The sequence below is a fragment of the Serinus canaria genome, chromosome Z (genome assembly GCF_022539315.1).
Source record: "Serinus canaria isolate serCan28SL12 chromosome Z, serCan2020, whole genome shotgun sequence".
In the NCBI taxonomy this organism is placed as follows: domain Eukaryota; kingdom Metazoa; phylum Chordata; class Aves; order Passeriformes; family Fringillidae; genus Serinus; species Serinus canaria.
Window position 1 is genome coordinate 33,024,646 of NC_066343.1, and position 72,089 is coordinate 33,096,734.

Sequence of the window (72,089 nt, forward strand, 5' to 3'; positions counted from 1 at the left end):
TAGAGCTCTTCCACTATAAATATACAGATAAAGATATAGATACAGATATATTTATCATTCTGGAGAAGAACAGCCTCTGAGATGTTACAGAAGCCTTCCACTAGCTACATGAACGAGGCTACAAGAAAGTGTGAAGAGGGACTTTTTACAAGGGCATGGAGTGATAGGCCAGGGGAGAATGGCTCTGAACTGGAGGAGCATAGATTTAAATTGGATATTAGGAAGAAACTTTTTACTGTGATGGTGGTGAGACACTGGAACAAGTTGCCCAGAGAAACTGTGGCTGTCCCTTGCCTGGAAGTGTTTATGGCCAGGTTGGATGAAGCTCTGAGCAGCCAGGTCTAGAGAAAGATGTCCCTGCCCATGGCAGGGGCTTGAACTAGATGGTGTTTAAGGTTCCTTCCAATGGAAACCATTCAGTGATACTAAAGAAGAGACATCTAAGTTCCTGCTTCATTTGCAGCTATCATGCTTCAGGAGCAGAGTTGCTCATTTCACAGCTGAGTAGCTGAAGGAAATGGAGTTGCTACAGGCATTGTTTCAGTGCCTAGCTCAAGAGCTCAAATGCTGAGTGAAATTGTGAAATTCACAGGACGCCATGAGAGAGCCTTAAGAAATGTGAGGAAAGAGTTATGCCTGCAAATAAGATCCACAGAAGTCAGTTCAAAGAAAGGCCTAAATTGACTAGTAGAGAACAGTGAGAAGATTATGTCTTAAATCCGTGTCCTGTCAGCATGTAGGTATCTAATTCTTACTTGCTGGGAGCCCAGAGATAATTGAGCTCTCACCTAGAATTGCACAAAACCATTTTGTTTTGCAAATGCAAAAAAATTCTACAGATTGCTATGAAAAATGCAGTCATATACATTCTGCTCAGTTTCTATCCAAACATTTAATTAGAATCATACATTAAAGAGAGAAAATGATTTACTGATAACACGTGAAAACCCTGCAATCAGTTATATATCTCTGCAGTAACAAAGCCGTATTCTGTCACAGGATAAAGAGTAACCCCTTTGGAGTATAAAAAAATATAACTCCATTTCCATTTTGCTAGTCACAAAAATCCAATTTTCATGAGGAGAAGCTTACATCTACCCAAATGCCAGTAATCTGCCATTAACAAAGAGGTTTTGTTGGGAAATTCACAGATCAAAACAATAAGAAGCATGATTCACCATTGTCTCAGTCTGGTTTTGGAAGATCTCTGCTACAATGAGTAGTCTCTATGCAATTTTTCAGGTATATTCGGAGCTACCTTGAGGTAGTAAGTTTTTTCCAGCGGTACAGACTATTTTTAAAGACCTTCCTCTTTTTCTATATTAAAACTGCATTTCTTTAGAGAAATTATTTATACAGAGAGCAAATTTTTGTAAAATATTTTTGAGATAATTCACTTTGTTCCTCTAGTTCATAATATTAAACACTACCTAACTAAAATGTTGATCCTATAGTCTGTATTTTTCTTGAACCTCTCTATGTGATGTTCAGTACAAGTTCCTCCTAGACAACTTTTGACCTAGTTAAAATAATCTCTGCCTTGCTTTTGTACATAAAAAACAGTGTCAGAAAAGTACATCCTAAAACACAGTTTCCAGGACTGATTGAGGACAGTCAGGGAATTACCAATAGCTTTTTATTTACACAGCCAGTGGATGACAATTACCCTCATGGTTGCTGCATTGTACGTTTTGTTGGCAATTTCCACAGTCACGCTCAGAATGTGTCTATTCAGGCATATTCAGAATTTAAGTGGAAATCATTCTTTCTGCAATCCAGAAATCACAGTATCTTGTTTTCTGTCATCACTATCCTGTCTCTGTTTAAAAAAAAAAATATTTTAAGTATAGGAGCCAGCAGTACCTTACAACTGCACAGTGAAATCAACTGAAGCAATACATAGATAGCGTTGTTGCATTTAATAAAAGGTCTGTTGCATTCAATAATATATTAAAAAAAATGCCTGATTAATTTTGATGAGTAAAAATAGTTCTACATGCATGTTTCTTAATTTGCAAGAGAATTAGGTATTTGCTATGACATTAAGATTGGAGTCACTAAGAAGCAGTTATTTGAAAACACACAGTCATTTCCAAAACTGCAGGTTTTAGAAACCTTACTACAAGTTTTTTTAACAAATAGGATTTGGGTTATAACTGCTGGTTCACATATCTGGTAGTCATTGCCGAGGTTGTTACTTCAAATTCTCACATTACATCAAGTAACACGGACAGCTCAAAGCTATGACCTTGCAATTGATACTAGAGTTCTGCTTTCTTTTTCTTTTCTGAACCCCAAACCACCCACACAGTCATTCCATTTTGACACAGACCCCCAAAGATTATTAAAAAAAAATTGAAAGGATTTCAGCTATTAAAACTCTGAGTAACAGTGGGAATGCCATTCACTGGAACCCACTGAGACACACAGAGGAAATAATATTACCCCTGCATATTCCATTGTATCATTCTTTGTTAATAAGACCCTGTCCAAATTAATGATCTTTTTAGTCTTAACTTTTAACAAATACTCATTTTAGAGCCCATCATTGAATAAAGAGTCACAGAAACCCTATTACCAGTGGTAGAAATCTCTGCAAAGACTAAGAGCTTTAAGAAAAACAAAAAGCACTTTTTTTTTTTAAATTCTTGCTTCAGCTTTTATTTGGCTGCTACAGCAATAAAGCCTGACTCCAGAAACAGTGTTGCAACAAATAAAGGTCTCATACACATTTACGTATGTGTTTGCAAAATGGGTCAGCTGTCAGGCAGCTTTGCTCATATGAATAGGATATATTAATCGTGCAGGTGGCAGCAGACCTGGAGTGATGATGAGACTATTCATCCTGTTCTCTCAGAGATACTTACAATAGATGCTAGCTAAAAATATCGGACCTCTTCTTTATCCTCTGTTCTGTTATTCCATTTTCTTAAAAAGTAACTTTTAAGGAAACAGGAGGCAAAGGATCATTTTTTGTTAATGCAAAATCACTCACGGATTAAGGAGTCCTGGATTTAAACCTATGAATCTCCTGAGAAATGAAAACCACATTCTACTAATGCAGAAGTTTGTTAGGCAGATGTTCCCAATGACAGTAATCAAGTTAGAAAGCTTTTTAAAGAGCTCTCGAGTTAGTAAATTACATCCTCAAGATAAAATATTTAGAACTGGAAACTGAGGACTGGAGTGACAGATTTAAAAATAGAGAAAATGTAGATAAATGCCGACATGAAAAGAACAGACGAAAAATATTTCTTTTCTCATTAAAAATCTCTGACGCTTTTCTCTGTCTTACAATTGGCTGATATACCTCATATGAGTGGAACTACACTTTCCAATGTAGGTCAAAGCCTGCTAAAGAGAAAAGCATGCCAAATAAAAATTCAAAAGCACAATGTGATAGAAGCACCTTGTTGATTTGGGTAGCTATTCACTCCAAGAAAGGAACAGAGGGCAAGAATTCTGTTAGATAAAAATTCACATTACAGAGTATAGCTTTAAGTAATTATGCTGATTTTTACTGGGATATAATTTATTGTCCTCACAGTCTAAGTGTGGGGCTGTGTTTTTGATTTGTGCTGAGCACAGGATTGACAATATAGAGATGTTTTGGTTATTGTTGGGCAGGGTCTACACAGAGCCAAGGCTTTTTTGCTTTCCATACTGCTGCAATGGCGAGGAATTTGGGGGTGCGTGGGAGGCTGGGAGGGGACACAGCCAGGACAGGTGACCCCATGACCCCAGCTGACTCAAAGGGGTATTAAATATTGCAACCCATGTACATACATCACACAACATCATGCTCAGTATGTAACGGGGGGGAAGGGGGGGGGGGCAAGGGGGCGAATATAAGGAGGAAGTGAAGGTTTGAAGCGATGCATTTGCCTTCCCAAGTCACCATCATGTGTAATGGGGCCGTGCTCTCTTGGGAACAGCTGAATACCTGCCTGAACATGGGAAGCTGGTCAAAATAAAGGGAAAGAAGCAAATGCATAGGCTGGGAAACAAGGACAGGTAACCCTGGGAAAAGTATAGGCACAAAGTTTCATTGTGTAGGATTGGGTAAGGAAGGTGAGGAAGACCAAGGCAAAGCTTTGGTCTTCCTTTGAAAGACCAAAGTTCCTTTGGAACTGAACCTAGCAAGGAATACAAATAATAATAGGAGGGGCTTTAACAGATATATTAATTAGAAAAAGAAGGTCAAAGAACCTTCACATCCCCTGATAAACAAACTGTTTGTTGGTTTACAGCAACCCCTGGTATCAGCACAGGCTGGGGGATAAACAGATGAAAAACAGCCCTGGGGAGCAGGACTTGGGGGTGCTGGTGGGTGAGAGGCTGGATATGACCCAGCCATGGGCACTCCCAGCCCAGAAAGCCAAACGTGTCCTGGGCTGCATCCAAAGCAGTGTGGGCAGCAGGGCCAGGGAGGGGATTCTGCCCCTCTGCTCTGCTCTGGTCAGAGCCCACCTGGAACTCTGCATCCAGCTCTGGGGTCCCAGCATGGGGAAGGAAAAAGAGCTGCTGGAGTGGGCCCAGAGGAGGGACATCAAAGTGATTGGAGGGATGGGGCATTTCTCTTATGAGGAAAGGCTGAGAGAACGGTGATTGTTCATCCTGAAAAACAGAAGGCTTCAGGGTGACCTAACTGTAACCTTCCAGGACATAAAGGGGCCTACAAAAAGTCTGGAGAGGAAATTTTTACAAGGACATGTAGTAACAGAACAAGGGAGAATGGCTTTAAACTGAGAGTATGTTTAGATTAGATATTATGTTGGGGTTGACTCGGCCCAAGATGAAGATAAGCTGGGAATAAGGCCATGGGAAAATCCTTCAGACTCATAGCAAGTCAAAAAGGCTAGTCCCAGAATTCCCCCAGTTGTTATGTGCAGATTTGTGCTAGTAAGTTCTCTGTTCTCCCTCAACTGGTTTGCTCCCGGTTACCTCACTACCCTCGACTGGTCAATGTACCCGGCATTGTGCTTTGTATCCCTTCCTACTGGACCTCACCCTCAGATCCCATCTTGACTTTGCCCTAAACCCTAATCTATATCTACCCCTGCTTTACCCTGGACACCAAGTTTCAGTTAGTCTCTTCTAGTGTGCTCCCTTGTAGCTTGTTCACCTTCCAGTTTGTTATTTACCAGCTACTGAGGCATTTAGTTCCGGAGCCATTAGTCTAGAAATGTGTCTCTCTCCCCAAAGTCGCCTAATTGGATTCCAACATAGTTGGAGATAGCGCTAAAGCTATCTGGGTGGGGACCAGACTGCAACAATACTAGGAAGAAATTTTTTGCTGTGAGGGTCGTGAGGCACTGGAACAGTTTGCCCAAAAAGTTGTGGGTGTCCCACCCACAAGGGGTGGAAGGCCAGGCTGGATGGGGCAACATGGTCTAGTGAAAGGTGTCCCTGTCCAAAGCAGAGGCTATGGGGCTAGATGGCCTTTAAGGTCCATTCCAACACCAACCATTCTATGATTCTGTGATTCTGTGATTCTAACCCTGACCTGCTGTCCTGACTTTCTTGGCTTGAGCTGCGATCTGTCTCATTGCTAGAGACTGGGCTGTTCTTAAACTGTTCTGCTTTTCCATTCTGACTGCTGCCAGACTGATGGTCAAAGCATTGCCTCAAACTTTGCCTCAAAACTGGCTTGTTCCCATACCCAGTGCCTGAGCAATACTTTCCTGGTGGAACAGCCTCTCTGTACAGAGCAAACTCTTCACATAGAGTCAGCTATTTCTAGAATCCCACAACAGACAGTTCAGAAGGTTTTTCAGCCCATAAAAAGAGGTATATTATGAAAAATGCCATTAGCAACTATTCCTAGTGGCTTCTTTTAATTTAAATACTGCCACTGGCTGAATTTAAGGTCTTCAAGGAGCTGACTAAGAACTAAGTAAAAGCAGAAAGGAAAAGGCCAGTTATTTCAAAGTTGGTTCTGCCCTCAGTGTGTAGCAACAGGGATGATTTCAACTCATCTCTAATAGCTGAAGAAGAGCTCAAATGTTCTGATTATTAAAATGTATCAAATTGCTTCCTTTCTCTAATCAGTAAACTACTGCTTGAATTATTACAAAAAGGTCATACAGCTTACAATTAGAAGCAAAGTAGGTGTTAAATTAATAAAACAGTGATGCTCTGAGAAAATTAATAGCATTTATGATTCTATGTACAATACTTAACAAAGAGAGTACAATTCAATAAATTGAACTATTCCCATTTGTGGAAGAAGTGTACTTGACTTACAAAGGTCCTTGAGCACAGTGTATACCTTCCAGTGTGGGAAAGGCTACACATCAGGTTTGTATTGTTAGATATTAGTTACATGAACACATATATATACAAATATTACCAATATTGTTCAAAAAACCAAAAGCCATGACAGCTAGATACAGAAACTAGATGCCAAGGCATGAAGACAACAGCAGAGGCAGCAACAAAACTGGAAAGGAAGGTTACCTGGCAGCCACTCATTCATGAAGAAACACCTAATTTGCAGGAGAAACTCTTCAAAGTTTGACAAACTGGTTCCTTGGGGAACTTGTCTCATAGCTTCCTAGAGCTTTGTCTAATCAACTAGAAAAACTGGAAAGGGCCATAACTGCTAAGACGTGACTAGATGAAAAGATATTGCCTCATGGGTAGTACACAAATTCTCCCAAGTAGCAATGCAAAAGATTTATTGAGATTGTGGAAAATCTACAAATGCCCCAAATGGAACATTTCCAGGTTATAAACAAAATAATAATAAAAAGAAATCACAACAACAACAATAAAACAAAGTGACATCTGAGTATTAAAAGGATTACAGGTCTAGAGGAGTTATGTTGAACTGGAGACAAACCACACAACCCAAAGAAGGACTTGCATAGAAAATTCTTACAAGAGTGGCTTGTGACTAAAGCTTATTTGATCTAAACATGTACAAGTCATCCAAGACACAAAAATAAACTATGGATCAAGCAACAGGCACAGTACAGTCAACACTCAAACTGCTCTTTGCTATGGACACTGGTGTCCCATGTGACCAAACATTATTGATTCAAAGGAAAAATTAAGCAGAAAGTAAAAAACCCCCAAAACCTTATGTATATAAAGAATGGAAGAGTGACTGCAAGACATAGAGATCAATTATATCATAAAAGAAATGCTGTAAGTTTTCAGGCGTATCAACCTTCTGAAAATATAATGGCTTCTAAGATCTCAGCCTCAGTCATGAGCCAGCTTGACAGAAGGAGATTAAAAAAGCCCTCTTCTATTTGGTCTCTGTCTGCCTGGCAAAGCACATTTTTACATTTACATCAACAGTGTTGAAAATCTTTCAGTAATAAATCTCAAAAGTAAACTTAACTGTATTTTTTGACTGACATCTGGTGTAATTCCCAGTTATGCTGTGACCTAAAAAATATATAATTGTAATACTTAATCTTGAAGAAATAATTGACAAATTTTGACAACTTTGTCTGCCGTGCATTGTGATTTAAAGACAAAACATACTCATTAAGACTGTGCTTTAATAGAACTACCACACTATATTTAATGTTTGTAATGAAGACATAATTATTTCTGTTCATAGAAATGTGGGGCTACCATATCTGAAAATAGGCCTAAGAAATTTTATTGTAACATATCACTGTGAAAACAGCCATATGACTATCCAGAGAGTAAGCTCTTTACATATGGCTGCCTCATAATAATGTAATTGTTCCCAATTTCAATTCTTTACATTCCTACAGAAAAAAACAGCTGAGTTTCGTAATTAAGCTTCTATTGTGGCATCATCATTTTAATAAAATTTGCTTTAGCAAAAGAAAACAGTTAAAATTCAGCGGAGTTTGATAGCACTATTTTTTTCCATGAGAACTTGAATTTTCACATATTTAGAACTAGTAACATAGAAGTAGGGTCTTGTCTTGAGGCTCTGCCTCATGGCACTATATTACAGTTGGATTTGATGATCATACAGGCCTATTCAGACCTAAACAATTCTATGACTCTCTGATTCCTGGTTACAATTCATGTCACATTCTCCTATCCTGTTCCAAGTGCTGTTATGTAGGAAAGGATATCAAAAGATTTTAAAATACAGCCTACATGACATGATGTGGCTAACTCTGAATTTATAGCAAAAGCAGTATTTTTCTTAATTGTGTACCAGAAGTGATGACACATTACTTGCAGTGTGAAATGCCACAGAGATGTGTCAGAAATGCTGTTACACAATTGTGTTATTCAAACGGAGTTAAAAGTACCAAGTTTGTTTTAAGCCAATGTAATGGGGATCATTGGGCCCTTTTTCTGTGTAGTGCATCATACTCTTCTCTTACTATGAAGCAAAAAATGATATGCTGGATTATAGGTGTGCTAAGCCTCATATTTGTAATGGTGTGATACCTCTGCAACTGCCACAGGAGCTGTATGATTAAGAGACACACAAAAGGATTCTGAATCCAACTTACGTTCAGTTGGTGATGCTTGGAAAGTGTCCCTTCTCAAGTCTGGATCTCAGGGTGATCCCTTGAGAACTGAAAATTATCAAGGCTGGCATGGAAAAATACATAGTATGAGCTGTGCTTGCACCAGAAGTGATTTCTTCTATTGGGTACTACTTTCCAAGTACAGGCAGCTACAAAGGAAAAGGAAAAGGAAAAGGAAAAGGAAAAGGAAAAGGAAAAGGAAAGGAAAAAGGAAAAGGAAAAGGAAAAGGAAAAGGAAAAGGAAAAGGAAAAGGAAAAGGAAAGGAACAAGGAAAGGAAAAGGAAAAGGAAAAGGACCTGTGAAAAGACTGACTGTGAAGATGCAGTGTAAGAGACAAAATTTGAAACGTGAAAAGATCCAAGCCTGTACAATATGATACCAGCAGAAGTAAGACACAGACCAAGGCCAAGATTAGCTGTCACTTTGTAAAGACAGATGAACTGTGTGGTAAAGAAAGCAGCTATGGCATTTCCTTTTTGTGTGTGCAGGGGGCCTGACAGATGTGCTCCTCTGCCTGCAAGACCTCCTGTGCAGGGAGGACCAGCCCCTGCTCTGGGTCCTTGACCTGAGGGGCAACAGGGGAAGCAATGGCCACCTGCAGTAGAAAAGCCCCTCATCATCCAGGTTTTGTATGAATGTGGGTACTGCCTTGATAATTCCTTGTCACTGCAAACATTTAGTCCTGTTAGCAAAACTTCTTCTGTTATTTAAGTGAGCTTGAATCTGGTAAACATACTAAAATATGTTATGTGTTCTGCATAATAACTGATTTTTATTCAAATGTATTCATTATAGACAGCAGTTTGGAAAGGTAAGAACCTGCTATGGCTTATTTTGTTAATGCAGATGTATCTATCTTGCTGTAATGGAAAAAGGAAATCCATTTAAAAGGCACCATTAATCCTCAAAACCACTACCCATGCTATGTTTTAGAAGTATATTTAATTTTAAAACTGCACTTAATGAAAATAAAGTACAAATTAAGAAACAGGAACCAGTTTAAGTCACAGAAAAGAAACAGAATTCATGGGGTGTTCAATTTGTCACCTTTTCTTTTGGAAAACTGGAACTGATTCAAGTCAGCTAATGAGTAGGCCATAAAATTGTTCACCCTGTATTCCTTTACTTTAACAGCACTAATGACTGTCTGTATCAATAAATTAAATCAGCAGAACAGTAAGCATGGACAAATAATTAAAAGAAGCCCTGAATCCAGGCTACTGGACATTTTTTATGACTGGCAGGTGGATCAGAGTTGTACATAATTCACCAAACACTCCCAAGTATTCACCTCATTTTTAGAGGTGAAAATTTATTTTTTTCCCCAGCTACACATTGTCCTATGCAGAATACAATCAAGCATTTAAACCAAACCCAGATGGACAGGCTCTCCACTCTTTTCAATGTATATCTTAACCACAGAGATATGTTCTGTTAGACTGAATACGTAAGTCTGACACTATCTACTGTGGAAAGGAGGTGGAAATTCTGTATGAAACGACTGAATTCACTAGCAATTAGAGATGGCAAAAAAGGAGAAGATTTTAGACTTGTGATTGAATCCTTTTAAAACCTTAATATGTGTAATTTCTGCCTAAACACAGCATCACTTCTATGTTTTTCCTGTAATGTGCAGGTGCCATTGCACATTTGTTTCCTGGGTAGTACATAAAATAATCACTTCATGCTGCTTCGGTGCCTAGTGACTACACGAGTGAGTAAGTAAATAACTGCAAAAGACTACTTATCCTTGCAATTTTTAAATCAAATCATATCAACAGTGTATTTTCCGGTGAAAAAAATCCCCAACAAACCAACAAACTACTGAAAACATAATAGTGTAATTTAACATGACAGCTCCAAATTTTTTGGATCAGTAAAGCCTGAGAACAATTTGCATAGAATCATAGAATGTCCTGTGCTGGAAGGGATCTTAACGATCACCTAGCTCCAATCCCCCTGCTTTGAACAGGGAGACACCTTTCACTAGATCAGGTTGCTCAGGGCTCCATCCAGCCAGGCCTTGAACGTTTCCAGGGATCGGGCATCCAGTTTCTCTAGGCAGCCTGTTGCAGTACCACCCTCACAGTAAAGAACTGCTTCCTCAAACCTAATCTAAACCTACTCTCTTTCAGTTTGAAGTCACTCCCCTTTGCCCTGTTACAATATGCCCTTGTAAAAAAGTCCCTCTCCATCTTTCTTGCAGGCTCCCTTCAGGTACTGCAGGGCTGCAATTAGGTCACCCTGAAGTCTTCTCCAGGCTGAACACGCCCAAATCTCTTTGCCTTTCCTCACAGCAGAGGCGCTCCGTCCTCCTAAACAACTCTGTACCACTCAAACATGCATTAACCTTAATGGTGCGTTGGCACAGTGCATGAAAACATCTACTTGTTTTTAACAGAGTGTTTTCTTTCTATGCGAGTATCACACTACTCAGATCCTTCCCCCAGTCACACTTTAATATAACAGAAACTTGGTAATTATGGCAAAAATAGGGGCAACAATTTCAGCTGTCAGTCATCCCTGGAGAAAAAATAAATATGGTAGAGAGCATGAAGCTAGGAAGGAAAAAATATGCGTTCTATCCTGCTCACTTCCTCTCATCCATGGATGGATCTGGGAGCTCGGAGCCGCGACTCGGGCACCGCCCGCTGCTCAGAAAAGGGCAAGTCCGAAGGAACCCTCGTAGAGAACTCAGCTTCCAGTCCCCGATACAGATCTGGGCTGGATCACCGTCCAAAGCACCCGGGCATGTTCCAGGCTCTACCAACAGGTTTCCTTTCCAGCTTCCATGGGACGCGGCCGCGCCCGTCCCCGCCGCGGCTGGGCCCGGTGTCCGCCGGCGCTGCCCTGCGCACCCCGCAGCGCGCTCTGCCCCGGGGCGCGACCCTGCGAGGGCCCGGCCGGGCCGCACCAGCAGCGGTGTCCCTTTGCCCCTCTCCGGGAGACACGGCCTCTCTCCGCCCGGACGAGGGCGAGTGCCCGAGTGGGGCTGCTCTTCTCACGGTCCGCCTAAGCAGGGAAGGCACCATGCCCCCGACCAAGACACCCCACGTCCGCCTGACAAAAGCACACCAGCACCGCTCTCAGCCCCGTGGGGCTGCGGGGTAGGGCCGAGCCCCATGGCGGGGAGGAGGAGCAGGAGCAGCCGCAGCCGGGATTGGGGCCCGCCGGCACCGCCCGGCCGGTCGGGGGGGAGGAGGCGGCGGGAGGAGGAGCGGTGGCGCGGACCGCAGCGAGCTGGCGGGGCTCGGCGCGGCGGTCCCTGAAGATGGCGGCGGCGGAGCCGGGCGCTGCTCCGGGCAGCGGGAGCTCCGCACCGGCGGGCGGCGGCTCCGTGCCCGTCCTTTTCTGCTTCTCGGTTTTCGCGCGGCCCTCCAGCGTGCCCCACGGCGCCGGCTACGAGCTGCTGATCCAGAAGTTCCTCAGCCTGTACGGGGACCAGATAGACATGCACCGTAAGTTCGTGGTGCAGCTCTTCGCCGAGGAGTGGAGCCAGTACATCGACCTGCCGAAGGGCTTCCTAGTCAACGAGCGCTGCAAGGTGCGCCTGGTCCCGCTGCAGATCCAGGTGAGAGCCGGCGGCGCGGCAGCGCCGGCCGCCACAGGTGCGTGTGAGGGCGGGCAACCCGTCCCGTCCTGCCGCGGCGAGCCCCGCGCCCTTCCGGGAGAAGTGAGGGATCCTGGCGCCGGCTGGGACCGTGGGCGCAGTCCCCACAGCCCGCGCTCGCTTGCCTCTCGGTGGAAACTTTTGGGTTCCTAAGGCGGGGAGGCAGGTGCGCTTTGCGCCACGCGCGTCTGGTGACCGGGCTTTGCCTTCGGCTAGCCATAACTTACTTGGCGTCATGAACGGGAAGAGAAGTCAGGTCGCTGAAGTAATCAATGTTCCCGTTAAATCAGGCGGCTGGTGTTACCCGGCCTTAGCCGGAGGTAATGGTGCGAGGCGGAAACCGAAAGGGTGCCAGTAAAGTGGGCTCTTCCAGAGCTCGGTATCTTGGCTTGTAGTTCATCAGGACCTCTGTATCCCTCTGTATCCCCCCTCAAAAAGCTCTTTTCTGATATTCAGGTTTATAGCTTGGTAGTTCTGTAGCCACAAACCAGAAAGCCAGACTGCCAGATAGATGCAGTTATGGATGCTTTGATATGAAGATACTTTTATGCCCACTAGAGATTGGTGCAAGTTGTGCTGTAATACTTCCACTCAAAACACATTGCTTCTTCCTTTCTCCAGTATCTAAGAATTCAACTTAAAAAAAACCCCACAAACCAAAACAGATCCCAGGATTAAACCCCACATCATTGCTGTTTTCACTCAGGGCATTAAAAAAAAAAAATAATTAGGAAATTTTAGATGGCCTAGCCCACACTTCTGAGTTGTTGGAAAAGTGTTATCGTGAGAGCTGAAACATTGCTTTTCTTCTCTTAATGTTTTCAGAAATGTCTAATTAATCCTGTTTGTAAACTCTGCTTAATCATAGTGTCTTGTGTGCATAAACTCTGAAGGTGGTCTATTTGCTTACACTGTAAATTAAGGATGCCTTTGGCATCTTTTATTCTTAGCTTTATGTATGGAAAGAATGGTTAAGAAGAGCAAACTGGTTTAATAAATTCTTAGCATTCGTCATATACGCTCGTCATATTCAGTTTAAAACTTTTCTGTTTCTGTGTTGTAAACAGAATTTTTGGGGGCCCAATCAGAAAAACTGGAAAGGGACAGTCTTTCCAGCTTGCAAAAAGAGTTGTTGTAGGTGTTAATTAAAGCAAGGATTTTAAAAGCAGAATTTGGGTATTCTGGGCATATAACAGTGTTTCAGGTCAAAATTTGGTTCTCATTTGTGCATGCAGATCACTACTCTGCAAAGACTCCCTTGCAGATGCCTTCTGCACTGAAACTGTAAATGCAGCTCAAGCATTTGTAGCAGGACATACGTCTTGAAATAAAGGTCAGTATTGAGACAAGGATACATCACTCCCAGGGTGCAAATGCGCTATACAGCTTCGACTGCAGGGATTCAGGATGAACCAATGTTTTATGCGTTATTGCCTATTTGATTGCCTACTTACACCAATACTGTTGCAGTTCTGTTGCAGCTGTTGATATGAAAAGGATGGTAGTTGTGGGTTATTCCTTGATCTGTTTCAGCAGCTGTGAATGAGCCAAAGATGTCTCAAATGAGACATCACAATGATGTCAGTCAGCTTGCCTTAAGCCAGAGACAGGTGCTCAGAGATCACTTGTTTGAGGAACATTTGGTATGGTACAGACACAGCCTTTTAAGACCTTTAGGACTTAGTGATGGGAATATTATACTTTCTGCGTGTTCATTCAGGCATTGCCACTATTATATGCCCTTTTTTCCTTCCCTGCCCCTTTTCCTTCCTCCCTCCCTCCCTCCCTCCATGATGTTTTATCTGCAGTTATAGACATTGATTTGTCAACTCTGTGTGTGGCATAGTCAGTGGAATCACTGTTTTGAATGTATGTTTCAGGAGGGATAACTTTTGCTCGCTGATGTGATTAGACTTTCATATTTAGAAAGATATTTCTGGTTTAAAATTAAAGTTCAGAGATGCTAGCAGCTGTATCACTAGACAATAATTTCAGTCTTTTTAAAATGCATGTTTTATGAGGTATATGTATGCACTTAGTTGGAGGTAGGATTTTAACCTTTGAGGAAGCTAGTGCCCATAATCTCTGGTATGTTATCCTTCCATTTTGATTCCTGTGCAGGCCTGTCATAGAAGGATGTCTTTTGGTATAATAGCTCACAAAATGTCAGCATCAAATGATGTTTGACTGGGCTGTTCAAATTTCTTGTCCCTGCAGCTGAGGGGGGCAGTAATCTCATGGAGGAATTACCATATGCTGCCCTTGGAAAGCCGCTCCTTGAACTCAGTTCAAAGCTTGATCTGAACAGGGGCATTCACTCTTTCATTGTTTTATGCCTTTGTACCATCCTCATATATGTACATTTGTTTGGTCCGGGTGTCCTGACATGAAACAGTCACTTAAGCTTTTGATGGCCGTGCAGTGTTAGGCAGGCTGGTGGGGTGCACTGCACTGTGATGTTCTGCCTGGCTGCCACTCCTCAGCTCAAATCTCCTCAACCCCAGACTTGCAGTGAAGAGGGGTGTTTCCTCAGGCCTCTCTCAAATGGAGGGACTGCATCTGCTTTTCATAAATTTTAAGTCTTATAAAAGTCTTTTAACAGGAAACTATAACATTTGTAGTTTGGGTGAGGGAATGCAGGACCACTTTAATCACCTCTACATACAGTTAAATAGTGCTACAAAAGTTATTGTATTTTCCTGTAGTGTTGTGCCTGCCTTTGGAGGAGAGAAGTAAGGAAAAAGACTTTGGTGATATCCAAAGAAAAGACAGCTATATGGACATTACACTGTGTAATAGAGCAGTTCAGTCAGCTTTCAAATACATAAACAAGAGAGACTATTTCATAGTTACTGTCATAACTTCAAGGTGACTTCTCCTCAGGAGGACTTGTGCTCTGTATTTACAAACTGGTAAACCTTAAGATACTGAAGGTAAAAAGATCAAATTATTGCTGAAACGATTGTATAAAGCACTTCTATTTCAGGATACTTTTTTGAGACAGGTTGGTGTCTCAGGCATATCTGTCTTGAAAAAAACTGCTTGCAGAATGATATTCAACTTTTGCAAATAATAAGGTAAATGAAAAATAACAATTAATACACTGATTTTCCCTCTTATTGCACATACCTGATACTGCTCAGATGGTTTGGAGCTAGTACTCACTCAGGAACCCAAGTCCATTTTCTGAAGACCAGGAAAAACCAAAGCATAAATTGCAGGGATGTTATTTAGGAATTTTAGGGTGAAATTATAAATTTTGATAAATTAGTACATTCCTAAATAAGTAAGTTTTTTGAAAAGCAGCATGTGGGACTTTAAAGAAAGGGGGGAGAAGGGCTGAAAATAATGAAAGAGGATTTTTTCCCTCAAATCCACACTCCTTGTTTGTATGTTTTTACTCTGCAACAAGCATTTTAGTAATTTTAAAGTTTGCCGAAGACTTTTGTACTACATGTGTTTTTTAAACTAAATCTGTCCTTTTTAAATGCTGAATTACATGTAAAAATTAGCTTAGCATAAGATAAATATTTATGTTTCTAATTGAAACACTTGTAACCTATTTTTCTCTTGAAATACATCAGACTGAATTTATTCAATTTGTTTACATTTGAAACATAGGCAGCACAACTGAAATTCAACTGAATCTTGCCAATTTCCTTTCAGAAGTACAGAAGAAAAGGTGGTAGCTTCTTTTTGTTATTGTCTCTTTTATGCCATCCTTGAAATACTAAGATTGCAACATTCCCCAGTCTGCCCTTTTAGTACATAACCTTGACGTGAGATTTCTGACGTCACTAGTGATGTCAAATGGGATTATTTTTTTTCTTCCAATTTCTTGTTCATTACAAATACTGGGAGGAATTTCATTTTGTATGTCTCATGATTTCCTGGACTTTGAGTAGGTAAAGGACAGATAAAAAGCCAGTGTATGTGAATATTTCTGTGAAGCTGAACCTGTAATTATAGTACTTCATCGCAATCACATTTTGTCTGATTAATAATAATCAGCAGAGTTGATATATAGATGTGAAAAATCACCTCTCCTTTCCCACCTAGGTCTTTTTTATAGTAGGATTTAAAGCTCTATGTAACTCGTGACTCCTGGTCTGGACAAGGTCCTAGAGATGACTTCTTTAGCTGGGTAAAAGAGCTGCATCAGGTTACTTGACCATTTTACGTACCTATTCTGGTTGTGCTGTGGGTAACCTTCAGCTGGAGGACAGAAAATCCTAAGAGAAATTAAGTGCAACAAGTGGAAATGCTAATGTACTGTTGAGGGGAACTTCAGCTCATTTGGGTTTTTGGGTTTTGATGTTTGTTTTTTTAACTTTTGCATTCAAGTTGTTTAATGTTATTTTGGCTGAGTAGGTGCTACTCAGATTCAAGCAGATACTGTGTGGCTGCAGTGGCTCATAATACTTTCCCAGCCTGCAAGGAATTTCTGCAGTGAAATCAAACAGGTGTGATATGACAGCCCAGGTTTGATGGTGTTCTGCCCTCACCCCAGCTCTTTGGGATGTTGGACTGGGGAGGTTTGGGTGATTTTTACTGCCAGGAGATGGGAAGTGGAGGTGTCACAGCATTCTTCTGGAAGGGGAGGATGGCACTGAAAGCAAGTGACTAGTAGGATTTATGTGGCACACTAAAGAACTAGTAAACTAAACCTTTCCTTTATACATAGCAAATACTTAGGTGAATATTATTTATGGACTGTGTTAGCTACTATTTATGAAACTTAATTTCAGACTGCTTTCACTCTGCCCTTCCCACATCTGGTCTTCCGCATAACACCAGCAAGTGTTGATTCTTTGTTAGCATATCTTCCAGTTTCCTCTTGTACTGCCACAATTTAGACTGCAAGTTAATCAGAAATAAATAAGAAAATAAGTATATGAATTATTTGTGTTAGCCTTTGTAAGGGCTTTTATTTAGCAAGTAAACAGTTGACACAACTTTATTTTAGAGAGCTGCTCACATGAATCTGAAGGCATAAATTGAATCATATGAAACCAACTTGACAATAAAGAAAAGCAGATACAGTGCTTTTGCTCCAGCTCCCTGTGCTTTTTGACATAAACATATGAGATTCAGTGGAAGTCTATACATAGTAAGGATACTCTGGCTGGAAAGAGAGTTAGTTTTCTTCTGCACTTCACTGTCAAATCAGAATGCTCTGTAAAATGGCTTCAAAATCCACTGTTTTTCATTATTACATTGTCCTTCTCCTTGATGAAATTTAGGGCAAATACTGTTTTTGCAGAAGATCCCAGGCTGGTATGAGCTGCAATCATCTGAAAAAGCAGACTTCAGGTCTTTCAGGACAAGCTGGAGAAACAGGGTGCAATAAGATGTACTTCAAAATGGAAGCAGCAATGTAGAAACAATCAGCTACACAAACAGAAGATGAGAGAGAGTTCAGAGGATGATTTATAAGTCTAAAATGCGCCTCAGGAGTCTAAGTATTATCCATTATGAAAAGAGCAAATACTGTACTGGAAAGTACAGAATAAACAGGGCCTGGAAGGGCTGTGAATTGGCTGACATTTGAGGCCCTGCTAGAGCAGTGAAGTAGTATGGGCAGAGAAACGCTGTTGTGATAGTAGTATTGAGTGCCTCATTCCAGACTGCAATTTGAAAACTACCCCAGGGAGGACAGTGAAAACAATTTGTAGGAAAAAATACTAAAAGCATTAGATACATTTTAGAACAAGGAGGGGGAGAGGAAGGCCTAAAGGGAGACCTAAAGGTCTTATTCTTGAGGTGTAATAATAAGTTTTGCGCGTGGTTATCCATGTGAGGGAGGATGGTAATGCTCTTGTGTTTCAAATTCACTGTGGACCTAACTGGAAGTAACACTCATAAATGTGAGCAAAGGAGCTAAGGATGAGAAAACACTGAAAGGTAAAGGTAACAGAGCTGTAGGATGGGTTTCATAGCAGTTCTGTCTCTGATGGGTCAGACCCTGTGGTTATTTGTGAAGAATATTTGTGTTTGTTTGATCCTTCTGTAGGGGAAGACTATGCAGCTTCTTGAAAACTTTCCAACTCTATTCACATTTGTTCCTCTGCTAGGGGTGGTAGTGCCATCTGCTGCACCGGCAGAGGAAGGTGCATATCGAGGCAGTAGATTAACTTCGCATTGGTCATTCTATAGTCCACGATGGTTTGTGGTTCAGACAGATCTTAAAAAATTACAGAATTACAGAATCAGTTAGACTGTAAAACACCTCTGAGATCGAGTCGAACCTATGACTGAACCCTGCCATGTCATAGATCATGGCACCAAGTAGTACCTCCAGTCTTTCCTTCAAGCCTTCAGCGACAGACTCCACCACCTTCCTGGGCAGCCCATTCTAATATCTAATCTCCCTTTCTGTGAAGAAATCCTTCCTATGTCCAACCTAAACCTCCTCTGGTGCAGCTGTTAAAGTGAGGGAAAGATTTAAAGGAGAAAATGTTTGTCATATAAATGCTAAGAAAAAATTACACATTTTATGAGTAGGAACCACACTTATAAATATTGTTTATTCCAATTATTCTATTTTTATTGCTGAGCAGTAGGAAACTTAAATGTCATGGTTGACTTCTGTGATGGTAATAAGGGCCAGAGCTGTAACGGGTCACAATACATGTTCCTTGTGATGTTGAATTGTAAATTAATACTGCCTGCCAACTTTTTTCATTGTTCAAGCAAATGGTATGGTATGATGGATGGTATTCAAGAACAAGGTGGTTATTTAATTTTATGTCCAATCTTTCTTGGTCCCAGGCCTCATTCATTAGCTGGTGTAGAGTTGTAGAAGTGTTACTTGGTATCTAGAGACTGCCTTCCCTAACCCTTTGATCAAATCAGCTGCTGCATTGTGGAATACTGAGAATCTCTTAGGACTGAAGATCTCACATCTGTTGTAAATTTTTTCATTGCGGCTGTATTTTCCTGGTGAAAAAGATTTTGGAACTAATATTTATCGATTTCCAATTCCTTTGCAGTAAGTTGACCTTGGCTGGCCACCAGGGGCCCACCAAACTGCTCCATCCCTTGTCCTCAGTAGGACAAAGAAGCTTGTGCATCAAGATAAGGACAGAGAGGAATCACTCACCAATTACCATCATAGACAGAACAAACTTGGGGAAATCACTTTGATATAGTGCTAATCAATAACCACCTCTCCCACTCATTCTTTTCACACTCTTCCACTGCTCCAGAGTGGGGTCGCTCCTGTGGGAGATAGTATGTCATGAACTGTGTCCTTCCCACAGGCTGCATTCCTTCCCAAACATTCTCCAGCATGGGCTCGTCCCAAGAGAGTCACAGGTCGTGCTAGGAGCCCACTTCAGCGTGGCCCTTCAGAGTCACAGCCTTCTTTAAGGCGTATTGCAGGTCCTCAAGGCCTTCTGTGGCATCCTCCATGGTCTCCAGGTGGATTTCTGTTCCACCATGGAAGCCCACGGGCTGCAGGGGCATAGCTGCTTCGCCATGGTCTGCACCAGGGGCCGCAGGGGAATCTCTGCTCCTGCACTTGGGACACCTCCTGCCCCTCCTTCTGCACTGCCCTTGGTGTCTGCAGTGCTGTTTCTCCCACATATTCTCACCCTCCTCTCACAGCTGCTGTTGGACAGTGGGTTTTTTTACCCTTTCTTAAATATGTTAGCATAGAGTTGTGACCAGCATCACTGTGGTAGCAGATCTGTCCTGGGTTCATCAGGCATTAGTGCTCTCTTGACATGAGGCTGTTTCTGGCATCTCACAAAAGCCACCCCTACAGCCTCCCCTCACTACCAAAACCTTGTCAGATTAACCCAATACATCTGCGCTCTTTCAAATACATTCTTTTACAGATTTTGTAATTTTGTTTCAGTTTAAAACATTACAACCTCAGATTGCGGAAAATAAAGTGTATATAATTAATGGGTACTTCCCAGAAGCTCTTTATTCAATTCTATTTATCTGTCTGCTGAAAAGCTCTTGAATCAAAGTAATTTCTCTTGAGTTGCCTTACAACTAAATGATAGTATGTAGCTCTTTCCCTGTAGTTTTCGTCTGAAGCCCTATACTTTGGTTTGACAGGTAGTGCAAGTAATTTATTTATACAGATACAAAGCACTCTTTCTAAGGGTAAGAAAATTAAGTATTTGGTTTATTTTTCTTATCCCCTCCCTTCTACCCCACTTGGTACCTTGTATGAGGGAAACTCTAGGAGATTACTTTTGTCATTAAAATGTATTCAGTAATATTTACAGTCTTCTCTATTTTCATTCTAGCCTTTGGACTTTCATCAGGCTTGTGCTAAAAGATGTCATAGACAAACCAAATTGACTACACAATGGAAGTATTGAAAATATTTTTACATACATTATTTAAAAGCAAGTGGAAGTCTGAATTTTTTTAAACTTTTATTTATCCTGAGTCTATTTCAGTTCCAAGAATTGTGGATTTAAAAATGAATTTGAAGAATGTAATTTTGCTTTTGGTACTTTTTTTTTTTTTCTGTGATTTAGGCAGTGTGTTCCTCTGCCCCCTTCAGATTCAGAAATATCCATGTACATTTATGTTGACTTGTGCTTCCCACCTAATAAAATCTTGATTACATATTGATGACTATACCGCACTGTTCCGTATAAGCTATTTGTTTTAACTCAGAAGCATTCCAAAATCAGGCTTGACAAACTTATCTCCTATTTTGACTCACAGTAACATAAATCCATACTCTAGCAGATGTATTTTAAACACTTCCTAATTCTGCTGCATTTCTGAAAGGATGTCCACTGCCATGGAAAACATTGCCTTTATTTCTTTTCAGATTACTACTTTGGGCAACCTGACACCCTCAAGCACTGTTTTTTTCTGTTGTGACATGCAAGAGCGATTCCGGCCTGCCATCAAATACTTTGGTGATATCATCAGCGTGGGCCAGCGACTGGTATGTTGTAGTGAGTTTTGATCACTCATTGTAAACTATTATTTTACATGCAGTCTCACAATTCCTTAGTATTAGGTAATAACAGTGTCTTTATCATTGTCCTTTTTTGTTCTTTTTTTCCCCATTTAAAAAAAAAAAATGTTTTCCTCTCTGTCCTCTTACAGCTCCAAGGTGCACGGCTCTTGGGAATTCCAGTTATTGTCACTGAACAGTATCCCAAAGGTCTTGGCAGCACTGTGCAAGAAATTGATTTAACAGGAGCTAAACTTGTGCTTCCCAAGACAAAATTTTCAATGGTGTTGCCAGAAGTTGAAGCCGCATTAGCAGAGATCCCTGGTGTCCGGAGTATTGTCCTCTTTGGAGTAGAAGTAGGTGCTTTGCCATTCTGATACTGGTTTCTGGTAATGTTACTGGCCCTCAAAGGGGGCATCACTTTGTGTAATTAAAGAAAAAAAAACGACTCAATTTATATTACTTAGAGCTTAGATATCCTCTACAAAATAAATTATTTTTGTGTTGTCATTAATAATATCTCATAAAAGAATTTGAGATGAGATACTTGCAAACTACAGACACTTGTCTCAATCTTAACTGGAATTTAAAATGCATATTCAGTTCCTTTGTACTGCCGGGTAGAAAAATATGTATCTGAGCTCCAATTAATTATGAACTCTAATTTGTGGTTGTGTTACTTTCATTTCATAATAATGGTTTTTTGGTGGCTTTTCTGCCTTTGATTTCTCCCCTGTAGACTCATGTCTGTATCCAGCAAACAGCACTAGAATTAATTGGCAGAGGTCTGGAAGTTCATATTGTAGCTGATGCCACCTCGTCAAGAAGTATGATGGACAGAATGTTTGCTCTTGAAGTAAGTTTCTTAGTCAGGGCTTTCTTCACTTTGGGTTGGTATGTTAAGTTCTCTGCTTATTGTAAGCTAACAAGGAATTTCTGTGGAAAAAGCAGCGGATAAAAGTACATTTGGGAAGAGATGAGTACTCTGATTCTTAAAATAACCTTGAAAATGGAGAAGTAGTAGTGGCTTTTTAAAATCTCCTTAAATTATGATTTAATATGCATAACCCAGTTTGGAATGTTTGGAATTTAAAAGTTTTAACTTTTAAGAGATTACTCTGTATAAGCATTAGTATTTTAGCATATCCCTTTATGCAGTGTTATCTCTACAGCAGAGTAAAAGTGCTATAAAGCTTTGGGCTTTGTTGTTCCAAAGAGTATTTATTCAGGTGTTGGAATTCTTGAAGTGCAGTGAAATACAGTCTGTAATCCTGTTCAGACTTCCTTGTACCTCTGTCCCTCCTTCTGCTTTTCCTCATCAGTGCAAATTAAAGCTTAATTACAAGACCCTGATTATAGTTAAAGATTCCCCTCCTCTCTGCTTTTAGGAGCTTAGGCAAACTGAATGTTGAGAAAGTAGAGATAAATGTAACAAGAGGATTTAAAAGTGCATACAACTATGTCATAGCAAATTCATTCAAATGATTTTTTGATAGTGTACTCCTAACTTGCCTACGGGCATCACTGTTTAAAGTCAAAACCCGATACATACAGTAAATATTGCAATTTTTTGCCTCAGGCCCTAATAATTATTTGAAGTAGAAAGTAATGATAACCACCACGTGTTATACTTTTTCATAGATTTTGAGAAGACTTAATTTCTTAAAGGCTAAAGAGAAATCCCCAGCATACAGTGATTGATGAAACCCGTGACTTTGATTAAGTGGAAACCTAATGTCAACTGTCACATAGAGCATAGGGACACATACAGAGTGCAGGAATGACTGAAGTCATGGACTACCCAAATCAATGTGGTGCAGCAGCAGTAGGAGGCAAAACAAATATAGAAAACCTGAAATCTGTTTGCCTTATTGTGTATGTTTTTGTACATTTATTACTTACAAGGTGTCTGTAAGCACAGAAGTTGGGCCAATGTAATAAAGGTTAAAAACAGTGACTAGCTAGCTTTGCTTTACTTTCTAGGCAAAAAAGCGATTGATCTTAGAAGTGTGATTGCTTGCAAAAGCTATAAATATTTCCATTTTAAGTAAGTTTTTAGTATACTTTTGCGACACTTTCTCAGGAAGCAAAAGGAAGTGTTTTTCTGTGATCCCTTATGCTGTCAATCATTACAATATGATTGAGCCAACGCTTGCCATGCAGAGATGAGCCAGCAGTAACACCTTTTCTGCTGCACATTGTCCACTTCTTGTGTTACAGAGCTTCACTTAAAAGTGCTACTGAGGGGTGGGGCCTAGAGCAAGCAAGACATGGGCCTGCCTGGGAGCAGGAGACCAGGAGAAACGGACATGTATTGGACATGTCCTTAATCCTAATTGACTGTGGCATTATGGGGGAAGTGAGGATCGTCCCAAAATCTTGGGCAATCCTGCTTTAGTTTCAGCATACAGCTCACTGTTCCTAGTCACATTCTTTTAATGAAGAGTCTAACATTGTCTCTTGTGCAAACTTGTGCAAGCTGGTGAGCTGAGGTGAGTTTTATTGGCCAGGGTTCCTGGACCCTTTTCATTACCTTTCTGTGAAGATGAATGTAAAGTTTGCCTTTTCACAATAAAACAGCCCTTCTCTATTCAAAGTGACCTTTTAGGAATAATAAAGAGGGACTTTGCAGTGATAACTTCAGCAGCCTCAAATAACTCCCCACTGGTCCCACCTGCCCCTTCAGTTCTCCACCTTTCCCATCACACAGCATGTGTTTTGATTGTACTGGTGATGAATATACAAATATTTGAGTGGGTGTACTAGGAAGTGCAGTTTGACTTAATTGGTAATGAAAGCTTTCATGTCTGCTTGGATAACAGGTTGTTTCCACTTCTGTTGTGTGCTTTAAAATGACAGCAGGCAACAACTTCTAGTTAAAAAAAACTTCAGAAAGCAAAAAAAATCTTGAAAATTGATGAAATAATTCAGCCCAAAAGTTCAAGTTTGTGACTGTTCTGAATCTCTGCCCTGTCTAATGAAGATGTCTTATGCCAGTGCTTGGTCTCAGATTGAGACAGCTTAGTCTGCTCCTACTGGATTTCTTTTCTGTTCTTTGTCTTTTCTATTTGTGGATGCAACATACTTCTCAAAGACTCTCTAAGAAAATTTGTGATTTCCTTGGAAATCATCCAATATACTTAGCAAATGCATCTCTTTTTTTCTGCTGATCTAAAATCTGTAAAAATAATATCTAGTCCTAGAAAAGGTATAAGGCAATGCCAGCCTCTTTTGACATATTGTGTGTTTTGATTTTAAAGAAAATATGTTTTCTCTTTTTAATCAACATTTCACAGACAGAAATGATTTTTTAAGGGTCAGGATTTTTTTTTTCTCATCCATGCTAGTTAAAACCAAAACCTTTGTATTCTTGGAGAGGCTCATATTGAAAACATTGCCATAATATTTCATATTAATTTTTATATTTTTCTTCTTTTTTGTATGCATGTGAAGTTTAACAAATGTGGTTGTATGGAGTAGGAGAGCTGAAGAAGGTAGTTACTTTCTTTCAGTGTAAGAACATAGTGAGGCTTGTTGCTGTAATGGCAATTTGGATTTACTGAATTCAATACTTATGTTGTCAGTTTGTTGTTATGTAGACTGTATTTACATATACTTTACTGGATGGTCCCTCAAAGTTAGTAATTTTCACCCATCAGTTGCTTTGTAATTGAAGAGCTAGGAAGTTTGGACCCTCTCTTTGCTTTAATGATTGCAGTTGAAACCTGTATGTAATATGTCTGTTCTCTGCCACTTGCCCTCTCTTAGCTCATTCAGGATCCCATTAGATTTGGTGGAACATGCAGCTGAGTAGAGGATGAGGGAGGGAAAGCTGGCTCTATGAAGAGCTTTACTGCCAAAGCATCTTTATGATGGCTAGGAAGATGATGGGGTACTTGGGTTGATCAGCCTTTGCTGAAGGTAACTTTGTTATGTAAGCAGCAACCACAGTTTTAAAAGTCCAATAACTTTGCAGTAAGTCCTGTGCCTTGAGCTACGTGGAGCGCAAGCCCTGTCGAGTTGCTCACTTACCAGATCTAGCAGACCTCTTTTGGTCTTGCTTTCGCTGCAGCTATACATTTTATCCTGTAGCGTGGGAGAACTGACTTTGGAGTTACTGTCTGTAATTAAACATCATTTAAAAAGAGCTGATGTTGTGCCAGTATGATTTATAATGTCTGTAGAAGAGATTTTCCCTCTTCTCTAGAGAGTATTGCAACTAGTGCGCTCTGTAGTCTGAAAGCTGATGCAGTCGTACATAACAAGGACTGAGAGAGAAATTGTTATAATATATTGCTTAATGCTGTTAGGTTGGACTTGCTATTTTATTTTTTCCCCAGGCCTTTCATCTTCATGAGAGTGAAGAAAGCTGTCCTCTGGGTCATGCAAGGGGAAAGGGTTGTTATTAAGATGTGTGGGGCTTCTGCCTATTAAATCTGACTTGGGGAAAGAATCTAGTTCAAGTAGAAAGCCTTGTTTATAATCCAGGGCAGCCTTTTGCCATAGGAAAGTCTAAACCCTGTCAGTTTTTTGTCCTAGCTTTATAAATTATACCATTAGGAAATGCTAGAATGGAATTGGCAGTACTTTTGTTAATAGGAGATGTTTTTGAAAATGCTATCCGTCTTTTCTTCCAAAATTCACTCATTCACATTTGCAAATACCTTACATTATTTTCTCTCTGCTCTTTTATTTTTCAGCGTCTTGCACGTACTGGAATTATAGTTACTACTAGTGAAGCGATATTGCTGCAGCTGGTAGCTGATAAAGAACATCCGAAATTCAAAGAAATTCAAAATCTCATTAAGGCAAGTGCCCCTGAGTCAGGGCTCCTCTCCAAAGTTTAAAGCAGGCGTGGAGGAAGCAGGTCTCACTGTTCTCTTTACAGAGGAAGGAAGGCTATAAGCGCACATGTACATGTTCTTTCGCTCTAAGGTTGGTAGGAGTGTAAAAATAAAAATTGACATACTTGTGCTTGCCTTAGCAAAATTGTTTGGTTATATGTCTGGGTGCCAGTGTGCTCTGTTTAGTTACAGAAGTTTTGGGTATCTTAGGACCCTTTTGTTGTCAAATCTCTTTATTTAAAAAATAAATCAATGGAGGTGCCTGCTGGTCCATACTGTACACTGATTGTAACAGCTCAAAAAATGCATATTTTGGTGACACCCCTTGATTGTGTGCTCTGCAATTGTTCTGTGATGTCCTGTTTTACTTTTGTATTAATAGAAGATAATTACTTATTGGATAAATGTGATGTGATACGCTTTAATGTTCTATATAAATAAAGTATTTTATTAGGGCATAAATTAAAACTGAGTAAGATATGTGACCTATATGTGCGCTTTTGGTCTCTAGGATAAAATTTAAGCACTTTGCTTCATAGACAAGACACATAAATCAAGCAGAGCTGATGTTTGATTGCCCTAGGTAGCTGAAGTCTGCATCATGACTTTTGATTATACTGAAATTGACTGCCCAAGGCTGTAATTTCCTTTAGAGTATACAAAGAGAAGACTGTTGTGTAATGAGTTCTTTATAAACAAATGGTGTAAACTCCTTCAGAACTTGCAAATATTACCAAAGCTTTAAATTGGAAATGCTAAGGATGTTTAATAATGAAAACTTTACAGGTTCATTTGCTACTAATATGTTTAGATTTATTTTGCTTTGTTTTACCCCCAGTTTAATTCAATTGAATAATTCTATCCAATTTACTCAAGAGGGCTCTGAAAGAAGGTTAGCTTCTCTCAGTTTTTGTGCTTTTTTTTGTGGTCTGTAGTTGGGTGGAGTTTGAATAGAATAGAATCTGGTCTAAAAACATTATTCAGAAAAAGAATGCGTCTTTAACATAATATATATTTTTTCTATCTAGTACTAATCTTTTAACATGTGATTATTCATAAAGGCACTTCCTTCATGTTCTAGGGGATTAAACAATGTTATATAAAGTTTACAGTGTGCCTGAGACATTTATTTTTTTTAAAGAGTACTAGAAGATGTCATACTAACCACTGATCTTTTTGGTAGAAAAGCTATTAAAGTACATGCATTGTTTTAAATTGATTATTTTCCCTTCAAGATGGCTCTAAAAGAATTGTTTCATAAATAAAAATAATTTAATTTGTTTCATATAACCTTTATATGTTCAAAAGAAATAAAAAAGTTAACATTTGCTGTGTCTCTTTCACTTGTGATATTTATTGTAGAGCAAATCCTGAAAGCTGTGTTTGCCATGGATCTTATTCTAGTTTGTACAGCTGTGGAAGTTCTATGGATGTCATGGGAATTTTGTGTAAAGATCAAGGGTGGATAATGTTGAATGATTCTTGTCTTCAGCATCTAGTTAAGTGTTAACACTCTAGAATATGCGGAATGAGCATTATGCTTCAAGCTGGAGGCTGGAATGCAAGTTGGGTTAAGAGTGCTTGCTATATCACTGACTGCTATATCACTTTTAACCTTCTTTCCTGGTATATTAATTGTGTTTCTTAGCAGTACAAAGTTCACTTATATAAATCAACAGCTGTGTAGAAAAAAACTATAAATTTCTTATGAAATAATGGGTTTATTGCCGTCCTTACCAATATGTGTTGTTGGTACCAAGAGACAGGAATTGAAGGAAAAACTGGAGCATTTTTTCCCACATTTATTTTTGAAACCATATCAGTTGCCTCAAAAACAAATGCATGGACTTTTAAGAGGTAATGGTGTTGTTACTAAAATTTTACCACTTTCATAGAAAAGTAAGTTGAAGGACAGATGTCGCATCTTCCTTTACATTCCTCTTTTGCCACAAGGGGAATCACTGGGGGCACTAAAGAAGAAGCTATAAAATACATCAATAGTCTCTGTGCTAATTCTACTTTTTTTTTTCCTTTAATTTGCGTTGCCTTCTGTGGCACACTAGATTTTTGTCAAGATGCCTAATTTGTGGGATTTTTTCCCATAAGCTTAAATTATAAGAATTCAGAAATACACAGAGTTATCTTATAAAACTGAGCTCTTAGATGTGAATTTAAGGGTGAAATACATTCCTTGTTTGTTAGATGTATGCATTATTCAGTATCACATGGGTCATTCAGATGAGATTGTAAGAGTGTTGATTTAAAAAGAAGAGGGAAAAAAGTTGCCATATGTCTCCTGTGTAAAGTAAGTTTATTCACAGGACAAAATTCATTTGCTTCTTCGTTGCTCTCAGCTTGTCCATATTTTCTGTTCTCTGACAAGTGAGTGTTCCAATGCAATAGAACAGCAGAAATGAGTTGTTAGAGAAGAGGTCTGTGGGCTATTGTGCTATGTAGAGTAAGTACTGTTTTGTTCTGCAAGGATAGGAAATAAATTCTTGAAATAAAGTGGAGGAGGATTGCTTAAGGGTATACTCAGCTGATAGTGAAGAAGCTCTCTGTCAAGCTTTTCTTTATTTGAAAACTTCACCGCAGCTATGGCTAAGCAATACAATTGTCACCTGCTGTAGGTGGCTTCAGCATCATTTCTCTTTTCCTGGGGAAGCAGAAAGACACTTCTTGATGGAGAAGGGTGGTTTATTTTCCCTTGTAGAAGTTCTGGTTCTGCTAATACATTGTTTACCTCACTGCAGTAGCTGATATATAAATGCTGCATTAAGTATAGCAAGATATGCGTGTGATTAGTTTTAATCTACTAAATCTTTACAAAGATGAGTATTTTTTTCTTATTAAGACAGTTTAGGTTTTGAATTTAAAATGTGATCCTGTTTATTCACAGAACTATGGTCCTTATATTTCCACATGCATGATAGTTTTGTATGAACTAAACTGAGTAGGGTTTCCAGTAACCTTTGCAAAACCTGAAGACAGAGAATTAATAAAATATCAGCTGTTGTGAGCCAATGTTTTGTATTATGGTTGAAGAAATTATGCTGTTGGACCATTCCACCATCATTTTTGCACTTGCCTGTTAGTAGTTATCAGGCACACATTTACTTAGATCCTGCTGCTTATTGAGTACTGTTCCTATTAGACATGCCCTCAACTCCATGCCCTGCCCCCATATTTATTACTTTATCTGAAAAATTACATTAACCTTTCGGGAGAGAATTGCAATTAGTCATTTTTTACTGCTACAGACTCTTTTTCTCTTAGGGCAGAGATGAAGGGTAGATACTTTGTTGCTTTAAAAGCTTTGTTTGAATTAAAAGGTAATTCCTGGACCTCTGGAGGCCTGAATAGTGACAAATAGTGTTAAAGGCTTTTCCTTTGGTAAGGGGTGATGCTGACTAGTAGTGCTTTGCAGCCCACTTATTCTTCCAAGTGTTTTACCACTTTAACTGGTAAAGGCAGAAGATGGCAGTGATTTCTAGAATCTGGGGTTTGGGGTTTTTCTTGCTTGCTGGATAAATTAGAGATAAAATGTACTGAATAGTTATAGCAGATGTCCTTCAAAGAGGTTTAGAAAATCTGCTCAGCAAATGAACTATTGAAAGAAATCCATGAAAAAAAGATCTGTTTTGTTTGTCCAGTGTCAGTTTCATCTTAGTAACTGGAATACTTTCATCAAGTTGTTGTTATCCCTTTCTGTAATCTCAGCTAGTACTTCCAGTACAGCAGAGATTGCCATTGATGATATGTGCTGCTCCTCTTTGATGCAACTGTGTGTATACATAAATACACCCCAAAGTGTGGGGTCTGGTCCTTTATTACTCATTTGAATTGCATAACCTAGTTTTCCTTATGAGATAAAAGGGTATTTGCAAAGGACTGCTGTGAATGGAGGGAATTTATTAAGTATTAGCATGCTTAGGTCAGCTTAATAGACTTATGAAAACCGCCAGGGTTGGCAGCTCTCCTGCCACTGACAGCATTAGGCTTTACTTTAATGAAACCTTTTTATCTGCTCAAGAGAGAAGATTGAGCAAACAAATGAAGAGAGCAGTTAATAGAGAATAGATGGTGAAGTGCAAAGGCAAAATGGGAAAGAAAAAGTTTTCTAATTATTACTGGTTTGCTTCTTTTTTTTTGCATGGGGGTGTTAGGAAGCTGGAACATTGTTAATACAGAGTTATATACCTTAATTTTCAAAAACTAAGTAGGTCACAGCAGTCATTGCCTCTATCTTACTGTGCCCTTTATTTTCTTCCTGTACTGATTTTACCTTGTATTTATGATAACTGTCCAAAAGGCAGACTGCTAAGCTTATTTTGGCTCTAAGCAACACAAAAATTGCCAATTGGAAGGGAAAATGTTCTGCTATCAAATAAAAAAGGAGAAGGTTTTGGAGAAAGACTGAAGATCACCATATACTTGGCACTGATGTTCCCAAGACGGGTATTATCTGTGCTATGGCACAGGTGTGCTTCAGATTTTGATTCAGAACATAAAGATTTCAGTTGGTATGTTAATAATTTCAAGGGGACATGAATTGAGGTATTGCACACAGGGAAGACTTCATAAAGTAGGAATCTTTGCTGATGGGAATAAGCTAACTGTACAGCAAAGCATTTAGTCAGCTTGTGTCATCAGTGTTTCCCCTTTAGGTCTCTGGATAGCTTAAAATCCATAGACTTTGTAATTTCAGCCATTATCTATCTTCTGTTTGTGTGTGCATGTGCATGGTGGCATTGTTCAGTTTTCTTATATTTCTCTTCAGGCGCTGAAAATCTTGGGGGTTTGTCACATTGAATAACCCTGCTGGATGTTCCTAGTAAAAGTTCTTTTTTCCAAGGAATGTATTGATTACTGTGTTGTTTGCTAGCAACAGCTCTATTGGTGCTGATAACAGTGAACTACTTGATCCATGGGTGACACTGACTGGAGGAGACAAGAAGCATTCGATGCCAGGACCATCCGAAGGCTCAGAGCAGCTTTTGCCATCTCCAGGAGAGACAGATCTTTGCAATGCTTAGTATCAGTCACTCCAGGAAAACATTGCAAGAACCTGTGAGAGCAAAATAGCATGTTTCTTCCTAGGAAGCAGAAGTAGTTGAAGGCTTTCATCTCTCTCCTGGGGTGGCTTAAAGGGAGGAAAGGCTAAAGTCTGCTGTGGAACCACTCTTCCCTCCTCAATGATAAACATCTCATAATTATCTGAAGGTCAAGCAGAAGACTGAAACTGAAAAGCTAAAGAACATAAATTTTATTGTTTTAGACACTTATTTTATTTTAATGAGTACTCAGGAGGATACTCAATCTGCAGGAGTTGAGCCCAACAGCAAATGCCAGTCCAAAGTTCCCCAAATACTGAAGACCTACCTATTTCCGGTCTGTAAAGTGAGATGGTGTTAGAAAATTTTCCTGAAAAGTCATGATTTGTGGATGTCACTGTATTATATTAAATGCTTCCCTCTAATCATGTATCTATAAAACATGGTTTCTCCTATAAAAAGTGCCATAAGTTCATTCCAGATGGCATATTTTAGTATATGTTACTAATATTAAAAATTATGTTCATATTATCATTAGTTTAAAACCACTGGGTAGCATGTAGCAGGTTTAAATAGTGTATTTTCTGATGGGAATAGCTAATGGGATCTCCTGACAGACACATGTTTTCAAGTTAAAAAACATCTTTGTTTCATATCCTGCATACAGAAAGAAGAGCAGCAGTATCTGCATTCCATGTTATTGATTACCTAAAATCTGTGCATTCTCAGTGGAAAACTGACTAACAAATGCTGAAGTGCTGTGCTAAAGTAATTTCTTCTGTGAAAAACCTCTTCTGAGCTTGTAAAGAGTAATAACTGAAAATATTTCTTGTAATGCATTGTGGTAGAAGAAGATGAGGATGTGTGACAAAACACCACACCTTGCAGGGCTATGCAGTATAGCAATGAAGGACAGTAATGTAAAGGTGGTTAAAATTGTTTGAATGTGACTCTTTTTTTCTGTTAGATAGGTTAGTTAATGTAGATAATCTGTATTTCCACTGCTCATTATCAGTAGTTTTCATTAAATGGGAAATAATTTTTAACTTGTGCTCCAAATAGAGTTTAGACCTTGTTTTTTAACATCACCAGTAGTGAATAGAAACTTCAAATTTTCTCAGCATGTGCCTTCATTATGCCTTTACACTGACATATGAACAAGAGTCATGGAGGCCAGCCTGATTTGAGATAGGTTCAGATAGATCACCATTCCCTTGGTGACCCTGCACCAGTGCTGCACAGCTGCACCAGGAAACTGAGGCAGCTCTAGTCCAGGTGCTGGTGCAAAAGTGTGCCTGTGACAGATGACACATAAAGTGGACCGAGATATGACATCTGAACAGCTTTTGAAATAGCTTTTGACACACTTGTTATTCTGATGACTGAGCAGAGACAGCAATCAGGCCATCTGAATTACATGCCTTCAGAAAAACATTAAGGGCTGAATTCCTGCATCTTGTAGTTCTAAAAGTTCTTCTTGTCTGTTCTCCCAAGCTGATGCATAGGAGATGACTGCTCAACACATTGCTTACCTCCTGGCATTATAAATTTGAAGAATATATATTAATTCCAAAGAGAATCTGATGGCAAAGTGGAATTTGGGCACAACACCAGCCTCTTTTTGCAGTGTGCTGATTTAAGATGATTATTCAAAACTTCTGTGATATATAGAAGAGGAAGTCGTTGTAGCCAAACCTTAACATTGGCATAGGAATAGTAAGAATTTCTTCTGTCATAGGCTTCTTTCCCATTTTAAATCTTATAGGGAATTTTGTCATTGAATGTTGGAAATCCAGGATATGTAAGTGTGCATTAAACTGAGAAGAATTCAAATCCAAGTGCCAATGGTGTCTTTAGCACTGGAATGCAGCACTTACACACCTAATAAAAGAAATAAATTGATATGAAGTGAGGAAAAAATAGGAAGTAAATGTGACTTTATAGTGGCATTCACACAAAATAAGGCTCTTAGAGAAACCCCACTATCGTTGATGCCTGATACGACCCTCTGCTCCCATAAATACTTTCAATGAATGTGTCTTCTCTTTTCCTTGCATCTGAAGGGAACAATAAGAGATCATTACTTACTGGAATAAAAGCCAACAAAGAAAATTTTTGAGTGCATAAAAAGTGGAAACAAAACACCTACATGCAGAGACTTAATTCTTCCTAGCAAGGTTTTTGCAGGCATTCAGATAAAGTATGGGGCAGTATTCTATTAGTTGTCTCACACCACAATCTGTTTCTAAATACCAGTAGAAAAAATACAGTAGAAAACAATTAGAATGGTATTTTCAAATGTAAGTTGGGTTCGAATACATACTAGAATGTATTGAAAACCTTCACTTTGCGGATAAGGGAAATCCTTTAGAAATTTCAGTTGTTTTTAAAATGTGGGATATTTCAAACTACTCAGTTTTGGACTGATTTGTTATGGTGGGGTCGTATGTCAGAGCCATAACAAGTGACACAACTCTCTAAGGTCCTTGTGACAAACAGCCTTGAGTTTATCCTCACTGTAGCTTTTATAGGAGCTTCAGCTTACGCATGTGATTGGTTGATGTCATAGCACCATCCAGCTCTCTGGCCAGTGATACATCTGCATTTAGGGCTGAATGACATTGGCTGAGGGTCCCTGTGTATATTTGAATCCAAATATCCTTGTTCACCCAGGGACTTGTTTTTACTCCCAGGCTGGTTGAGTTTAGAGGGCAGCTTCAGGTCAGCTGCAATGTAACACTGATCTTTCTAGGTGATCAGTATTTTAAGTCTATTACCTGCATATGCACACAACTAAATGTTTATGAAAATCTTTGCCCTTTCACAAGTATATGCTTCTATTATACAAGTGGACTTTTTTTTCATGTCATCTTTTCTTCTTTAGCCAAGAGACTCATGAAGTGTCTCCCCACTGGCCGCTCTTTCATTGAAGTTGCTGGACATCACTTTCCTGGTACTTAGTTTCTCTGAGGATTTCATTCTGGAATCCAGATTATGACACCAGTTTATTTGGGTTAAGGATTTCATTCTGGAATCCAGATTATGATACCAGTTTATTTGGGTTAATGATTTGATTAACTCATGACTAATTCCCTTGATTGCAAAGAGATTAGCCATTTCATGAAATACGATAATTTCACCATGTGTTCCTTTAAACAAGCTAAAATACTCCTTATTACTGGTTATCACAAATCCTGAATCTTTCACTGTTTCCACAGTCATTATTGAGTTAAATTCATTTTTTCCTAGGGAAAGTAATTAATCTTTACTTTCCTGAATGATGTGTGGAATAAACAGAAGCAATTACATTCTCTCAGAATACCTATTATTATTTAGCAATTGTTATTAATACTCAAAGTATTTTTTTCTGAAAATTCTAGTTACATTATTTTTATTGTTATGTGCAACCTTGCAAAGACTCAATTATTCTTCTAGTCTTTTTAAAACCTGATGAAGTAGACTTCTGTACAGAGTGTTACCTATTGCTGATCTGTAATACAGAAAGGTCACATCTGCATTACCACATTGCATCCTTGAAAAAAAATCAATAGTAGTCAAGGATCAGTGAAAAGGGAGCCCAGAAAGTTGCTAAGAAGTAATTATTTGCTTCCTATATTCAGCAATATAGTAAAAGGTCCAGTCTGGCCTGATCCAGCTACATTAAAATGGAGACCTCTGTTGGCTACAGTTGATAGACAGCTTGGATAGCTGTTCCTCACCGTTTCCATTTGTTAGCCATTATTTACGAAATGAAAGGCTGGTGTCTGGCTGTGTCTTATTTTGGATGTTGTAAAAATTTAGTAGTCCCAGGCACTGGCCAAATGTTCAGAGTGAACATAATTTTTAAATGGTTGACATTTTTAAACTAGTGGGGTGAAAGGCAATACTTGCTCTCTAGAAGAGCATGTGGGGATAAATCCCAGCAAAAAAAGAAAGCTGTCAGAACTTGAAGAGTTATAATCACAAAAGACAAAGACATCAGCCAGGAGTGGCTTCAAACAGGAAATTAATGACAATTGCAAATCATCAGAAGAATGTGTTTTATAAATTTTCCTCCAGTGGAAATGGCAGCACAAATTCTGACTATTTTCAAATAAAATATGCATGTGTTTCCCGCATATCAAATCCTGCTAATAAATAGGAATATAAGACATGTTTGCTTCCAAAACTCAGTAGCTGGTTAAAGTTTAGGGGATGACACAAACTCTGAATATTTGCCACTTTATGGAGATGAGCACTTTGCATCTACACAGACCACCTGAGGCTGATGGGCCTCCTCACATGTGCATTGAGATCATCAGTGGGTCAAGACCGCACCACTCAACTGGCATTGTTTGAGACAAAACAAGAAGACTTTTATGAGAAAAAAAAATCAGTCTAGGAGCTGAATCCAAATCCCCTAATAGGCTCAGTAAATGTTAAAGTTATACATTTATTTTTGTTTTTGTATGGATAGGCAAGTCATTACCTGTTTAAAAAGATTTAATTATTTTATCACTTTTTAAAAATGTATTTATTTTGCAGGGCAGTATAACCTGCCAGATCCAAAATCCTGTGAGAGCCAAGGCTGCTGTCCCTGTGTCCAACCAGCAGTGTAGCCAGAGATGGGTTTCCAGAAGGTAGAAGCACGTAGGATGTATGTACACACCACATACCTGTCAATACACACATCCAGACAGACACCTGGAGTCCTCACACAGACACAGCCTACACTGAGGGTGACATTCCAACTTCCCTCTCCATGAGAGTAGGATGGGGGTTAGTGAGTGACAAAATATGCACATTTGTGGATGCGATGCGTCCCTCTGGCAGCTCTCTTAGACCCTGAGTCTGACCAGCCACCACCCCTTGATCCCAGTCTCCCGAGCTGCTAACATCAACTGCTAACACAGCCTGAGGTTTCAGCACCACACGGGCTGCTGCGTGTGGCATGCACACAAACACACATACGCACACACAAGTGCACAGGCACGCGCACACAGAGCTGGCTGGGGCTCCTCTGTCCCCATAGCCAAACCCCTTGTGCTCTTGCCCTTGGAGGACCCCACGCCCACTTACTCCTGTCCACTTCACCAGCCAAATTTGTCATCCAACATGATCCTCACTGGTGCTTGCACACCCCCTCCCACTTATGGCTGTTGCACCACAGATGTAGGTGCCCATTCACCCTCTGACTCCAGCTGCTGCGTTCAGACTCCATATGGATGCACATACATGTGCACGCACACAAACACGCACACATTTATGTAAACATAGAGTTGTAAGTGTGACAAAGCAAGGAAGGACTCTGGTGAGCAGCTGGGAACAGGGCATGGCTGACAAGCCCACTCACTGACCAACTACTCACCTGTCATTAGTCCTTTTTGTCTCCTCTCTCCTCATTTTCCTCTTCCCCAAATCACCTCAACCTCTGATCCTTTCCCAAACAACTCATAGTAAATCCTATGAAACACCAAGCTCTTCTTCCCTTGTGGGAAAAACGTGTTCCCAACCCTTTGCAGCAGCCCCAGTCAGAATCACAGAATGACAGAATCATTAAAGCTGGAAAAGACCTTTGAGGTCATTGAGTCCAGCCTTTGACCAAACACCATCGTGTTAACTAGACCAATGCACTAAGTGCCACATCTAGCAGTTTCTCAAACACTTTCAAGGGTGATGACGCCACCACTTCCCTGGGCATCTGATGTGTAAGTATATTCCAACACTTAACTGCCCTTTTAGTGAAGAAATTCTTCCTGATGTCCAGCCTGAACTTCACCCAGTGCAGCTTGAGGCTGCGACCTCTTATGCAATAGCTAGTTGATTAGAAGAAGAGACTGATTCCCACCTGGCTACAATCTCCTTTCAAATAGTTTTAAAGAGTGCAAAAATCTTCCTTGAGCCTCCTTTTCTCCAAACTAAACACCCCAGCTCGCTCAGCCTCTCTTGGTGAGGTGTCATGGTGAGCTCTTCTGCCAGCTCCCTCAGTTCCCTTAGAGGAATCCATCCAGTCCCACGGGATTGTGAGGGCTAAGGAGATCAGGAATGATTTCCTGTCCTGCTCCCTGCCCCTGCTTCCCAGCTCAGAGGGCTGGCTACCCTGGGGATATCTGGTCCTACTGCTGAGGGCTTGGCAGGCGTCTTCTAAGGCTAAGAAGGCATTAGGTCTTTTCCTTATGCTTGGTTACAATGTTCCTCCCCAGGTCCAATAAAGGATGGTGTTCTCCTTGGCATTCGTTTTCTTTTAAACGATGTTAGAGTATTTTTTAAAATTATTTTTATTATATTTTACACCTGTTTTCAGCAGATTGAGCTCTAGTTGAACTTCTGCCTTTCTGCTTTTTTCTCTGCATGACCTACAAGCATCCTTGTACTCTCCCTGAGCTGCCTGCATCTTCATCCAGAGGTCATAAACATTTTTTTTTTTTCTCTGAATTACTGCTAAAGCTTTCTGTTCAGCCTGCCTGGTCTTCTTCCCTGCCAGCTCATCTGTTGGCACATGGGGATGGCCTGCTTCTCCACCTTTAATATTTTCTTCCTAAAGTATGTCCAGCCTTCCTGGACCCCTTTGTTATTAAATGCTGTTTCCTAGGGGACTCTCTGAACCAGTGCCCTGAACAGGCCAAGGTCCACCCTCTGGAAGTCCAAGTATTTTGCTGATCCCCTTCCTTACTTCTCCAAGAATCCAACACTGTATGATTGATTCCATGGTCACTGTGCCCAAGATGGGCTCTGACCACCCCATGTCCCATCAGAGCCCTTCTGTGATTGTGACCCTTCAGGTCTGGCAGGGCACGCCCTGGTAGGCTCCCCCACCAGCTGTCTGTGGTTACCTTCCACTCTCTCCAGGAACCTCCTCTGCACTGTTGAGCTTCCAGCAGACATTTGGCAAGTTAAAGTCTCCCACAAGAACAAGGGCCAGTGATCATAAAACATCCACTGGTAGAATATTTCACTTCATCCTGGCTGGGTGGTCAGTGACAGACTACCAGCAGGATCTCTGCCTTGTTGGCCATCCCTGTGACTGTCACCCACAAGCACCCAGACTTATCCCCACTGTCCCTGAGCTCTGTACAGCCAAAACCCTCCCCAGTGCACAGAGCCACCCCACAGCCCCTCCTTCCTCACCTGTCCCTTCTGAGGAGCCTGCAGCCATCCACTGCAGCACTCCAGTGATCTCTCCACATTCCCATGGTGCTAACCCCATCACAGCTTCCTGCTGCCAGTGGCTTCCACTGTTTGTTACCCATGCTGGGTGCTTTGGTGCAGGTGCACTTCAGCTGGGCTGTCCATGCCACCCTCAACACAGGTGTGTCACCTCAGGCTCATCTCTAGCTAGCTTGATCCAGTCCCTTTCCCCCTTTAAAGCTGCTCAGTCACTGCTGCCAGCTCATGGCCTAGAATATTTCCCCCCTTTCATACAGGTGAACCCCACCTGTCTGCATCAGGGCTGGTGCCATAGGAACTATCCCATGATCAAAATAGCCAAAATTCCCTCAGAGACACCAATCTGTAAGACAGAGTGAGAAGCATGGCCTGGAGGTGCTCCTGATGGCTAGTGATGGGTTTCCTGCTGGATGCAGACAGGAGAGAGGGCCATGGCAAGGTGCTTGGTTTCTCAGGAAGCCTTGTTTTGAGTTTCTGCTTGCCATCTTGCCACTGGGCTCCTCGCTGGGCTTGTGCTATGTGTCTCTGATGGGTGGGTGCAGCCAGGACAGGATATCATCTGGGGTGTCCCCCTCCTGCTGTTGTCACCCTGTGCTCTTTGGTGGGTGTACATACGAGTTTTTTTGCGTAGCCCAACAAAATCAGTTCAGTAATCAGATCTTTGCAATGTTCCATACATAAAGAAAGCAAGTACCAACCAAAACTTGATGACTTTTATCTTTCAACTCACGTGCCTGTGAACACCCACATAGCAGTACAGGGAAGTGACTTGTTGCATTGAAGTCTTTCATCTTTTCTTGCAAGAAAGCAAGTAAGGGTGACAAAAGAAGAAGGCAATGCTTTCATTTTTTTCAGGGTTACCAGCTCTGTTAGTTCTTCCACACTGTCTCATTTCTGCTTTTTAAGAATTTACTCTCTTGGCATCCTTTACTATTGCCTGAGAAGAAGAGAATGGTAGTTACTGAATATTCAACCTGGGGAAAAATTGCCTGCATGACTTATAAACTGGAAAATCTGGGTTGAGCAGGCAAGGTTGATAAAAGACTTAAAACCCATTAAAACAAGATGACATTTGACAAAGTCAGTCCTATTGGCACCTCTAGTCCTGTGAAGGAAAAGAGAAATCAGTTCTGTTCCCTTCAATTTTTCTTCTGCTTTCTAAGTATCTGAGATAAAAGGAAGGTAGAGATTGCTTGCTTATTTCATGCTGGTTTTGTAATGAAGATTTTTAATTAATACTTAAATTATTGTTTTTAAACGATGTTAAACAGTATTATCTTTGTAAGTAAACATGTATTTCCACAAGAGTAACAATTAATTATGTTGAATATGTTCTTTTCCATAACATTACAATAATTCTGCTGCAAGGGTATTTATTAAAGGATCTTTAATATTTAAAATTTCATATGTAAATGGCAGCATATTATATGTCATCATTAAAACAAGGTATCACATTTTGAGATCTTAGATTAAAAAAATTAATTTTAAGCAGAATGGACTTTAGTTGTATTAAAATAAGCCAATTAAACTTCAGATATACTGTTTTACAGCCTGCATTTTTTTTTTTCATATTTCAAAATTATATATACTCCTGAACATTTCAAATAAGTACTATTGTTTCTTTGGGACATCTCATTACAAGTGTAGTTTATCCCATAGAGAAGTGTAAATTTAATTTATTCTTTACTTTCAATTCAAAACCTGCTTGGATACTTGGCATAGGAAAGCATATTTACTGTAGGGGTCCTGAATTGAAAATTCTGAATGTTCAAGGCTAAATTTGCTATGTTTTCTATTTTTCAATCCGCCCAGCATGCCCCCAAGCTCATATAAACACACTCACATGCCTCAACTAGTGGGTTTTGGTGACACTTCATAGCATTTTTCTACTTCTAGAATGTCTCAGCTTCAGAAGACAGTGTCCCTCCCTGCAAATTACGGATCATAGACCCATGGCAAGGGGTTGGACTAGATGATCTTTGAAAGTACTCTGCAGTCTAAACTTCATTCTGTAACTAAACCTGATTTAGACTTTAGAGTCTACATCTGATTCTGTGATTATTCATTTACCTTCACAGCTTTTTGCATAAAAACCTCGATGCTGCAAATCTCCTGTTCAGTTCACTCTTAACTTGCATGATTGATGATCCCATTAGCATAGGTTAGCTTTCAATGACAGAGCCTTGACAGTGATAACAATTATTTCTTAGCAGCTTAACTTAGTGATAAGGCCTTAAGTACTTTTAAAAAACTTAATGTCTATTATAAATCTTAATGTTTAAATACAAATCCTGCTTTCCACACGCAGCTCAATTTTGTGACATATTGGTTCCACTGTAATGTGACATTACACACATATCACTAGGACACTTTAGTGTGCAGTCCCCATGTTAATAGCTCTTCTGTCATCTTGCAGATGATAACAGTATTTTCTGCTGCCTTTACAATCAGTTGCATAACTGATAGGAACAGGTGATAGGACCAGGAAATGTGAGTCCACAGAGTCTGATTGTGGACAATAGTTCATTCTGACTCTGTTCACTAAGCAGCTGTACAGGGGAGATACATCAGAGTTGGATGCCTAGCACATCCAATAGATATGGGAGGCACAGACAGATACACATCCGGCTACATGAGGTCTGCCTTGAGGCTGACCCTGAAGAAAACATGATCAGGAAGGGTAATAAATAGCAGAAGCAAACCAAGGAATGCACAGTTGCCTCCATTGCCAGTTTCCCCAGCATACTGTAATGGAAACTCAGCAGCCAGCCAGAGGCACCATGTGTGGAATTAATATGGGAGAGACAGTTGCTGTGCTCTAATTGAAGTTTAGCAGACCAGTAACCATGGGGTTACCTGTTCAAAATATATGAATGAATATGATAATGGAGAGGGGACTTGTGATCACATTGTTATTATGCTGGTTGCTTTGTAAGCAGTCTCTTGAACTACTTATCAAACAGCCATGTTATTCTTCCACTTATGGCAACTCACCATAATTTCTTGGATTTAAGAGTGATATTTCTTTTTGTCAATATATTTGATGGAGCTTTTAGAGATTTTAAACCCACTAATTAATAGATATCCAGCAAGATGCAAAACAATATTATGCTTTGAAATTCAGACTGAGTGGACATAAACAACAATTTAAAGAACATTTTTAAAAGTAAAGTATTGTACGTGCTCTGTCTGTAATGCACAGATTTTGATCTTCAAATTTAATGAACACTTGATGTTCTTTTCATAATGGAGATCTAGACTGCCCACACATCTAAAAAGCAGAGTTTTTTGGCTTAAAGATAAGATAACAGAAGTTATATCAACCAACTGTTGCTGTAGTACATGAACTCTGTATATAGAGTGGACAATTAGCTATTTTTCACATACTTCCAGAAATTAAAAAAAATGTGCTCAGATCTGCATAATCAACAACATCTGGATTGTGATATTCAAAGGCAAGCCACATTCTGTTAATAAAAGCCACAAGGGCCTTGAAGGTATGTGGTCTCAGGATAATCTTTTAAGGGCTCTCATAGGTTAATCAGTAACCATTTGACTAGGGTACTCTGGAAACAAGCACATGCTGTACTTTGGAAGGCATTAAACTAAAAAGGTGAAGAGCTGGAGCAAAGTACAATTGGACAATGCTTCACAGGTAAACTTCTATTCAGAGGACAATGCTTTTACAGGATATATTTAACCCCTTGGAGGTATAACCATCCCAGGCTTACAAAACATCTGTATTTACAGATGAACTAGTGTGATTTGTAGGTGCTTTATTTGGGACCTTAGTTTGGGCATCTTCATCGTTGAACCTGACAAAAAGGCCAGATTCATAGCTCTCCTATGAGGTACTGTAAAAAACATGTGTGTGTGTTTGATGTAATAATATGATTTCTGAAAACAGTTTCTGAACTTCACATAGAGGAGACCAGTACTGAAATTCTCCCCTAATGTTAGTTCGTTTTTACACTTTTTCTTTTCCTGGGAGAAGATGTAGGATCTGATAGTACATAGTAGTTCAAAGAAATAGGATGATATTAACCTTTGGAGAAAATCTTACTTTTAAGTTCCTTATGAGCGCTGTCCATTAACTTGTGATCATTTGGTTTTCTGCTTTTTTTTTTTAAATTTGAATCTAAAAATCTAGGAAAAATCTAGTTTTTGTTACCACCATGCTTGGCCTTCACTAGAAAATTGATGAGATTCTCTCTGGAAAATTTGTTACAAGGAAATACAGCCAAGAAGGTTTTAACTTAGGACCTAGCAAAGAAATATCAATAGAAAACAACATATTCATTGCCAAGATGCAGTAAACATAAGCTGGAGAAATGCATAAAGCACCTTAATTGCTTTATGCATTTTAGAGGCCACTAAACAATTTAAATATCTAATTGTGTGCCATGAATTATAACCCTATGGAGACATTTTCTAAAGAAAAAGCTACATATAAAAACAAGTGAGCCTTATAAAACTGTCCTGGTGTTTACTTCCTCCCTGTTTTAAGAATGTGTGTTGAAGGTGTCTAAAGGACTATTCAAATTCTTCCATTTGAATAGTGACTGAATTGATACACTGATAGCAATTATGCTTGGTTTCTTGAGAGAACAATAAAGGTATGTGGGAAAAAATCAGGACAGATCCTTGACATGTTCATTGTGAGTTGTTCAGTGTGCATTTATGTATCTGGTCTCTGCTGAATGAGAGACCTGACTGAGTGTCCTGTACTACCAGCACCTGTCTGCCACAGACCTGCCTTTTGGACATCAGGTCCCCGAGCACCTATTTCCTTTGTAATTGCTGACAAGGGTCAGGCCATCCACATTGCAATCCACAACCACAACCCCTACTTTAATTTTGTCTAGAAAAAATGAGCTAAAAATTTATCCTTACTTTCATGGATGAGATAGACAGAAATACAAGAAGGATTTTCTATCAGAGAAAGGGAAATGATGCAAGGAGGAGCCTGGGGTATGTTGTCTCTCAAAGTTGCTCAGAAGTGAATGTTCTAAGCCTCCATCTAACAGCTCTAGTTAAAAGGTGATTTGAGATATAATTCTGGCTGCAAACCTCACTGAAAAAAAAATTAAGGAGGCTTAAGTTATTCCCCTGTTTTATGTGGGGACAATGAGTACTCTTGAGTCTTGCATTTGCAGACCTCTTTTTGCTCTTTCACTCAGAAATATCTTGCTACATTAAGACTTTTGTCTTGCCCCTGTCTGTCAAGATAACTTCTTGACACAGTATCAGTCAAACATCTGAATGTTTTCAGCAAGAGAGTTCTGGTGGTCTGCTTAAACCAAAGGCACATGCAACAAATAGGCGGTGTTGTGAAAAACAGGTACAGATCACATGGTCTTCCATGGCTAAAGAATGGAATCTCCAAATTGGAAGTGAATTTTTGCTAATGTGAGGTAACTGAATACAGAAACATTTAGGCATCAATTGTTGCTTTGTATTATTAATAGATTTCTAGTGTTAGCTGAAGTTGGCACCAAACTTCACAAAATTCCCATTACTTTGTTATTTTAACAATTTCTAGTAACTTGACACATACTTTTCCAATAAAGGTCAGATACTTCTTTTGTTTCAGAAGAAATATATCTAGCAGGTGTTTATTTTTTAGTATTCAGTAACAGGCTATACTTACACTGAAATAAGAATGACACATTTCAGGGAGGTTTCAAGAATCCTCTAATAATACGGTTAAAGGAGTGGGAGGTCTTAGGGGTAGTTCAGAAAATTATCTTGAGTTCTGCTACTTTTCCACTTAAAATTGTAGAATTATAGAATATCCTGAGCTGGAAGGAATCCATCAGGATCATCAAGTCTCACTCCTAGCCCTGCAGGGGACACCCCAAGAATCACATTATGTGCCTGAGAGCACTGTCCAAACATGTCATGAAATCTGTCAGGCTTGGTGCTGTGACCACTTTTTGGAGAAGCCTGTTCTGTTGCCCAACAACCCTTTTCTTGACATCTCTCTTAAACTTCCCTAAACCTGGTGATTTCCCAGCCCTGTAATTTATCCAGGTGTCTCTGCAGGGCCTCTCTGCTCTTGTGAAAATTGACAGCTCCTCCCAATTTAGGGTCATCAGCAAACTGGCTTACTATTCCTTCCAGTCCTGTGTCCAAGTCGTTTATGAAGATGTTGAAGAGCACAGGGCCAAGGATGGAGCCCTGTGGAACCCCACTAGTGACATGTCACATCACTCTGATGTCACCCTATTCACTGTAGCCCTTTGTGGCTGACCCATGAGCCAGCTGCTCACCCACCACATGATGTGTTTATCCAGCTGTGGGCTGGACATTTTCTCCAGAAGGGTCCTGAGACAGTATCAAAAGCTTTGCTGTAATCCAAAAAGGTCACATCAACTGGATGGGTTTCCCTGTCATTTGACAAGAAAGACTTTCCTCTCATGAAGTTTTGCTGGATGCAATGACTGTATTGTCCTCCAGGCAATTTTCAGTACTTCCCAGAATAATATTTTCTATTATTTTACTGGGCACTGAAGTGAGACTTACAGGCCTGTACGACCTCCTTCTTGCCCTTCTTAAAAACTGGGACAACATTAGCTAGCAGATCCTGCACAAGTTCAGGGTCAACAGGAAATTGATCTTTCTAGCAGTGAGGGTCCTCCAGCCCAGGGCACTGAGACCCCCCTCATCTCTTGTCTGTGTTTAAAACAGAGACAAAGAATGCATAAACACCTCTGCCTTGTCCATGTCCCTGTTTGTAAGATGACCATCCTAATCCTGTAACTGGCTGACATAATTTCTACACTGCCTTTTGCCATTAATACTTTTGGAAAAACCTCTATTTATTGTCACCCCAAGTTCTGGCCAGCTTCAGCTGACCTGAGCTTTGGCTGCAAAAATTTTCTCTCTATAGAGAGAGTTTGTGGGGAAGTGAAGTCCTTCCCACTATAAGCAAAGAGCAGGTTCAGGACCACTTGAACCTGAAGAGCCACCTGTTGATGAGACCTGATTAGATACATCCCAAGGTCCTGAGAGAACTGACTGCTATTGTTTCCAAGCCACTCTCCATCATATTTGAAAAGTCATGGTGATCAAGTTAAGTCCTTGGTGACTGGAATAGGGAAATATCACTCCAGCTTTTGAAATGAGAAGAAGGGACGATCTGTGGAACTATAGACCAGTGAGCCTCTGAGCCTGGGAAGATCATGGAGCAGACCATCCTAGAAGACACACTGTGGCACATAAAGGACAGGAAAGGTGTTCTGAGGCAGCCGGCATGGCTTTACTAAGGGCAAATTGTGCCTGACCAACCTGGTGACCTTCTACAATCGAGTGATGGCAACAGTCAACATGGAAAGGCTGACAGATGTCACGTATCTAGAATTCTGTAAGGCTTTTGATATGGTCCCACATCGCATTCTTATCTCCAAATTGGAGAAACACAGACTTATTAGATGGATTTGATCATGGATTTGATTCAGTGGATAAGGAACTGGCAGGATGGATGCCACCAGAGAGCTGTGCTCTGTGTCCAGGTGGAAGCTGGTAACAAGTGATGTCCATCAGGGCTCTCTGCTGGGACTGTGCTCTTCAGTGTCCTCATCAGTGGCACAGACAGTGGGATTGGGTGCATCCCCAGCAGGTTTGGAGATGACAAAAAGCTGAGCAGTGCAGCTGACACAACACAAGAATGGGATGTGTTCCAGATAGGCCTGGATAAACTTGAGAATTGTGCATAAGAGTACTCCATGAAATTCAAGTAATCCAAGTGCAAGGTTATGCTCCTGGGTTGGCACAATCCCAGATATAAGTACAGATAGGGAGAAGAAGTCACAGAAGGAGCCCTGTGGAGAACTTCTGGGTTGTCATGGTGAAAAGCTGGACACGAGCCAGCAATGTGCACTCCCAGCCCAGAATGCTAATGATATTCTGGGCTACATCAAAAGAGAAGTGATCATTAGGTTGACGGAGGTTATTCGCTCCTTCTGCTCTATCTTGTGAAACCTCACCTGGAGTTCTGCATCTGGCGCTGGGGTCCTCAGCACAAGAAAGATGTAGACCTGTTAGAGCAGGTCCAGATGACATCTCTGAAGATGATCAGAGGGCTGGAGCACCTCTCCTGAAGACAGACTGAGAGAGCTGGGATTCCTCAGCCTGGAGAAATAAATGTTTGAGGGGGCCTTTTCTTCATTGTGGCCTTCTAGTACTATAAAGAGGCTTAAAAATGGAAGAAGATAATGCTTTTATTAGATTTGCAGCCCCAAAATCTTGTTTCAGGAGTGGGAATAGACATTTGCCTTTGCCTCCCTTTTTGTAAGTAGAGATGGGATTCTTTCTGCCAGTATACATCACGTTGTGTTTACTGACACTGTCTTTCATTCACCCTGTGTTTTGTTGCCCACTCAATGGATTTTGTCAAGTGTTTCTGCCATTCTTCCCTTGGCCCTTGTAATTATCAATTTTTAAAATTTATTTAGTAAGCTGGAAACTTACACATATTTTTAGGTCATTTTATTCACACATTTCATGCTACTTGCTTTTTGGCATGAATTTACTGTAGTATTATATAATTTTTCCTTAAAAGCAACCTTATTTACTATAGAAAGATGCCATGAAAAAACAGGTTTTGTTGTACATCCTTACTGATTTGCTCTTCTTACTAAAGATGGAAAACACACAGCTGAATGTTTTTAAATTTGGAGAAAGACATAGTTCCTGAAATATAAATTTATATTTCATATGTGTTTAAAAAATCCCAACTAAAGCAGACCCCTAAATATGTTGGTTCCCAAGATGAAAATATTATCTGGAAGATGGCTTTTTGAAATAAGGTGCCTTATGAAGCAACTTACACAACGAGTTCTGCTTCAGTGATAGGTTCTGATGTAAGTATTTGATTGAAAAAACATCTCTATGGTATTCCAGAAGAGGGGGATATGCCCAATATCAAAGAATTAAGAAACAAACCCACATCATTGAAGGTGGTGGTGGAGTAATGACAGGAGTAAAATGAACACATTTTTAAACATAGCTCTTTGGAGAGAAATCCAGAAGTAGGGACAGAAAGCTTTTAGATCTGATTAAAAGATTCCAAGATTAAATGGTCTAAGAGAGGTCTAAAACTCCCTCTTCTGAAGGCTGTTGGTAGGATTAGAGTTAGAAAAAACAGGATGAGATATGATTTGCTATTTAAGAGCATTAGTGATTAAAAAATTAACATACTTTATGAAACAATTTTGACCAGGTAAACATGAGAAATCTTCAAAACAGTTTTGTAAGGGTGGCATGTGGAGAAATTGCAATTTTAATTTATTGTACTTTCCCTTCAGAGACTGCTTTATCTTAAAATAAAGTTACCCTGAAGTTATTCATTGGATTAATATAAGCTGCTTTCCCAGTCCCTGCACTGATAAGGAACCACTTACTAATTAACAAAGACAACTAGCTTCTCTAGGAGCATTTAAGAAGCTCATATTGTCACTTTACGCTGATTTCTTGAGAAAGGTAAGAAATTCTTTCCTATAAAGGCTGTGCAGCCAATGGAATAGAAATCTCACTGAAGAATAAGCAGAAGGTGCAGGAATGGGCCTCCATGTTATGCTTCATCTTTCTCACTATCATTCCCTCCTCAGAGGTCTATAATTGGCAAGATTTATGTTCTGGAGGAAATGCAGGAATATCTTGACAGATCTATACTTCTGTGCATAACATTTTCTAAGGGAAATAGAATTTACAAAGGTTGAGGAGAGATACAGATACCTCATTCCGCATGGCTTAGTGTGCTCTAGTTGTGGGTCACTCCACTGAAATGATAGCAGACATTATTAGTGCAGAATATAGAACATAGATAACATGGTAATTTTCATGCAAATTTTCCAGGTGAACAATGCACTTTCAAGCTCGTCCAATCGGCCTTCAGCGGAATTCTCCTCTTTCAAAGACATGTCCCAGAACCAAATTGGAAATGAAAATGTCGCATGGTTGAAATCGAACCACTTACTGCACCACCTGAGAGGGATGTTCAAGTCATATGTTCAGGTGCTTGGAGGGCCACCTCCCCCCCTTATCTCACATCCTCAGCAGCCTCCAGAATCTCCACTGAAGCACAGACAGAAGGTTTTATTTCCACGTCCTTCACCTAGCCTTTTCAAAGTCCTATCCCTTCTAAAAAGTGTTCAGAATCTCTGTAATGTTGCCATCAGCCACAGTATCCGTGTGAAGATTCGGCGATCTCATCATAAAGTATAATCAAATTACAACGAGCCTAACAAGAATTTTAAAAATACCAACAAACTAATATAAAATTAATTTTTATTTAATCACACATGAAATACTATCCTTTACCCCCCCCTTTAATTATTGCAAAGTTGTTGATTAACATTTTATTGAGATCCAAACTTCAGCAAACTCCATTAATCATTTGGAGTACAATTTGTGGAATAAAAATCCTCTTGCTACAATTGTGGTGCTGCTTTCTGCGTGAGCCAAAGCTGGGTTAATGCCTCTGTGTCACCAGACATTGGCCATACATGGTGATCTGGCACTGGTGTTGGGGTTGTGTCACTTCTACCAATGTCTTTTTGTGCTTTCCTTGGGAATAAGAAGGTTAGAGCCAACCAGCTGGATCACAACATTACTCCTTCCTCAAATAGGAGTATGAAGTTAATTAGTTGTAATTCTAGAACTTTTAATCATCTATGGAATTTAAATGCTTGTTTTTTGTTGCTTTTTTTTAGGTTTGTTGTTTTTAGGTTTTAGGTTGTTATTTGTGTTTAGGTTGTTGTTTTTAAGTTTTAGTTGTTATTTGTTTGGTTGTTTGTATTTGGGAGTTGGTTTTGTTTTTGTTTCATTTTTGTTACTGTTTTGGGGGCATTTTTGTTTTGGTTTTGTTACTTTTCCCTTTTGCACACAAAGGTAATAAATACACAGAAGAGATTATTTTTTCCCCAATTGAAGTGGAATTTATTTTACACCATGGAAACTTTTGCATGATGACTATGAAATGAATATGAGATAGGTCTTTATTCAGTGTATGTATAGTCTATGACGGATGCCCAAACAAAATGTCAAATGTCTGAATTTTCAAATTGATTGCATTGACCACTTGTAAATAAAAATACTTTTACACTTCCATATCCTGAGGTTACAACTCTGAAAATGTCTTCTGGAAAATGGAAAATTCTAGGTCTTAAGTGAGCTTGAGGTAGGGAGGGGGACTCTGAATGGAGTGAGAAAGTCCTGGATACACACATGCGTTTTTTTCTACATGGCTTTAATGTTTCTGAAAGCAAGAAAACAACAGCAATGGCTTTGATTGGACGTGGTGCAAGCAACCACTCTGAAATCCTCCTCATGCAACTTGCCTAATGTACCTCTGTGCTGGCTTGTGATATGCAACATGGTTCTTGATCATGGTTCTTGGACCTTTCTTGAGCAGAGGCTGCCAAACGTGTAGCCTTGTGCCAAATTACATGGTGGTTTTCAGATATGTGCAAATTGTGCCAAAAGAAATTTATTTGAAGAAATGAATCAGATGTTGAGATGTTGTTAGAAATAAAATAGAACCATTTATATGCTGAGTTTATTTCTAAAGTCGCTTTGATACTCAAGTCTAAACAATCCAACTCTTGTTAAAGCGCTGGGGTTTGGGTCCTTTTCCAGCTATAGAATATGAAAACCATCCTGAACAGGCTCAGCTGAGAAGTTGGTTAGTTAGTATGCATAGTAGCAACCTCAGGAAATATTTGGAAAGAGCCAAATGTGGAACAACTGATGCAGTGGAACAACATTTCCAAACTTTTAACGGCTCACTTCTTGGAGCTCATTCTGTTCAGCACACAAAATGACAGAGCAACTGGTGTTCCCATCTAAACCACATGTTGTTAGATCCCACAGTAGGACATATGTGTGGACATAAGAAAGAAAACTTCCAGTTTTTGGTTCAGCCGCTGCCACATAGCATCAAATAACAACAAAAATATTTTTAACATGGTAACTGCATACACTAACTAGTTTCTTGTTTCTCTGGAACTAGCATTGATGAAAGAGGAAAGAAAAGGCCTGGTCACCATGTTATAAGTGTTTATGAACCCTTAGGATAGAATCTTTGAAAGAGTCTAGCTGTGGCCTTTCTTTGTCCCTCTGGTATTAACAGGAGCAAAACAAGACAGTGTAAGTAGCACTATCCTTAACATGTTTTGCAGCAGAACTTATACCTCATATTATACCTTACATCTTGCTATTCCTCTTTTCTTCTCTCTATTTGGTAGTCCATTTAAATTCAATTACTCTCCAGACTGGTTACCCAGGAATATTCAATGGCTAAAGGCATTTTATTACTTCATCACTTTAAACATTTCGTGATTTTAGGAAATGTAGAAAAATGTATTCAATTTCAGAAGCTATCTTAACAGCTTGGCATAATACTGACTAAAACAAAAAAAATTTTGTTAACATCAGCATTAAAAAAGGGATGATTGGTCAGAGCTATCTAGTAAACAAAATGGTCTAGAAATTCTAAAAATCCAGTGAGATATTTTTATGATGTTGCTAGCATATCTTGCTTTCAACCTGGCAGGCAGGATGAGAGCAAAAATCTTTTTTTTTTTTTTGTCTGATTTTTTCTGTTCTCACCAAAATTGATATTTAAAGGGGTAAAATGAAAGAGGCACTTAAATGTTTTGGAAATGTAAGGTTTAAGCACACCTTTTTCTCTAAGCTCAGGTCTGGGCTTTTTTGATGGGATGATAAATCAAGAAAGAATATAATGGCAGAAGTTCCCCCTTTGATCTAAAACTGAAGGCTCGGGGAATAAAACCAAAAAAACCACAACCCTCTACTTGAAAACTAGCCTAACATCACACTCCAACCTGAGGAAAATACCAAAATCTTGACATTTTTATAGAATTCTGAAAAAAGTCACAGAAGAATTTAATGATTCCAAGAAATTATTATAAGCAGCAATACAATTCTTCAGTGACAAACTAGGCAAACATGCATCACCATCCCAAAATGATGCATGTCATCATTTTCCCAAATACCTCCCTTAAAAATGGCTGGAGTCAGCAAAGAGTACCTGAAATCTAGGGATATTCTGATCTGAACCTGTAACCTTGATTGGATCATAATCATAGCTTTGAAAAGAAAGGAAATGTGAAGAAGTGTAGGTCCTGATCCAAGTATCTTTTCTTAGACTCTGTATTGTTCTTTTGCCTGTGGATGTCACTGCTGGATGCTACTGGCTGGTTTAATTCCAAGCAGATAGTTAAACAGGGACCTGTATTCCTCTTTATTTGGATATTAATGGAACTTTTTGATACACAACTTTATTAGAGAGTATTTTAGGTGAGATTTTCAGCATTTTTCTAGTGAAACAGCATGATTTTCAGTGATTATTGTGTTTATTTTTTTGTATGAATTGCTAATTGTTAAGCCAGATGCAGTAAGTTTTTAAGTTTAAAGGAATTATATTGCTATAATTTACTTTAATTAACATTAAGGGATAAGAACTTTTCCTGGCATAACCTTGCAAAGTTCAGTTGTCATGATAAATACTGTGTGTCTGTCTTTTTAATACAAGGAAATGCTGCTGTTGATTATTTCAACTTTTTCAAGGGATGTTTTTTATTTTTCTTTTCTGATCTATAGACACCATAACAATGAATTCAATACTGTCTCAGCTGGTAAAAGAGTAGTATGGAGTACAGACATATTTGTCTTCTACCGTGGAAGACTTCACAGCAGACAACAGTGACCCAGTTACAAGGTCACTCTAGTTATATAAAATAAAAGTGAGAATGGAAGAAAGCAATATCACAAGCCACTCTTACGATAAGTGACTCTTTCTGTAAATAATAAGATTTTTCAACTTTTAACCCTAAAATTTTTCATCTATGACAACAGAAAGAGGTGAAATAGATAATGTTGATGGAATAGCAAAGTAAATTATTTTTGAAAAACATTTCAGAATATGCTTTTCCTCCTTTTCATCTTTCTTGGCTGATGAGCTAGCAGATTCAAATGTAAACTAACCAGCAGGTGGTAGCAGTGTTTAAGATTTCTAGAACTGGTCTATAAATCATGCAAGTTACTAATACATAGAAAAATATTTCAGAGTACAGACCACACAGTCAACGCCTCTGCAAGTTCATGGCAAGGTTCTTCCATCTTTATTGATGAGGTATGGATATTTAGTTGACATCTTTAACACATTTCATATAATGTATTTCATGTGAAGAGTAATAAATGAGACTAACAGGTTGTGGGGAGGGTTCTGTGGTTTCTGTATTTGTGGGGTTTTGTTGTTTTGGTTTTTCCTGGTTTGGTTTGGGTTTTTTGGCAGGAGATGGAGTATTAGCCTAGTACTTCAGCTTCACTCATTTCACTGCCATTTCCTCTGAATCTGTGCAACACAGAAAGGTTTTGACAGTGTTCACATCAAAGGTTGTATTTTTTGTTTCATATTCACTTCAATTCCAGTACATCTCATCTTTATCCTTTTATTTTGTTTGGCTTCTATTATTACAGTCATTAAAGTGAATGGAAGAAGTACACTCCATGCAGTCATGTCTTTGCAATTCCCTCTGTTATTTAACATAAATAATTTTGAGCAGTATGAGAACTCTTGTTGTTGTAACACACACAAACAATTTTTATAAAGTGAGGACTTTTCTGGGGTCATGAGACATGCAGTCTCTAGCAATGCCTGAAAATTTTCTTAAAAATGCCTGAGGCAGGTGCCTGTTAATGAAAAGTTTGTGATATCAACAATGTAGCAAGTTACCTCTTCTTGAGTAAGTGACCCTAATTAAATAAGAACTTTCCATCCATAGTAGAAAATCACTAAGAACAGCAGGTTCCTGTTGAAATTACTGATGCATATAGTCAGCTGAGCAGTAGAGGGAAAAGAAGCATATCTTCCCAGACCTCAGTTTTAAAAGGTTACAATGAATGCATTCAAATTATACTTAAGGGCCTTTCAGCAGCTGCCCTCATTCACGTAAATACTAGCAAGAAGTAAAATATACCAGGCATGAATGATATATCAGGTCTTGTTGCTTGTATTTAAGCATATTCATATTGCTCTTCTCCATAATAGGCAACCCAAAATATCACAAGATGGGAAGGGAAAGCGTTATTGATAGCATGTAATTATGACAGAAATGGAAAGCAACTTATACTGTAAAATAGTTCCAGTAACCGATTTTGTACTCCCTCTGATTTTAGAGGAGAGAAAAAAAATAGAGAGTTAAGCAGTAAGAAAGTAGAAAACATGTATCTGAGTCACAAGTTTGAAAGAGAGAATGATTTAATCATAACTTACCATCTAAATACAGCCTTGGTAGACTTCTACAATAGGTCAGCAGACAAAGGGGCCTTGAAACAATCAGAGAATCACAGAATATGCTGGAAGGACCCTCAAGGATCATAGAGGTCACCTCTCAGCCTTGCATAGGACCATCCCCAAGAATCACAGCATGTGCCTTGAACTCTGTTAGGCTGTGCTGTGATTACTTCCCTGGGAGAGCCTTTTCCAGGGTCCAGTGGTTTTTCTTGGTACAAACCATTTTCTAATATCCAGCCTAAACCTCCTCCAACACAAGTTCAGGGCATTCCCTCAGGTCCTGGTTACTGGTCACCACAGAGAAGAGATCAGTGTCTGCCCCTCCTCTTCCCCTCACAAAGATGTTCTAACTGTGATGAGGTCTCCCCTCAGTCTCCTCTTGTCCAGCCTGAACAGACTAAGGGACCTCAGCCACTCCTCACATTGCATCTCCTCAAGGTCCTTCACCTTTGGATGCTGACCTATAATTTAACGGGGCTTTTTTTTAATATTGTGGCACCAAACCTGCCCCAGCACCGGAGGTGAGGCTGCCCCAGTGCAGAACACAGCATGAAAATCCCATTCCTTGCCTGGTTGGTGATGCTGGGCCTGATGCACCCCAGGACAGGATTGTCCCTCCAGGATTTGGCTGAGGTCATTTGATCTCCGGTGGTGTACCTAGTGAACTCTTTTATCAGTTCTACGTTTTATCTGTGTGGTATATTCCCTTATTTATACAAATAGGCTGTGCTTCAACAACATTGATACAGCTACCCTGCTCAGACATTGCATACAGAACACTCAATGATAAACTATCTGCAGTTATTCTGGCATCAAAATAAATTCATCATTTGATTTTAGAGATATACGTAAAATACTCCAGAACAGAATGCACATGTGCTGTACATTTAGTATTGTACCTGTCAGAAAGTTTTGTTGGTACAGCAGCATTTTACAGTTCCCATCCAGGGATGTGAGCTTCTCTCAGTGCCTTAACCTGATACACCTCTTAAGAAAAGAAACAGAGATCTTATGTCCTTGGTACTTCAGAGGTAGTTGCAATGTATAAACCTGATACAGCTGCTAAGAGCTGCTCATCTTGGCACGGTTAAGCACATTTTTGGGAATCCAGCTTCCTCTCTACTATTTACTGTTGGTAATTTATGTAAAATGTTTTATTTCTTCAGGTTGTGTTCTTTTCTATTTCTCTTCGATAAATGCTTTGTATAAATTTATTTTTGATTCAAGAAACTGTCTGGATGTATGTTGCCAATAAGGTTTTCTTTTTCTTCCGTGAATTAAATTATGAGTGGTGCTACTAAAACTTCTTTTACTGTCATGTACCCATTAGTAGAAAAATAGGAAAATACAGTTGTTTGAAAGAGAAAAACAAAAACTTATAATTAGCGTAGAATTTAGTTTAATATTTGCTTTTAACTACAAGTTGACAGGCTGTCCTTAAACTTGCAAATTTAGGCAGTTGCTGAACTAAGTCATTCATAAATTACCATGTGTTACCTGTGCTAACTTGTTAAGAATTCAGTGGCAAGCAGACAAGAAAACCTTTGCTGATTTTTTCTCAGTAGGTGGGTGCAATTCAGTTGCCTAAATGTTACAGGGTTGCGTCAACACACCATGTCTGATGTATTTCATTAGATTTTCCACACAAGTGCAAAAAGAAACACGATTTTTTTTATAGACTGTATTGTTAAGTTTCTGAATATAGTCTTCAAGTGGACTTTTTCATGCGTATTACTTGAAATGTTTAGTTATTTGATGCTTTCTGGTTTTCAGGTTGTAAATTTCTGTAATGAGAAATAGGCTTTGACATGCGGTCTTTCATTTCTATTTGTTACAGCTAGAATTCTTTCATAATTTATAGATGTCTTTCATATCAATACTTGCTTCATTAAACTTTTTAACTTGCTGATGTTGCCTGATATTAACTATATAAGAAGAAATGTATTAAATAATTAACAAATAATTTTCACATTCAATTTGCAGAAAGAATCATACAAATGACTGGAAGCCTTCAGTACTTGAACATGATGGTTTATTATCTGTTTCAGTTGTGCCTCATATGGGCTCACAAATATGGGGCACTGCCAGCTGGTAAGCAATTCCGAGCACTCTTGTTTTCATCTCGCCTAAGAGTTTGTACTTTAGGTAGTGTTGAGAAAACTTCTTCCCAGAGGACCGACATTTGCAACATCTGTCTTAAGTGTTTGGCTAATTCACTTTATTTCTATACTTCTGTGAAAATACTTAATCCCTCCCTACATTTTTTACCTATCAGCAGCCCCCACTGAGAGCATTCCTCCCAGCAGCGTGTTCTGCAGTGACTAAGCAAAGTTAGCCAGGCCATACTGACATTCCCTCTCAAGCATAATAAGACCATCTTGTTTGAGGTTTTCTTTTACATTCTTGCCATAGCTTTTTCTTCCTGAAAGGCTGAGTGAATTTCTGTGCAGTAAACATACCAGGTACTGCCAAACCATTTAGTCCATATGACAGCTTCTTACTAAGGTAAAAGTTAGGACTCACTTGTCATTTTGAATATTGAAAACTAATCTTCCTCTCTCTTTTTTACTGACTTTCATGTATATAACAGATGATTACCCCCCTGGGTGAATGGGATATCAAGATGCTAAGATTCAAGGAGGATAACATGACCTGCTGATTGTATTGCTCCATAGCAAAGGAATCCAAGGACATACAGTAACATGAAAAAATTGCAGTGTTAGTCCAACTGACCTGACTTCTCACCAGGCACTGATTATCCTAAGAAAAACAAGCTGTTTTACTTAGGATAATCAAGTGCCTGGCTTCTGTGATGTAGCACCTGGACTTGTTTAAGGAATGGATGTCATGTTTACAGACAGCCTAAGGAAGCTTATCAGATGCTGCAGGTGGTGCAGTTTATGCATGTAATTTGATTTGTAGATGAATAAGCCTAAAAATTATTTAATTGATTTCATATCTGAGGGCAGTGAAAATCACTGAGTAAAATTGAAACAGTTGAAACACTTTTAAAATTAATCTCACAAGCTGCTTATTTACTTTTCAGAGTACAAAACTGAGAAGTCTGGAAAAGGATCAATCTCCTCTCCAGTAACCACCCACACTGTACCTCATGCTCTGTGCTATCATGACTGTTACTTCACTTCCTTTTGCTGGTATCACCATCTAAGTAAGATTTACATGTGTAAATTGGCAAAACCTTTTCTAGTAATTTAACTCTGTCCTTCTGGATAAACTTTCCACTTTCTTGGTTAGATTACTTGCAGTGACTGTAACACAAAGTACAAATCAGCAGAAATCTGTTAGTAAGCTTGCCCTGTTTTTCCATATATTTGCTGCTGCTTATTGTTGACATTTGGAAATGCACACAATTTTCTCTGTTGAAGAATGTAACGGATAATTCCAAAGCAATGGATAATATTGATAAACAAAATTCTACAAACTAGTAACAAGAATTGAGGAATACATATTTTGGTGTAGCAATACTTTGGTTGACTCCCTGATTTTTTTATTTGGTTTTAATGTTGTTTGGGGATTTTTTCCTGTCAGAGCTTAAGTCTAGGGAATGTCTTTGTACTTGTTGCAAAACAATGGTATGGGAGGATTACTGGGCTTATAAGACTTTCATTAGAATGAAAATTAGAAAAAAATATTTTAAAATATCTGTGCATGTAGCTGGCAAATTATTTCAGTTTATGATTTTTAAATGCTTTTTTATTTAGTTAGTTTATGGTTATGAGAGTGCTGCAGGCATGTTCACAAATGTTTCTTTCTATTCTTTTCTTTTGGGTGGAGGGCTGGGAGATTCAATTTTGTTCTGCATTACTATTTCCAGTGTGTTTTTGTTTCCAACAGTAAATCAATTCCGACAGCATATGATCTTCCCCAGTGTGGTTAAGCTTCAAGTCAGACTAGAACAGGAAACCACTCTTAATCTTACTTGATAATAATGATCTGTTCAGCAGAAAGGTCAAATGCCTACCAGATCTATCATAGCTTTTCTCCTTCCAATGAGACATTGCTAATAACTCCATAAAAGGACTTTGCAGACTGTCAAAACTTCCTAAAGCCTTGATTTGACTCCTGTTCAGAAGATCTCATGGAACAGAATAATTTCTGTTTCTCTCTGGGGGAGATCTTGTCCATGATGCTATTTTTCACCTGCCTTGGCTGATGTTTAAGTACACATACAAAAATAAACACAGTATATAAATATGTATTTACACACATTTGCATATGTGCACATATACATATATGGGTATCTATATACACACAAATATATAAAAATAAGCATATCTCTACCTAAACACATATGAAACTCTTCTACATGTAAGAAATAGTGAGTTTACAAGGATGATAGACTCACATAACTAAGTAGTACCTTTCAGACTTTGACTTGAAATTTATAAATTTATTTTCAGATACTGTCCTCTAGCATGCCTATTTTCTCTTTCATTTTGGTTTATATCTAATAAACATATACGGGGTTTTCCCCAATTTTTCCCCCTCAAAATCTGAGTAACGGTGGAGTAAAGTTGAAACTGTGCTCAAGGCAGCTGTGTTGACAGTGTGCTAGTAATGACGACTGGCATTTTGGCATTACCCAGTACTGTTTTCTTCTGGCTCATGCTTCTGTAGGTGTGTGTAATGTTTTGTGGAACTTTATCAAAAGACTTTTTTTGACAAACCCAATACATGTGATTAGTGCTTTCCTTTGCTCTGGAGGCTATTAATGTGTTTGAGGAAGAAAAGAAACTGCCTTGGCATGATTTAGTTTTTGATGGAGTTTGCAATTTGGCTTCTTCTCTTTTTTTTTTTTTTTTTTTTTTTAAGAGCTGACAGTCATTTACTTGCTTCATGTTTACTCTCTCTTCCCTTTGGCCTCATGGACAAACTCAGGGCTGTGTACATATTTCTGGAGGGCATCTGATCCGAGCCCCCTAATTCACCCAATACAGCAGGGCACCCTCAACAACTCATCAAGGCCTCTCCCTAACTCAGTGAGGCCACAGTCAGTTGCTGTGGAATCCTGACACTTTTTTAGTATCTCTAAGGAAGGAGACTCCACAACAGCCTGAGAAAACCCACCTCCTTTGCAATTATTAAGCCTGTTGTGGGAAATATTTACTTGGCAAAAAGAAGGTGAATGAGAATGATCTCATTCTTCACCTGGCAAAAAAAAGCTGTATGAGATACCATGTGTACCTGTCTCCTTTTCAGTCCTCTTTTTTCTTTCCAGACTTAGTTTGCAATTGGAGTTTTGACAGATGTGAAAACCTGAGTTAAAATAATCAAGCTGAGTTATCTTAAGGTCATAATTCTAGCTGGAAGAAAGCATGTTAAGATCATATTTAGAATCCCCAAATTGGTGTTACTGCTGCTGCCAGCAACTCCACTCTTTTATCTGTCTGCTGCCAAGCACTCCAACTGTGGTTGCAGTGTACAGTGAAGTACATGGAGGGCAACAACTTTTCCTCCTTTTTATGTAGAAAATATGGTTTATCATAAATCCTCAGGAATGGTGTTCTAATCATCAAGCCATAGGAGGTTTCTAAATAGGATTTTTTTTTGCCAATTCTATTTTCATTAGATCATTTTGGATATCCAGTCATGAATAAGTTCCCTGAACTACAACTACTCTGAAGTTGTTACTTAGGTATTGTTTATATTGAATATTTAATAAAATATTTGGTAATATCAAAATAACTGCGAGAGTGTTATAATCCCCTATAATGCACAAATTAAATTCCCTGTGAGGAAAGACATCCCAAGTAACTCTTTCTCCTCTGTCTCTGCTAGAGTGGTCAGATTAGTAGTTAGTAGTTAGGGCTCTCTGACTTCAGTGAAAATCTTCAGCTGAAGATCAGATGTTTTGTGCCGAGAGAAGGAAGAACTGGACTTAGTAGAGATCACAGGACGCTAGTATAAAATAAAACTTGCATTCTGAAGTTTATTGCTGTGGCATTTAAACTTTACTGCTTCAAAATGACATGGAAAAAAGTAATTTTGGAATTAAATTTAAAAAGAAAGTGCTATAAAAATTGATTTCCTTGAAAAAATATATGAATTGTCCTAGCATTTTTTTCTCACTGTAGTCTACTTAGGCAGTTTAAGTGTATGAAATATGCAATGTACATACAAGCAGAGCATAATTTAGGGTTCTGTCATCTGTGTCTAAATGTCTAGACCAGGTATCCTGTTCAGTTCAGCAGCAGGCCAACTATTACAGTCTACCAACTACTCTATAACCACTCGGAGCTTGGATAGATTTCAAAAATACTAATGGTATTTGCTTTTCTAGTCTGGAAAGTGACCCCTTAGCTCTTCACCTACTGCATGTAGAAAACAAACAAGACCCTTTCAGCTATAAACTTGAAGACCATTGGTTACTTCAGTAAGCTGATTTATTTAATCATAAAAGTATAACTGTTGGACTTGTTATAAATAGTAATGGCCTTTTTTTTTTTTTCTGTTGAAAGTATCTTTGCCTGGGTAGAGTACATGATTAACAATTGAGATTGTTACCATTTGTCCCTGGCTCTTGAAATAATTTGTTGCATTATTCCAGGTAAATCACTTTCCTGTCTTTCAAAATGCAGGACACAACTTTTAACTACTTTTCAGAGTATAATACTGATACGTGTAAAACTATTTGACATCATTTAATAGTTAGTATTAAAAGTAACTTTCTAGATATGAGAAGGTTCAGATGCAAATCCAAACATAACTGCATTGAAACCACCTGTCCTTTATCAACAATACTGTATATTTACATTTTCTTAAGTCTGGGACAATAATAAAATAAGCTATTAATTACTTTACTTGGAGAAGATAGCCATGATGATGCCTTCCCTTTGTATTCAGCATGGAACTTTATTTGTGTCAGTGGAAATCCCACATGTAGTTGCAAGATTAAGGAATGAAAGTTGTCTTTTAAAACAATATTACCCGGAAAATGTTCACATTATTTTGAGTGCTGGGTACTCCTCCCTGATTTTCACTAAAAGCTCTGGGCTGACTGCCTTTTATTGAACTTAGAGGAGTTCAACATCATGCCAGTTGCAACAACTGGGAAACACTGAGCATTGTTTATGTATCAGTTATGTCAGGAAGTGTTAGGTGAATGTGACTCCTTTAATTAGATGATTTGAAGTACAGGAATACAGCATAATGTCTTGCTTTTTCATGGATAGTGTAACAGACAGACACATTCTATTCAGCTTGTATTAAAGACAACATGCATGAATATTAAGAAAAAGACATAACAGATAAAATGGAAATAGTATCATTAAGCAACTTGAGAGTGTAAAAGGCAGACATAATGTCAACTTCCATTTTAAAAAACCTATTTATAGAAAAATACAGTCACATATGCTAAAACTCTGAGAATAATTGGCTCTGTAAAGCTCCTTTCTTGCTTGCAGAAATAAGGCTTTCCGAAGGTAATAAGATTACCAGTCCTTGTCTTTGAATTACCTAGAAGGGAATTCAGAGGTATCAGTCTTAAAAGTGCTAACATAAAAAGATTTAGTCCCAATGCAGCCCTAGAGGTCACACACTGCTTGCTCTGCACTGCCTGAGGATTTCATTTTAATGAAATATAACAGTCTAAATGAGAGAAAGGCAATTGCAACATGACCCTTGGGCCCCCTCAAAGTGACCACTGCACTGAAGTAACAAGCCCATTTGATTACAGGTGAGGCAAAACTGAAGGCTTAAACATACAGTCTCTTGAAAGATGAGCCTGGGACAACACTCTTGACTAAAATAATACAGTATATACAAGGAGTAATTTGGTTTATTTTATCTGACCCAAAACAGAAATGGGATCTTCATATCAATACAGAGATGATGAACTTTTGATCTTAAACTCCCTGCAGAGCTGCACATCCTTTAGTCTTCTGCTTTTCAGATGAGATCAACACCTCAGAAGTTCCTGTGGCTCTGTGTCTTCCCCCCAGATGAGTGCAGAAAGCACAGCTGGTCAAATTTGACATGTTGAAAAAACCAAGAAGCTAGCATTCAGAATTATTTTCAGGTTTTTTTCTCTTGCTATAAATTTTGCTTTTAGCCAGGAACAAGATCTGGCAGAACTGGAGAACAGAAGTAGATGATTAATCAGAGTGGTCCCACCAGAAAATCTTGGCAAAACACAGTTAGGTTACAGGGAATGATCAACTTCTTATGTAATTAATTTCAAAACTTCAAAATTGGCCTGTGCAGGAGACATTATCACAGTTTCTGGATCTGGTAAGAGATAAAGTTGTTTATGCAGGGAAAGCTAAATAAATATTAGGAAAACTAGAAGAAAAGATTATTAAAGAAATAATTTCTGATATTTTCTTTATAGGAGATAGTAAACATAACTCTAAACCTGTCATAAAGATTTCTATGAAAAAGCCCTGCACTAAGAAAAAAATTTAGTCTCCAATCTATGTAAAATGGTTGTTTTTCTCCCTTTCCTGTGAATTTCACAGAGATTTAAAAGATTCTGCTTTCAGTAACAAAATCATTATCAGGTAATTAGCCCAGAATATTAACTGAAATGCAGAAAAAAATAATTTCCTTTTAAATAATGAATTAGTGGTATTTGAGAGGTGAAAATATTGTAATGTCAGGTTTTGTAGTAACAATTTTTTTGTTAATTATGATGTCAGAAATGCTTGATTTGTATGGCATTACCCTATTACTTTCGTGTGACAGTTAAAGGTACATTAATGATAAATGCAATACAGTATTTAATTTCCTAATTAATCATAAGTGGATTGTTTAATCTGTTTTGCTGTAATAGAATAAGGAAGAGAATGCAAGAGCTATTCTCTTCTAATAATGGCATGCCATACCAAAGCAAAAATAATTTGAGCTATTGCATCATTTTGGAGTGACCTACTAATGCTCTACTTGTTAAAGTGTCAAAGTAGTGAATTTAGGAGTAAAGTAAATCTCAGTGCAAAAGTGACACACTTCAATGATCTCAAAGGAATTATTCCTGTATATCTTTGGCCAGTTTATGGTACCCTTTGCTCATTACGAGACACATGCTGAATACCCGTAGCAACCTTTGCTGCTTATTTCCTTGTTTTTGCTGAAAGCTCTTTGGCCCGTTGTATTGAATTATGACACTAGAAGTGTTTAGGTATTTAGCATACTTTATTGAATTGATTTGAGAGATTTGAAAGCTCAATCCATTGGATAGATAAGAAAAATATTATTGTGTTGCATTCTTCATCGGTACATAGTGTCTGTGATATTCCTACCTCCTATCAGAATGTCTGAATTCATGTCCTTAAACTGAGTCTTGCAATGCCTTTACAATAGATACAAAAATAACTTCCTTTTTCCTAATAATTCTTCCTGATTATAGGAGAATTCAGGCAAATGGATAGTGGTATCTCTGAAACTGTAGTCTCTCCGACAGTTGTATTTCCATTTTATTTTGTGTATTTAATTATTTATTCTTTATCATAGGTATTTTAAAATAATTAAGACACTAGATAGTCTTCTAGGCTAAAAGAATTCTAGAGTTAGATTACTTCTAGAGTATCTAGCTTCTGAAGTTCCTTGAATGTAAAAAATATATAGGAATTCATTACTTTGTGCCATAAAAATCTCAAAGCAAACTAAACTACTACCTAAAAGCCTCTATTTTGGAAGATGATCAAAGTCTTTCAGAACTATTTGTTTCAGCCTAAGGAACATAAGTATTACTTTAAAAAAAGGCTTTGGCCCAAGAGTTTCACTTGCAAGACATCTTTCTGAGTATGCAGATTTCTTATGGTGTCACAGTGAGACTTATGTTAGAGAGAGGCTGCTTCAGGCTCGGCCCTGTTTGTGAACGTGCTGTGTTGGACCCATGCAGAATCCCACTGATACCACGAGAGCTCAGGGAGGCACAAAGCCAACCACGCAGCAAATATTTATTTGCAAGGATCAGAGTCTTAGATGGAGAATGTGCGAATTTTGTTCTATGGCCCATTAATTTTTCACAGCTTTGGCGGAAACAGAATGAATAGCAGGACTATTAGTTTCACAGCTCATAGATCATAGCTCCCAGAAAAGGAGAGAGCCAGCAGGCTGGGGTACTGTAATAACCTACCAAGGGCTCCCACCATCAGGAACACAGTCTTCCTGTTTCGAGGTGGGGAGGCATCTGGCTGCACGTGCCAGCAGACATCAATTATTTCAGAAGTTTTCTCTGCTACAGTACAAGGGTGTAGGATTTCACAGAATAATTTGTAGAATTCCAATGGTTTCTTTTGCTAGTATTTATCAATGTTAGGATGTACCTGTAGATTGTTGAACATATTTCCACAAATTTAAGTAGATCTGAGATTTTAACAAGATATGACCTCAAGAGCAGGTGATCTTTTCCTTTGACAATGTAATTTTTGAATTGGCAAGTGCAGCATTGATTCTGTATGATTGATCTTGGTCAATTATTAGACACATTTAAAATGCTTCATGGTTTAGCTGTTTCTCATGTCAATGTCAAAATAAGGGCAAAGGTAACCAGGTCTATGAAAATAAAATACTCTTTTCTTCTATGCCCAGGAAAATTGTTATTTCCTACCAATGGCCTCCCTTAGGAAAGAACAGAGGAAAAGAGGAAAGAACAGCTAATCTCATTTTTCCTAGCAGTAGCACACCTGGAAAGCTCTGATTTACAATGCAAGCCCTGCTAGGCTAAAACTTCCAGGACCATGGCAGAGAGAGCTATGGATAAAACAGTTGTCAGAAAGGAGATTAAGTAAATGAGATTATTTTTAATAGGATCACTCAGTAGGGCAGAAAATTTGAATGAATACTCCTATGACAAAGCATACAAGCTCCAAATTAACAATAGGTTGATGTGACACAGGGTTAAGGTGAGTGGAAATAAAGTTCATAATTGGGCTATTTGCCTTTCTGGAGCTTAGTTTAATGGAGGGAATTTAATAAACTTTGTCTTTGATTCTTTAAATATTAGACATAATATGAAGAAGTAGTTTTCTTTAGGCTTAGAGAATTTTACTAAGTGTGATTACGATTCAAGACTTAGTAAAATGTGTGTTCTTGCTGGCTTGCCCTAGAACTGGCGTAAAACATGATTTTTTTTCATAATACCATGGTTTTATGCTAAGTAAAGCTGAAAAATTAAATTTTCAGAATGCTAATCCCAGAAATAGCGTCATGAGTTTTCAGTTCATTAAAGAAGCATATATTTCCCAATACACTCACTTCCTACTTAAATATAAGAGTGCAAATTTTTTTGTTCAGCTTGTTTTACTGCCTTTCTTCCTTTATAGAGAGATTTTTTGGAGGTTTATTGCTCAATTCTGCAGGTACCTGGTAGAAAATGCCTCCCAGATAAGGCTTGATAGAAAGGAAGGGTGCACTGCAATGAAGAAGAGGAAATCTTCACTGGATCTAAGGCTCAGGAATAAGTATAGTAGCTTGCATTACTTATAGGGAAAGGTGGTAGCTAAGAAAATGCTGAACCGATTAATTCAACAAACAGAAAAATTCTAATGGACAACAGGTTTTATATCAGTGTTATTGACAAAGAAGAATGTTAAGCTTAAACTATATCCTAATTTTAAGCCTATACTTTTCAAAAAGGACTGATTAGGTGTAAAATGTTGACCAGTTACACATTTAGCTATGTTATGTTTGATGCCATTACTTTTGACAAGCAGTAGAAACTCTTGAGTGTGAATTAGGTTCATCGACAGAATGTATTCAGAAACTGCTGTCCCTAAACCAGTAATTTTAACACATCCAACATCTGTATTACATTATATTTAATCCATACAGAATAATTCCAGTCATTTACAGTAAGAATTGAAAGCAATTTAAAACATATGTCTCATAAACTGTCTGCCATAATCTATGTAGGTTCTTTGCTACAGCACAGATGCTCATGTTCAGGATGCTAAAGAATGGTTTTAAGCATATTTTTGTATTTAATGAAAGTCAAAGAAAGTTTCTGTCGGTTCTTTACTTCTGTGTATCACACAGAACTGACTTGTCTTGGGATAAGCTACCACAATGACACATCTCTAGCTGAGTTCGACAAATAAACTCAGCTCACCCTATGAGAACTGGAAACAACATTTATCTATTGATTAATCCATCCTTTCACGAGTGTGTCATGCATCCCAACAGCCATGACAAATTATCTGTAGTTCTGTGTATATAATATATATATATATATATGTGTATTCCTATGACACCTGTCCAGAAATTCAGCAGAATGTGTCATAAAATATAATGACTTTCTCTGATTGCATCTTCAAATATTCATCTTGTATCCTTGTTAGTATATATGACATGCTGTCTTTAGCTGTTACAATTTTTAATCTATAAATCTTATCAAAATTCTTCTTTAATTGTGAGAAGTAGGATTTTCCCCATGTTTGTAGTACAAGCAAGTATCACTATGACTGCTATTCTTTCTTTTTCTAGGATTAATCTTCTTTATCTGATTAATGATACTGGACAAGCCAATTGAAAAAGTTGAAGGAAAAGACATAAAGCATGGGATACAATGATAGTTATACATTTTCTGGGTACTAAATATTTTTAATCCTCTTCTTGAGTGGGCAATGGGAAACCTGACCTCACACCCTAGTTTCTAGGAAACCAAACCACAAAGAACAATTATGTTCTTTGTCCTGGAAGTGTGGGAAACAGTGCCAAATTATTAAAAGGACTTCAGGGACTATGTGTGTGTGCATATATGCATATATATATACAGGTATGAGTGTAAGACACATATTTATACATAAATATATAGATAAATACAATTATAGTTATGGACTGAAGCAGAATCCCTATGTGATGCAACGAAAAGTCAAAACATCTCTCTCTGAGGTGTTTTGACTTTTCGTTGCATCACATAGGGATTCTCCAGCTACATCTGGATAACACCCATGGCACTTAATTTTGTTTCCACAATGGGGTAATAAGATTCATCTGCAACAGTTTTAGAGGTACAAGAGAATGAATGTTGTGATAAACCTCATCCTGTTTTAAGGAGTAGTTCTGCTTCTTTTCTTAAGCTACAACAGGACATCCACTCTGACACTTCCAGACCTTCTCTTCCAATCTTTCTTCTTGCCTTTTTTTGCCTCACATTTAAAACTGCCTTAGCAGTTTTAAATGTGAGGCAAAAAAAATAGCGGCATAGAAATCATAATTTTTTTACCTTCTATTTACTTTCAGCATAGCTTAATGCTCCAATGTATTAGAAAATCTTCAGTTAAGCAAGAATAAACTTTGGGAAATAGCATTTTCTTAAGAAATGTTGCAAGGAGTGCATACATGGTGCAACCCTTGTCCTTCTGATTGAACCTCATGGGTAAAATTCTGGCACCACTTAAATCAGCAGAGGTTGCCTGTTCTATCCACTGAGACAGGATACCCTCTTCTGTTTTTCACCATCTAGTAAAATGAAACTAGAGGAAATGTTATCTCCATGAGTTTTGCCATGTCAGTGTCAGAAAAGACAGATTTTTTTTTCCCTGTCACTTTTCGTTGCAGATAAGATGCATAGGATGCTGCTGACAATTACTAAGTTAATGGTAACTAAGTTTCTAATTAGTCATGCTCCTAAAACAAACACAAACAAAACTTTCATTGAAGTAGAAAGAGGATAGGAGTAAAAGACATTTCATGTGAAAAAGCCACATACAAATTAATGGTTATCCTCCTGACCTTCCAGAAACATCTTTGCAACATCTATGAGAAACCTACCAGGAAACAGGAACCTAAGTCAGTAGTCCCTAAGGTAGTTAAGCATTGGTTGCTAAAGTAAAGAACTCTTTGTTGCCTGAACATTTTCTTTGATTTAACTTGGAAAGGTTGCTGGAAAATTGTTTGAGTTGGCCTTTTCCCGTCCACTGATTTTTGTGTAATCCACATCTAAATAAATATGTGATCACAACAGCATAGAATTATGTTAAAATCTGGCTTTAGAATACTAAAGTATTTTGAGACTTTGATAGCCTTGCCTTTTTACAGTTTAGAGTTATTTGAGGGGGCAAAGAAGAGAAGACAATCCATTGCAGTTCTCAGAACTCGTCAAAATATTGTCTGGATGAAATCTGATTCTTATAAAACAAATAGAAATCAAAGAACACTGCACTGAATGGCATGTGAGAGAAGCAACTATATATATACAAGAAAAGAAAATTACAAAGGAAATGCACAATGGAATTCCTCTAATTTGTGGAGTACATATATACCAGTGAATACAAAAAATTTTATTGTCCATGAAATTCTGACATTTCACACTTATTTTACTAAGAATCAAATCAGCATATTGTGAAGCAAACTACAAAATCATATTCCATTAAGTCAAAGCACATTTCAGCTTTGGTGATGATTCATTACCTTCCACATAGAATAAAAATAAAACTTTGCACCAACCTCAACAGTTTTCTTTCACTGCCAGCCAGATTATATATTAAGTTCTAGAGAAATAATTTTATAAGCTTGCTTTTGGCAACACTTACAGTGTCAGTGATATGCAGTATGACACCAGATTGAATTCCTGTTGCACATGATTACAAGAACACTGGAGAGGCGCGCCGCACTCGCCGACGCACGAGCAGAGACAGACGCCGAAGCCGAGACAGGCCGATGCACCGTAAGAAGATCGACGCAGCAGCGAAGCGCCGATAGCAAGAGACGCGCCCGCGCCCGCGAGACGCGCATGTAGATCGAAGCGCAGCGACCGAGACGAGACAGAGACGAGGGAAGGAAGAAGCGACGGCGACCGAGAAGAGCCGCGCCGAGACGCGACAGATCGCCGTAGTCAAGCTAGCTGCCGTGAAGTCGGCAGAAGGGACGAAGAGCAAGAGAAGAGTGAAGCGAAGAGACGCGACGAGAAGCAAGCCGAGCCGAGCGACAGGCCGAGAAGCGAAGCGCAGAGAGAGGACGAGAAGAGAAGAGGGGGGAGGAGTAAAGCGAAGCGGCAGAGCCGAGACGAGAAGCGCAGCGAAGAGAAGAGAAGAGGGAAGAATCGAGAGAGCAGGAACGCAGAGAAGATAGAGAGAGAGTTCCGACCAGCGACTGATGAACTTGCCATGATTCTGCGTGGCTGCCGTACTATCCCGCGGAGATAGCACGCTTCTCTCTATCTTTAGTGCTCCTGTTTCATGTAGACCTGGGGCGTCTGTCATAGAACAATTAGCCTTGCAGCAGAGGAAAGAGAGAGAAGAGAAGAACGAGAAGAGAAGAGAGGAGAGAGGAGACAGAGAAGCGTAGCGAAGCCACGATCGCGGAAGAGGATCGGATGCCGCATAGCAGAGAGCGCCGAGCAGTCTAGCGAATGAGCAGCTGACGAAGAGCCTCTACTAAGTCCTCTCCTCTACTCAGAACGATCGTGATAATTCTACGCGAAGTCGAGCAAGATCATATACTGCTACTCTCCTCTACCTCTCTCTCCTCTCCTCATTTCGTGTTCTCTCTCTTGCTGTGATATTCAACTCTTGCAATGAATTTCTGAGGAACAAGAGAGCTGATAATGAATGTACAGAGATTTGAATAATTAGCCCGTTCCAAGAAAAACATTGGAACAAGTAATCATTGTACTGCAGTGTTATCTGAATTCCCCTTTCGAATTTCTAAGAACAGATTTTACTATGATGTACTATGGAGACTATGTAAGTCTATAAGATTATGTATTTGTCCTTTGAACATATATTTTCAGAAATATAGTGTTATATCAGAGATATATATGCATACTTATTCAACAGATCAGGAATTACATAAAGGTCAGGCCATTTAATATTTCTGATTAATACATTTTCACTGAAAATTATTTCCCATCTTCATTTTCTTCTTTTTTTTTCCAGTAACAAAGATGTTATGGCTTGAAAAAATGACCAATGTGAACAATTTATGGAAGAATAATACACATGCGTAAAAAGTCAGAATAACAAGGAATGTGAGCAGAATTGAATTCTGAGACTTCACATGATATTTATTTTGAAATACTAATGAAATTTCTCATCTATACATTTCAAGTCACAAAGGCAAAAGTATTTCTGACTCTACTCCATTTACTGCTGTGAGAGGTTTCTTTTGCTATTGGCTGCCATGAGATTGAGCTGAGATCAAGATGAACAGTACTTTAACGCATTTGAAAAAACATTAACGCATTAATTGAAAAAACAAAGTATCTGGGGTTTTTTTGTTTGTTTGTTTATTTATCTCTTTAAATGGCTAATAGGGATCTTTAGACAATTTACAGAGGTTTGAGTGTGTCTGATTTTTGCAATTTTCTGCTTGCAATATTCAGATAAGGTTTTCTGCACTCTTTTTGTCAAGAAATGTGTGACTGACACTGATACAGCAGCCCACACATACCTGTAGTTAACTGAGAAGGTGGCAGGCTGTTGAAACAGAAGATTTCTTATAAAGAAACTATGTAAAAGTCTTAATCCTTCTTCCTGTAGAGGTCGGTTGGAGTTTTGCATTTGATTTTGTGGAAACCAAATTGGTCCCCAGTTGAATAGAAAACAATCACTCACTGTACAGTGAGAATTTATATCCTGCAAAAACGTATACATTATTGAAAGGGACTGACATAGGGGTCACTGAACAATTTTAGTAGCCTACAGATCATTACATTTATTACTCATTTTTTTTCCTTTTATGCAAGAAAAACTCACAGTGACTTCAGTAAGAGTTTTTCTTACTTAAGGAGAACAGAACTGAGTACTTAGTTGAGAACGAAAGCAACATTAATGACTTCCATATGTTATTGCATAAACCTCATTCATATGTTTTTGATTTAAAATATTATAAAACAGAAAACAAAAATATTCTGTGTAACTTTTGTTGAGAAGCAAAAATGCTCTAAACACCATGGATGAGAACAATTGAATTTTAGTTAGATGTGCAGTAATTGTTTGAACCCTGGAAATAATTTCTACAAAATAATCTCTTGCTCTTTTTGTTCAGTCTATCTGTCTTACATACTGTTTCCATTCTCTTGTCTTCGCCTTAATTATTTCCAAAAACCCTGTGGTGATATTATGTCAGCACTTCTTGACCTCATGTGGTGAAGTTGTCAATGTTGAATTAAGCATTTTTTTAATATAACCAAATCAATCCATACACAGATCTTCCCTACAACACCCTTGATCATGGAGTGAGGTGAAAATACATAGGAAAATGCTGTAATTGAACTATACTGAGAATGTGGGAGCTTACAAACTAATTCAAACTTGTAAATAAATCATGACTCCACATATGATTACTGTTCAGCTCCTATTTTTATGCAGAAATCCTTAAGCAGAGACATAATCCCCTCTTCAAATATAAGGAATTGCAAATACAGCAGGACTAAAATTCAAAAGAGAAATAAAACCTGTTGCCACTGAATCTGTAAATAATATTAGCAGCATCCTTAGGTACGGAAAATAGTAAACTTATTTCCTATTTTTTAAAAATTCAACCTATACCAGATTATAATCTAAACCACTCCTGTTGTCTAAAGTGGACTTCTACCTTGATCTTGGTATCTGGAATTTGAAGTTATGTGCACTTGCTAGCTCAAATTTCTCTCCATGGCCATCAGTTGGGTTCCTCTGCCAGATAGGTGTAGCCAGACAACATGAAAACAGCTGCAATTATTTGTATTTACTGTGTTCAAAACTTAGTTTGTAATTTACGTGGATATGAACCATGTAAAATAGTGTAAGCCAATACAAGCAGTTCATCTATTTCTTCACATCTGTTTAATGAACTGTGCTGTGTTATTCTGTTACTGATGAAGTGAGGAAGAAAGCATGAGTATGGTAGTCTTCTAACGAGCTGTGTTCATACCAGACTAGCAGTTTTCAAGCAAACATGCTGTGGCTGGAGATTTAGGTCAGTAGGTCAGGAATTACTCTTTTAAAAAAAAAAGGCTGACACTGACTGACAAGGCTATAAAATAAGTAACACGCATTGAAACACACACATATATAAAACCTGCAAACATGCAAGCAGAAATGAAATAAAAGCATCAAGGAACTGGAATCATCTTCAGTTCTCTCCTTTTTACTGCTACATTTTTAATAGCATTGAGTCAGTAGGATTAGAGGAATAAGCAATCACCATTTAAAAATTTTATATTTATATTAGAGGCAGATATAAAACATAGAAACATATATATAATATGTATATTATTATACACATGAATATAAAATATATATTGTACATAACATATAAATAGATAATAATATAGAATAATATAGATGTATTATAAACATATATTATAATACATTGTAATATAGTATAATATATAATACATAAATAAATATATATATAATTGGAAAAAAACCCTAAACCTCAAAGTACCACAGCATACTCCTGGAAAAGCTGGCAGCCCATGGCTCGGACAGGAGCACTCTTTGCTGGGTTCAGAACTGGCTGGATGGCTGGCCCAGAGAGGAGTGGTGAACAGTGCTGCATCCAGCTGGTGGCTGCTCACCAATGGTGTCCCTCAGGGGTCTGTGCTGGGGCCAGTTCTGGTCAATATTTTTATTGATGACATGGATGAGGATGTTGAGTCTTTCATGGTGAATTTGCAGACACCAAGCTGGGAGCATGTGTCAGTCTGTTGTGGAGGGTAGGATGGCTCTGCAGAGAGACCAGGAACAGTTGGATGGATGGGCAGAGTCTAACAAGGTGAAATTTTATAAGTCCAAGAGCTGAGTCCTGCATT

General features: G+C 38.8%; 1 protein-coding gene across 1 annotated transcript; it reads left to right on the plus strand.

Moving 5' to 3' along the window:
• Positions 1-11,710: 11,710 nt before the first annotated feature.
• Positions 11,711-27,195, plus strand: ISOC1 (isochorismatase domain containing 1). The gene is made up of 5 exons (XM_030237548.2): positions 11,711-12,049; positions 20,892-21,011; positions 21,176-21,379; positions 21,763-21,879; positions 25,724-27,195. Exons 1-5 carry the CDS (start codon positions 11,750-11,752, stop codon positions 25,868-25,870), a joined length of 888 nt encoding a protein of 295 aa, XP_030093408.1. The 5' UTR covers positions 11,711-11,749; the 3' UTR covers positions 25,871-27,195.
• Positions 27,196-72,089: the final 44,894 nt, after the last annotated feature.

What these genes read in the sequence shown, in the direction of transcription:
- ISOC1 (XM_030237548.2), top strand. Translation starts at nt 11,750, where the DNA reads ATGGCGGCGGCGGAGCCGGGCGCTGCTCCGGGCAGCGGGAGCTCCGCA. An exon ending in TCAGCGTGGGCCAGCGACTG is followed by an intron (nt 21,012 to 21,175) that starts GTATGTTGTAGT and finishes GTCCTCTTACAG; the next exon opens with CTCCAAGGTGCACGGCTCTT. An exon ending in TTGTCCTCTTTGGAGTAGAA is followed by an intron (nt 21,380 to 21,762) that starts GTAGGTGCTTTG and finishes TCTCCCCTGTAG; the next exon opens with ACTCATGTCTGTATCCAGCA.